The sequence below is a fragment of the Lacerta agilis genome, chromosome 3 (assembly GCF_009819535.1).
Source record: "Lacerta agilis isolate rLacAgi1 chromosome 3, rLacAgi1.pri, whole genome shotgun sequence".
NCBI classification, from domain to species: Eukaryota; Metazoa; Chordata; class Lepidosauria; order Squamata; family Lacertidae; genus Lacerta; species Lacerta agilis.
The window spans coordinates 114,799,941-114,871,624 of record NC_046314.1 but is presented as its reverse complement, the minus strand read 5'-3'; the positions used below and the strand labels follow the sequence as shown (position 1 = coordinate 114,871,624).

The 71,684-nt window shown below is 47.3% G+C and overlaps 1 protein-coding gene across 1 annotated transcript; it reads right to left on the bottom strand.

Annotated features, from left to right (window-relative positions):
- Positions 1–21,152: 21,152 nt before the first annotated feature.
- ZNF395 (zinc finger protein 395) lies at positions 21,153–70,666 on the bottom strand. The gene is made up of 10 exons (XM_033145195.1): positions 70,550–70,666; positions 47,621–47,852; positions 38,697–39,001; positions 36,084–36,199; positions 28,023–28,249; positions 25,563–25,663; positions 24,030–24,312; positions 23,104–23,196; positions 22,312–22,439; positions 21,153–21,477 (listed from the first exon to the last, which is right to left on the bottom strand). Exons 2-10 carry the CDS (start codon positions 47,840–47,842, stop codon positions 21,366–21,368), a joined length of 1,587 nt encoding a protein of 528 aa, XP_033001086.1. The 5' UTR covers positions 47,843–47,852; positions 70,550–70,666; the 3' UTR covers positions 21,153–21,365.
- Positions 70,667–71,684: the final 1,018 nt, after the last annotated feature.

Sequence of the window (71,684 nt, the reverse complement as noted above, 5' to 3'; positions counted from 1 at the left end):
GAATGATGTCCTACTCTGGGTGCAGCACCCAGTGTTCTTGGGACCCCAGGGCTCAGAATGACCCATCTACTCTGTATTGTGCCCACCTTCCCGGAAGCCAGCCCTGATCCTGCTCAGCTACTCTAGATAACCTCCCTGTACCAGGTGCTAGTCGACAAAACATGGGCCACGGTGTGCTAAGGGTGACTGTAAGAAATCCCTGCTATCAGTATGGGCTTGCCGTCAGACCTAACCCTAAGGAAGAGGGGGAATGTGGCCCTCTGGGCTTCTCTATATGGCCCTTGGAACAGTTTCCAGGCCACACCCCTCATTCCACATTTTTGCGTGGCTGGGATATACCCTTAAATTACAGAATCATAAAATTATAGAGTTGGAGGGGACCCAGAGGGTCATCCAATCCAACCCCCGGCAATGAATTCTTGCTAGTCTGGATGGAGGATGGAGAGGGGTATGTGTGGAAACTAACCACACATACAAAGGAAAAATTGAAAACCTTTGCTCCACCCACTTTAGCCTCTGGCTCCACCCACCACTCACATGTGGCCCTTCGGAAGTTGCCCGGAAGGGAATGCCGCCCTCAGAATGAAAAAGGCTCTCCATCACTGTCCTAAGGGGATGGTTCTGACTTTGGGAATAAAGAATGGTGGTGTGGTAGTCTTTCAGCTCAGCCATTGCTTCTTGGCACTTCAACGAAGTGTGGCATAATGGTTAGAGCGTTGGACTGGAACCTGGGAGACCAGGGTTCGAATCCCCACTCAGCCATGGAACTCACTGGTTGACCTTGGGCGAGTCACTATCCCTTAGCCTCACCTACCTCACAAGGTTGTTGTGAGGATAAAATAGGAAGGACAAACATGTACGCCACCTTGAGATCCTTGGAAGAGGAAGGTGGTATGTAAATGGAATGAATGAATGAATGAATGGAATGGAATGGAATGGAATGGAATGGAATGGAATGGAATGGAATGGATGAATGAATGAATGAATGGTCAAGGCCCCTGCTATTCCTATCTTACGTAGATATGTGTGTCTGGTTTGGTATTTTATTTTGCAGTTCCGAAAAAAGAAGGAACCAGCAGTCTTAATATTGTCACGCTCTATTCTATCGTCTCCAAAACAACTGAAAGGCAGGAAGGTGGGAAGAGTAAAAACTGAGCAGAGATGGGAGATAGTCTCGGCCTGAATGTTATGGAGGAAGCAGAAAGGGAAACCAGCGACTCAGGTACCCAGAGCAAGACCTTTGATGGCCCTTAGGTTTTATTGTTAACAGGAACAGACAAATAGCTTGCTGGATCAGGCCAATGGCCCATCTAGTCCAGCATCCTGTTCTCACAGTGGCCATCCTGATGTTTGCGGGGAACCCACAATCAGAGCCCGGGCACAAGAGCATCGCTCTCCCTTCCGTTGATTTCCAGGTATTCAGAAGCATCCAGTTTTCACTTTTTCCATCCTCGTAAGCTGCTTGGAAAAATTACAGTCCCAGGAACAGGGCGCATTCTGAAAACATCCCCCCAGGTGTTAAAGACCAGGGTAAAGGCGTGCTCCTTTAGCATTCAGCAAGAGCTGGTATCGCGGACCCTCCAAGTGTCCCTATTTTCTAGGGATGTCCCTATTTTCAATGGAGAAATGCTGGAGGGTATGGAGTTATCTGACCCCCAAGCTGTCTGAAGGCAATGCTGTATAGCAGGGGTGGCCAACTTCCAAGAGACTGTGATCTACTCACAGAGTTAAACACTGGCAGTGATCAGGTCAAAGTTGTTGAGCTTTTTTAAGGAAGGAAAGTCCTGTTTTTGGTGGTTCAGGTCATTTTAGGGGTGCAGGGGAAAGACGTTGAGCTTTTTTTTAGGGGAGCCAAAGTTTTTTTGTTTCTTTGGAGGGAGCCAATGATCTGCCGGTGATCTACCACAGACGTCCAGTGATCTACCGGTAGATCACGATCTACCTGTTGGACATGCCTGCTGTATAGGGAAGATTCTTTTAAGTATTTAATGCTTTATTATATTTTTTTTATATGTTGGAAGCTGCCCAGAGTGGCTGGGGCAACCCAGTAAGATGGGTGGGGTATAAATAGCAAGATTATGGAATGGGGTGTCCCTATTTTCATGGGAGAAATGTTGGAGGGTATGGGATCGGGAACTTGCAAGGGGAAGGAGTTCTAGCACTTGTGGGAATGATTAGGAACGTGGATGAGGATATATTGTCAGATATATCCTATCCCAGCTTGTGTTAGCAAGCTCCAAACTTAGCAGAGTTTCATTCCCTTTTAAGTTACAGGTGGGTAGCCGTGTTGGTCTGCCATAGTCGAAACAAAATAGAAAATTCTTTCCAGTAGTACCTTAGAGACCAACTAAGTTTGTTCTTGGTATGAGCTTTCGTGTGCATGCACACTTCTTCAGATACACTGAAACAGAAGTCACCAGATCCTTAAATATAGTGAGGGAGTGGGGAGGGGTATTACTCAGAAGGGTGGTGGGAATGGGTGATCAGCTGATAGGTGTGGAAAACCTGTTGACGACTCTTAACAGCTGCAATTAGTCTTGCAGGGAAAGGCAAGGGGTGAGATGGCTAAAGATAGCTTTGTCATGTATAATGAGATAAGAATCCAATGTCTTTGTTCAGACCAGGTTTCTCCATGGTTTTAAGTTTGGTGATTAGTTGCAATTCAGCCACTTCTCTTTCCAGTCTATTTCTGAAATTTCTTTGTATTAATACAGCTACTTTGAGATCTTTTATAGAATGTCCTGGGAGATTGAAGTGTTCTCCTACTGGTTTCTCTGTCTTGTGATTCCTGATATCAGATTTATGTCCATTTATCCTTTGGCGTAGGGTTTGCCCTGTTTGTCCAATATAGAGAGCTGAAGGGCACTGTTGGCATTTGATTGCGTACACAATGTTGGATTTAGCACCTTAGAGACCAACTGAGTTTGTTCTTGGTACCCCTCCCCACTCCCCCACTATATTTAAGGATCTGGTGACTTCTGTTTCAGTGTATCTGAAGAAGTGTGCATGCACACGAAAGCTCATACCAAGAACAAACTCAGTTGGTCTCTAAGGTGCTACTGGAAAGAATTTTCTATTTTATTCCTTTTTAAAACACACACACAGCAGACGCGCTTGCACAGGCTTGCTAAAGCCTCTATAATATATATGTTCCTGGTATATATTTCCCCTATATCCCTCTTAAAAGACTGCACACAATACAATGTATCTTAAATGAATAAAGAGTTTACTCACATACTTCCTGAGTTACACAGTGTTTCTCAGAAGGCAGGCTTGTTTAGTAAAAAGTATTTACATGTGGTTGCTACTTCCATAGGGAAAAGTAGCTCCCTTCGTTCTCTTGGCTGAGAGCCAGGAGAACATGCTTGTTGCTCTTTGGATAGACGAGGAGAAAAATGGTGACTGGTCTTGGGATCTTGTTCCCAGGTGAGACCACACCTACTTCTGGTTACAGAGGAAGTTAACTCAGTCCAGGTAGCAGGAAGTTATGCCTGGAGGACTGAGTTGCCTTCATGTCCACTCTAGCAATGTTGTGTTTTGACTGCTCTGTGTTTACATCCCACAGCACTCAGGGGATGCCAGCTAAAAGCAGGTGTGGGGGGGGAATTCAGTTCTGTTTTCGCTTAAAGGAAAAGGGGTCGGGAGATCACCTGCTTCACAAAAAAATCACTACTTTTGAATCAACCTGGCTATAGCCATGTGGCAGCTTGAGGCATGATACCTTTGCTTGAAAACGGAAAGCACTAAAAAATTCATTATATAATGAATTGAAGAAAATATTAGGATACAGTTTTGCTAAAAAAAATCAGAGGCTTTTTTAATTAGGCATTACATGTACGGAAATTTAAAAAGATGATGTAAAGCTTTTCCAATGCATGGTAATAGCAGCCGGAATTCTGATGGCACAGAAATGGAGACAAGATATATTGCCGACGAAAGAGGAGTGGATAATGAAAATATTGGAATATGCGGAGTTAGATAAAATGACAGGGAAAGTTAGAGAACAGCAAGATCAGAAATTTATTGGGGATTGGAAAAAAAATTGTAAATTATTTGAGGGAAAATACACAATTAAATACGTTAGTAGGATTGCAAGAGGCTTTGTAGTAAAGAATAAATATTGTTGTAAGATGAAATAAGCAATGATTATGTTAGATATGAATATTAAAGCAATGATATATGGAAGAAATATAAAAACAAAGAGGGAATAATTTTGGAAACCATATGGAAGGTTTGAGGGAAGTCCTGGCCTAAGGAGGCCAAAATATTAAATGATTAATATGTAATAAATTGTAAATATATTGTATGTTTGTAAAACCAATAAAAAGGATTATGAAAAAAAAGGAAAGCACTAAAAAAGTTAAATGCAATTGAGTAGACATTTGGTGCTTCTGCTGGAGGGGACTGCTGGATACGGATGGTTGCTTCTTGTACCATAAAGTTAAAACAGTAGAAAATTTGGGTGGAGATGACGGGAAAAAGCATTCCTACCAAGGGAAATATAGAATAATTTTCTGTTTTAACGTTTTTCTTTTTCACTTCTAAGTGCCTTGAGAGTCCTAAGCCAGAAAGGCAGGTTAGAAATCGTCATCGTCACCATGGATAGCAAGATATTGCAGTACTTCAAAACGCTCGCTAGCATTCAGACGGATACAGATTCTTAGGCAGAAAACAGTTCACGTTTGCAGCTTTCCACAACCTTGCGGTGTTTGTCCCTCTGAAATGCAAGGCGATGGATGCCTCTCTGTCTTGCCCAGGTGATTTCACCCTTCAAAGCCCAAGGCTGGAGTCTGCAGGAGCCTGGGTTCTGTGAGCTCAGAAAGAAGAGGACTTGGAAACTGGAAGCAAAGTTAGAAGGAAGAGGAGAATCTGCAAATAAGAACTCAGGGAAGAGGGAAGGTGGAGATAGGTTTATTTTATTCTATTAAAAGGTCTGTTTTAACTGCCATCTTAAGCTCCTTTGCTGTTTAAAGGCACGGCATTCTTGATTTGTGTTTGTATGAACCATGCCCATTCGTTTTCTGTTCGTATTGTTGCAATGCCTTCACCCACCTATGGCCAACGCATAATAAACACAGCTCAGTTTTTAGCCTGGGTTCTTTAAACTTATGGGACGTGGGTGGCGCAGTGGGTTAAACCACAGAGCCTAGGGCTTATTGATCAGAAGGTCGGCGGTTCGAATCCCTGCGGCGGGGTGAGCTCCTGTTGCTCGGTCCCAGCTCCTGCCCACCTAGCAGTTCGAAAGCACGTCAAAGTGCAAGTTGATAAATAGGTACCGCTCCGGTGGGAAGGTAAACGGTGTTTCCGTGCGCTGCTCTGGTTCGCCAGAAGCGGCTTTGTCATGCTGGCCACATGACCCAGAAGCTGTATGCTGGCTCCCTCGGCCAGTAATACAAGATGAGTGCCGCAACCCCAGAGTCGGACACGACTGGACCTAATGGTCAGGGGTCCCTTTACCTTTACCTTTACTTTAAACTTTCTTTCTTTCTTTCTTTCTTTCTTTCTTTCTTTCTTTCTTTCTTTCTTTCTTTCTTTCTTTCTTTCTTTCTTTCTTTCTTTCTTTCTTTCTTTCTTTCTTTCTTCCTTCCTTCCTTCCTTCCTTCCTTCCTTCCTTCCTTCCTCTCTCTCTCTCTCTCTCTCTCTCTCTCTCTCACACACACACACACACACACACACACCCCTCTTTAATTAACCCGGGATTCACCTCTTTTGTAACCTCATTAGCAATCAAAGCCAATAGGTGATTGAGCCGTACTTTAATTTCGAGAAAGAAGCCAGCTTGCGTTTTCCACAACATTGAGCAGAAACAGAAGACCTGACAGGTCTCCAATCTATTGTATTAGCAAGATTAGCTTGGGGGGGGGGGGGTTATAAGCGAATAGGGATGCAGAATTCCACCAATTAATATTCCTGCCAGGTCAGCAATAGCTGACGAGCGCAGGAAGGGGGCAACCGTGGCACAATGTTAGCTCCTGGACTCTGTTCCTTCCTCACTCATATCTCGCAATCCATATCAGGGAGATCCTTGAACCTAGAATCGGAGAAATGGAAGGGGACCCCCGGGGCCCGAGGGTAATCTCCTTCGACCACCGCAAAGCAGGCATCTCAACTGCAGGACTGGCAAGCACACACTTTTGGGTCATTCCATATCAAGTGACCCATCTTTTTTTTACCTTGTGTCATCCAATTTTCTTAATATTTTTGTACACTTGTCAAATGATCAAAACTAAGTTTCAGTATAAAAATTTAGCAGCCTATCCATCTGCTTTGGGACATGTTTTTTAAAAGAAATGCCTGACTAGCTTTTCAGATAACTTTTAATTATATAACTTTCTAAAGAAATGCCTGATCTTATAGTTGGAAGTCTTGTTTCTTCCGTTATATTTTACTCCAAGAAGACCCATTTATCCCAAAGAGAACCCAATAACAGGTAGGTAGCTGTGTTGGTCTGCCATGGTCAAAACAAAATAAAAAATAAAAAAAATTCCTTCCAGTAGCACCTTAGAGACCAACTAAGTTTGTTCTTGGTATGAGCTTTTGTGTGCATGCACACTTCTTCAGATACACTGATACACCTGAAGAAGATTTCTGAAGAAGTGTGCATGCACACAAAAGCTCATACCAAGAACAAACATAGTTGGTCTCTAAGGTGCTACTGGAAGGATTTTTTTTAGACCCCAATAAGGCAGACATGTACAAAATATCCCCCCCCCATGTGATCCCATTGTGATCCCAAAATGAAATTTTGCAGGTAGATCTTAGAAATATTACACAACCAATACATTTTTTTTTATTTTTAAAATTATATTCATTTTTGTAATCACTTTTTAAATTTTGTAACTCAAATTCAAAATTAAGTCCATATTGCGACATATCACGTTAAAGCCCACGGAGTTCTGAAGAAATTGGCATTTTCAGTTTTGACATATCTCAATGCTGGGCTGAGCTTTTAAGGCGTTTGTGTAGCCCGACAAAGCCAAAATTCTCTCTCTCTCTCTCTCTCTCTCTCTCTCTCTCTCTCTCTTGAAATTTCAAACCCTCAAAACTCAAAAACGGGATGAGATAAAAAGCTAACATTTTAGATTTAAACTAGATGACGTGAGGTTAAAAAGTTGGATCACTTGATCCAGTAATCTCTTGGCCCCCTCCCCAGGCAATAACACCACTTTGGAATCCACTGTATTAGATGCTGGCATTTCAGGACTATGACAGGAGTGCTTCCTGCCTGCCTCTCCATCCAACCCCCCCCCCCCCCAAATAAACCATTTGCAGAGGCAGGGAAGTATTTCCTGCTGCCTTTGTTGAGAGGGAGCCCAAACGGGCAGAGAAGAGGAGTTTGACAGCAGTTATGAGCCCCCAGATCGCCAGGTGGGCCCAGCAGCCTGGAACGGGTTGATTGCCCCGAATCAGGATCTTCATCAACCAAGCTCTGGTGGGAATCACTTGAGCATGCTGGATGGCATTTGAGTCCTCTGTATACGGAGCGTTTTGGAGCAAGAGGAGACCCATAAAACTCAATGCCACGGAAAGAGGAGAGGCGCGGAAATGACAACACTTCATTGTAGTTTGGGGAAAATTTATGGGTCGTTTGTGGCGCGAGATGAGGCTGCCGAGTTGGGGACTGAATTATTGGCTATACAGGCTTATTTCTGTTGGGGACTAAATTATTATTTGCTAACGTTATTATTGCTTTAACTGAGCAGAACCCGCTGCAAAGAAAGCAGCAGCAAGACTTCGTTTCAGGACTCAGGTGAGGCCAGGATTCACATGATACAGTTCTGGTAGTCTACCCTCCCCTAATCCCGATGCACATGGGGCTAGAGGGCGGGATGTGGAAGCTAGGTACACTGTGCATGTTCAGAGGCACTGAAAAACTTTCATGAATTATTCCCATTCATGACCTCACTGGTTTTCCTTAAAAAAAGTAATGGATATACCACCAACTCATATAGAATACCGAGGCATCATGCCAATGATGTTGTGCCCTCAAAGCGCTGCATCACACATAGATCAAAGCAACAATTAGCAAATGGACAGACCTACAAGAAATGCAAAAAGCAAGCCAGAGGCAACAGAGCTGCCTTTGCCAAGCTGGTGCCCTCCATATATTTGTTGGACCGCAATTCCCATCAGCCTCAACTTCAATGGACGTCCATGAATGTTACAAGAGCAGGAGAAAAACTTCCCTCTGTCCAGATCCTTCTCTGAACTTTTCCCAACTCTACAATATCCATTTTGCACTTATGCACACCCTAATCTCCCCACAGGGAGGGACTTCGATGCAACCTTTTCCCTGAATATATGCATTTTTATGCTTGGGCAACTGACTCACAAAATTCGGAAAGGTGGGGATTTCAAGGAGAGCTGCATTTCGTCTCGCATCTTGCTTTGGGAAACACGAATCAGGAAGGGTTGGATTAAAATGTGGCCTGAATGACTCCCATCCCTAATGCAACCCTGGACTGCTTGTCTTCCGGTGTAATTTTGCATGTGTCTACTCAGAAGTAAGTCTCACCTGAAATCAATGAGAAAGTATGCGGAAGAGTTCAACTTTAATCTGAAACTTTTCACCATGATATTCACACTGGCTTTACCTTTCAATGCCTGAGCAAGAAAAAAGAAGGTTAACATTTGGGTGGCTAAACACCCTCCATAACCATTACTCTATCTATAATACAGAGACAGAGAGACTAATACCAGTGTACTGGAAGAAGCAAAGATCACCAGTGTCGAAGCAAGGATTCTTCAACATCCACTTCGTTGGACTGGTCATGTTGTGCGGATGCCTGATGATCGTCTTCCAAAGCAACTACTCTCTTCCGAACTTAAAAATGGAAAGCGTAATGCTGGTGGTCAACAAAAGAGGTTTAAAGACAGTCTCAAGGCAAATTTTAAAAAATGTAGCATAATCACTGACAACTGGGAAATACTGGCCTGTGAGCGCTCCAGTTGGAGAACAGCTTTTACCAAAGGTGTCCTGGGCTTTGAAGACACTCGAACTCAAGACGCAAGGGAGAAACATGCTAAGAGGAAGGCACGCTTGGCAAATCCACACCGTGATCAACTCCCGCCTGGAAACCAATGTCCCCACTGTGGAAGGACGTGTGGATCCAGAATTGGCCTCCACGGTCACTGACGGACTCATTGTTAAAACCGTGTTTATGGAAGACAATCTTACTCGGCTACGAGTGATCGCTGAAGAAGAAGATCTATAATACAGAGACAGACAGTGAGATAGACAGACAGACAAGTCTGCTTTCAAGCCAAGCCTCATGTTACCTAGGGTTAAGAACTCAATTCGTTCTGGAGGTCCGTTCTTAACCTGAAACTGTTCTTAACCTCAGGTACCACTTTAGCTAATGGGCAGAGCTGTCAACTTTCCCTCTTTTTTGCAATGGGAAACGGCGCTGGGATAAGGGAATTTCTTGCAAAAAAGGGAAATTTGACAGCTATGCTAATGGGGCCTGCTGCTGCTGCTGCTGCCACCACCACACAATTTCTGTTCTCATCCTGAAGCAAAGTTCTTAACCCGAGGTACTATTTCTGGGTTAGCGGAGTCTGTAACCTGAAGCATCTGTAACCCAAGGTACCACTTAAATATAGTGAGGGAGTAGGGAGGGGTATTACTCAGTCTCTGAGGTGCTACTGGAAGGATTTTAATTTAATTTAATTTTATTTTGACTAGGGCAGACCAACACGGCTACCTACCTGTAACCCAGGTACCACTGTATTTGGGAACGAGAAAGAACAGACACTGCCACCTGGTGGGTGAAACATTGAAGTGCGTTGCAGGTAAAGCAGGAAGGAGGGAAAAAAATGGGTCAACAGTTCCCTCTAGTGGATTCATGGTAGCATGACATGCACACAAAGAGCCTGAAATTTGGGGTTGAGCTGGGAAGAGAGAAAGATCAGTAGGTGTTAAGGGATGGGGAGAAATTCTGTGGAGTTTGCATCTAATTGTGTTTAACTTGGACTTTGGCCCTGGGATTCTTCATAAGGGAGCTGGTCCTGGAGGAAGAACTGTGAGGGGAGAGACTCCATCAGGCAAGGCCTCCTTCCACCTGCCTTGCCCCACCCTCTAGTCTCTGCTTCTCAATTTGCATTGTGTTATTTTATGTACTGTGGTTTGCCATTGTTTTATTGATTATAGTTCAGAAATTATTTATTGTAATTGTTGAGTGGATTTCTGTTTAACTTTTATATGTTGATATCCTGGTATGTCCCGGGTAGGACCTTAAGGTCCTCAAATAATAATCTTTTGGAGGTCCCGAGCCACAAGGATGCTAGGTTGGCTTCAACTAGGGCCAGGGCCTTCTCAGTACTGGCCCCGACTTGGTGGAACAGTCTGTCACAAGAGACCAGGGCCCTGCGGGATTTGGCATCTTTCCGCAGGGCCTGCAAGACGGAGCTGTTCCACCTAGCCTTTGGGTTGGTTTCAGTTTAACCCTGATGTTTAATTCTTTTGGTGTGGTTGGTGGGCTACTTAAAAATGAGGCTGCAGTCTAGATTAAATTTTAAATTGTATTTTAATCTGTATTTTAATGAATTGTTTTATGTTTTTGTTGTGATTTTATTGGTGTTAGCCGCCCTGAGCCCGGTTTGGCGGGGAAGGGCGGGGTATAAATAAAAATTTATTATCATCATCATCATCATCATCATCATCATCATCATTATATACTATTCTAATAATTGTTGAATGTTACTTTTTGATGTAGGTTGCCTATTTTAAAGTTTTGTTGCATTAGATTGTTATCAGATGCACATTTTTTTGTTTCTTCAGTTTGTAAACCGCCTTGTGCATTGTAAGATAGAAAGACGGTATACAAATTATGATGAATGATGAAGGTGACTTTCTGAAACAACGTGTGAACCGCAGCCGCCGTCATTCATAATCCCTTGGATTTTCTGAAATGACAAACTCCCTACTGGAGCGGAGCTGAATGGTTACTCAAATTGACAGAATATGCAGGACTAGCCTCGCTTTCCGAAAGAATCAGAGACAAACCCAGACAGGAGTTCATTCTAGAATGGGATAGTTTCAAAAAATTATTAGAAAAAAAGTTATAATTTAAGCACAGTATTGCATTTGAAAAAAGAATTTTTACAAAATAATAACGACAAATTAAAGTAAGATGTTTAATACTGTATAAAGTAAAACATGGAGAGGGTGGGAAGTCATAGGTTTGTGCAGAAAGCACATACAGTAGAGCCGCTTCTGGCGAACCAGAGCAGCGCACGGAAACGCCGTTTACCTTCCTGCCTATTTATCTACTTGCACCTTGATGTGCTTTCGAACTGCTAGGTTGGCAGGAGCAGGGACCGAGCAACGGGAGCTCACCCTGTCATTGCGGGGATTCGAACCACCGACCTTCTGATAGGCAAGCCCTAGGCTCTGTGGTTTAACCCACAGCGCCACCTGCATCCCATATAGTATATAGCAGGGGTGGCCAACTCCCAAGAAGCTGAGATCTACTCACAGAGTTAAAGACTGGCAGTGATCTATCCCCTTTTGGGCGGTTCAGGTCAAAGTTATTGAGCTTTTTTTAGGAAGGAGATCCCTGTTTTGGGGGGTTCAGGTCAAAGTTGGGTTTCTTTAGGGAGGAGGAAAGCCCCATTTGGGGGGGCAGAAAAGGTTGAGCTTTTTTGTGGGGAGCCAGTGATCTACCAGTGATCTACCACAGACACCCAGTGATCTATCTACCAGTAGATCACAATCTACCTGTTGGACGTGCCTGGTATATAGTATATAGCAAAAAAACAGCGACCATTTGTTGTTGACAAAGGACAACTAGACATATCAAGGGCCCCATTACCTTCAGGAGCTTAGGGCCACATCAAACCTCAATCCGGCCCTGCGCTATCTGAGGAAAAAATACAGTCATACCTCATGTTGCGTCCACTTCAGGTTACGTCTTTTTCAAGTTGTGTCCCGCGGGAACCCGGAAGTACCAGGTTGTATAATCAGCAATTGGACATTTGCTGACTACACAAAGCTTCACAGCTTGTTCTCCGCATCATGATTCGTTTTAAGGACTTTCAGAGACTTCACAGTTTGTCAGTTTTGATGTTTTGAATCATTCCATCAAGTTTTTTCATATTGCATTTGTTTCCGGTCATTGTGTTGCTTTTGATATTGCTGAGCTACGCATAAGGCCAGGCATAGGCAAACTCGGCCCTCCAGATGTTTTGGGACTACAACTCCCATCATCCCTGACCACCGATCCTGTTAGCTAGGGATGATGGGAGTTGTAGTCCCAAAACATCTGGAGGGCCGTGTTTGCCTATGGCTGCGTAAGGCAGTGGGTTGGGGGGGGTGGAATAGGTGATCTGGCACTGCACAGACATGGCATTTGCAACACCCACCCAAAACTCATGGCCTTCCGCCCCCCCCCCCAAAGAATCCTGGGAACTGTTGTGCATACCCACAGAGAACGACAATCCCCAGCACCCTTAAGAAAAACGATAGATGTGAATGTGCTTCGATCTATCTGGGACCAGAATAAGAGAGGGTCTTATTCAAGTACAACACACACCAAAATCACGACGAGAAAACAGCCTGTCCCGGCCACGAGGCTTGTCGTTCAAGCAGCCCTACCTCGCAAGAAACGTTGCCCCGAGGTGTGAGCCACCCAGGAGCATTTTTTAATTACTTTCCCAGGTGTTCCATCTCGGGGCGATGGTGTTTGCATTCCTACGAAGTCATAATTCATAGCAATTGAAAGGAAAGGGGGGGGGAATTCCATTGGGGGAAGCAAGGAAGCGATGCCCCACCCAGGCCCCACCCCACCCAAGTGCATGTTTCCTTTCTCCCTCTCCGTCCTCCCTCCCTTCTTAATTCCCCAATTCAAAGCCTGCCAAGGAGCCTCGAGGCACTTTATAAAATAAGAGCTCTCCATCGCCCTTCGCACTGCCAAACCTCTGAGGCAGAGCGCGCGAGGATTTGAACCCAGCTCACCCAAGCCCCGCACAGCCTCTTTGAATGGCTGTGTAAAAATCATAGAACCGCAGAGCGGGAAGGGACCCCAGAGGGTCATCCAATCCAACCCCCTTGCAATGCAGGAACCGCAGCTGAAGGATCCGAACCGATCGTCTTCCCGATCCATGAAGGAGAGTCCGCCGCCTTCCGAGGGAGTCCTACCCTCCCTCGCAGGGTTGTTGTGAGGATCGGGTGGGGAGGAGAGCTTTGTGTGCCACCTTGAGGTGCCGAGAGGGAAGGTGGGATATAAATGTAATAAATTGGGGGGGGAGGGGAACTTTAATAACCCTTTTAGATCCCCCCCCCCAATATAATCAATGGGAACAAACCAGAGCTTTGGGTTTAACAGATCTGCTTCAAACCCAAATAAAGAATCGAATCGGAATAACACAGACAGAAGTACTGTTTTTGGGGCACAGGAGGCAGGCAGGTGTGGAGGACTCCTTGGTCCTGAATGGGGTAACTGCGCCCCTGAAGGACCAGGTGTGCAGCCTGGGAGTCAGTTTGGACTCACAGCTGTCCGTGGAGGCGCAGGTCAGTTCTGTGTCCAGGGCAGCTGTCTACCAGCTCCACCTGGTACGCAGGCTGAGACCCTACCTGCCCGCGGACTGTCTCTCCAAAGTGGTGCATGCTCTGGTTTTCTCCCGCTTGGACTACTGCAATGCGCTCTACGTGGGGCTACCTTTGAAGGGGACCCGGAAACTGCAATTAATCCAGAATGCGGCAGCTAGACTGGGGACTGGGAGCAGCCACCGAGACCACAAAACACTGGTCTTGAAAGACCTACATTGGCTCCCACTATGTTTCCGAGCACAATTCTAAGTGTTGGTGCTGACCTTGAAACCCCAAACGGCCTCGGTCCAGTATACCGGAAGGAGCGTCTCCACCCCCATCATTCTGCCCAGACACTGAGGTCTAGTGCTGAGGGCCTTCTGGTGGTTCCCTCACTGCGAGAAGCCGAGTTACAGGGAACCAGGCAGAGGGCCTTCTCGGTGGTGGCGCCCTCCCTGTGGAACGTCCTCCCACCAGACTTTTAGAAGACATCTGAAGGCAGCCCTGTTTAGGGAAGCTTTTAATGTTTGTTTGATTATTGTATTTTAATATTTTGTTGAGGTCGCCCAGAGTGGCTGGGGAAGCCCAGCCAGATGGGTGGGGTATAAATAAATTATTATTATTATTATTATTATTATTAAGCAAGTCTGAAACAAGGAGGTATGAAGGAGCGTCTCCACCCCCATCATTCAGCCCGGACACTGAGATCCAGCGCTGAGGGCCTTCTGGCGGTTCCTCACTGCGAGAAGTAAAGCTACAGGGAACCAGGCAGAGGGCCTTCTCGGTAGTGGCGCCCGCCCTGTGGAACGCCCTCCCTTCAGATGTCAAAGAGATAGACAACTACCAGACATTTAGAGGACATCTGAAGGCATCCCTGTTTAGGGAAGTTTTTAATCCGTGATATTTTAAGTGTATTTTAATATTTGATGGAAGCCGCCCAGAGTGGCTGGGGAGACCCAACCAGATGGGCGGGGTACAAATAAATTATTATTATTATTATTATTATTATTATTATTATTATTATTATTATCATCATCATCATCATCATCATCATCAGGCTATAGAGACAGGGTGAATATTGTGGTTGCTGCACGCATACCTGAAGCACACAGGTACATCCACCGGGGGTTTCCGCTGAAGTAATGGAATGAGAGGCAGCGGTGGTGTAGTGGTTAGCGTCGGGTGAGGACCTGGGCAACCAGGGTTCGAATCGCCACTCAGTCTGCATTCTCCCTGGGTGGCCTTGGGGGCCAGCCACTGCCTCTCAGCCTAAACTACCTCACAGGGTTGTGAGAACTATGTACGCCACTTTCAGTTTCTTTGAGAAAAAGTAGGGTATAAATGTCATCTTGATGATACAGTAACAGCAAGTGGAGCGGGAGGGAGAAGAAAAACCCAGAGAAACTTCAGGTTATCAGGCCATATCATTTTATTATAAAATATATTTCATATTGCCGTTGTAAAAATTACATTTCACATTTTTTTTTTGTTTCGCTTACAATAAAAAATAATACTTGGAAGACAATCAAAAAAGAAAAGCTCCAATTAAGAGACAGTAATTCACCGATACGATATATTCCCCCGTTAGGCTTGGTAGCGTATCACCTTCCAAACGGCAGCGATTAGCAGGTTACAAGATCTCATCCCTTTCCCTTTCCTGTCTAAACGCCTCGTAATAACTGGAGGGGGGGCCCTCAGGGGGAGCTGCCCCTCGCCTTCCCCCCCTCCACCCCCACGAGCAACCCAGCAAGCCCACAAAACGGCCATGTTGCATTCCTTAGCTTTCTAAGGAGATCTTGACAGACGGGACGTTTGGAGGGGGCGACTTAGCACCTTGAACTTCTGAACTGGCTGGTGTGACTTGTGCGAGGGACAAAGGGCAAAAAAAAGGGGGTGTTCCTGGTTCTTTCTCCTCTCTCCGCACCTTTGTTAACTCTTTCGAAATAAAAAATAAAAAAAATTCCTTCCAGTAGCACCTTAGAGACCAACTAAGTTTGTTCTTGGTATGAGCGTTCATGTGCATGCACACGAAAGCTCATACCAAGAACAAACTTAGTTGGTCTCTAAGGTGCTACCAGAATGAATTTTTTTTATTTTGTTTCGACTACAGCAGACCAACACGGCTACCTACCTGTAACTAGATCTTTCGAAAGAGATGAAGAAAATTGCTGGTGATCAGACTGGTCCCCTTTCTCTTGCACCCACAGAATTGCTTGCACCAGAGTATGTGTGTGTTTTTCTACCAAATGCAAAAAAAGGAAGGAGTTTGTATCCAGGTGACTAGAAATGCAGGTTTAACCCGGCCAGGCTGAGCTAACAAAAGTGATTATGCATGCCCAACAGGTCGCAACATCCACACATGCATGTATGTACCCATGCAGCCCTTTCCATGTGGGATATCGCTGGTAGTTTTATTTTGGTTGGGGTGGGTTCATGGGAGTTGTAGTCCAACCACATCCGAAAAGGGTCACAGGTTCCCACCCCCGATGGAAACCCAAGCGTTCTGTTTTTCATTCCTGGTAGGGAGGGGGGTCATAAATGAGTTCTGGATCGAACCAAACATTGTGCAATGGTCCAGTCTGTGCCGGTTTTCTGCACAAACTCTTCCTCTCTCTCTCATGTGGGCTTCCAGCCTCCCAAGAAAAACTCAACGGTTCACAGTGCAAAAGTGTAAAATTAGAAAACAGCTCCCACCTCTTCCTATTGGTGCCCGGTAGAAAAGATTCCTATATACATGTGTACAAAAAGTCCTCTTAAGTGAGGTGGGAGATCCAGCCCGCAGGAGATCTTTCCTGGGTCTTCAACTCAAGCGACTTCTGTCTCGCAAGGTCAGGATGCAGAAACGACAAACCTGGACCGTTAGCTCGGGGGGGAAGAGAGCCACCGGATGGACAAGAATATAGGTGGCATGCGACAGAATAATTGCACAAGTGTGGGATTTCATGCTAACACAACAGGGTCCCCCTCTGGTGTGTGAGTGTGTCCTGTTATGGAATGGGGACCCCTAGGGCAGATTTAGGAGGTACAGGGGGAGGGGGAGAAACTTTCTGTCGCACAAGAACAAGTTCTGACCACAGAATGGTGGACCGAATCCCTGCAAAACAGGAATCAATGGATTGAGGGTCTTGGCACCCGGTTGAATACAACCCTATATTTTATTTTTGAACCCTTTGGAAGTAATGACACAGCCATGTCCTTAAAGATGGAGCAAGGAAAAGCAGCCATAGAGGAGTTCTGTTGCAGGAGCTGCCATTTGTAGGAAGGCTGCAAACACACCTGTGGTCAGAGGAGCGACCCCCCCCACCCCACCCCGTTTTACAGAGAGGCGAGGAAAAGAGAGTCTTTTCACTATAAAAAAAGTTCTACGTAAGAAACTCAACCACGTTTCAAGGGAAGTTGAGAGAATGAGCCGGGGGGAAAGAGAAAGGGGGCAGAGAAGAGATTTAAAAAATGAGATCTAAACATTTAGGTTATTTTTTTTCCAAAACAGAGGAAAGGGGAGCTCAAAGCTGTAAAGAAAATCCGGAGGAAAAGCTGTTTTGGCCAGAGGAAATAGCAAAATATTTTGCTTTCGGTTCATTTCCTGCCAAGGGGAAAAACTGAAGTTACCTGCAAAGGTTGCAAGGCTATCGTTGATCGAAGGTGGATTATGTACTTTGGGGCCCTGAAATAATCTGCAGAACAGCTCCCTGGGCATCATGCAGAGACACAAGGTGAAGCTCACACCTTTTGAAGTAGTGATGGGATCCGTGTATTGCTGGTTTCTACTGAGTGCAAAGTTCCGAAGCTCCCACCATGCCACAATACAAAAAGCAAGCCGCTAGTCCACAGCGTGGCAACACACAACCTTCCTCCTGGCTCTATGTATGTTAGTTACCGGTGCCAGCGATCAGAGTTACAAAGCGCTTGGTGGGGAGGACCAGAGTCTAGGAAACAGAGCATCTTGAGTGGAACGAGGCAGGGAGGGGTAGCAGGCTGCACCTTAAACCTGGCTCCTCAATGAGGGCTAGTCTCCTGCATAGGCAGCCCTATGTACAGTCAGTCTGCAAGGAGGAGGCGGTGGCAGAAGGAGCCACCCCTCCCTGTTCCCATCACTCGCCCCTAGTTTCTGGCCATCACACGTAAAGTCCTCTATCCTAAGTGCAGAGAAAACAGGATTGCGCCCTTTTGGTGCAGGGGAAGTCGTGTGCCCAAGAAATAATGGCAAAGCGGAAGTTTGTTGCATGGGTAGATTGTCCCCTAGAATTTCCATTGCGTTCTGGGCCCGTCCACCGACTTTGAAATGCGATTTTCGTTTCTGGGGTTGTTGTTTTTTTAAAGAAAGAAAAAGGCTAGACATACATAAAACCACAGACATACGTTGTCCAGTCTAACTTGTACTGCACAGCTCAGAAAATAAAAGACAGGGTGGGGAACTCTTATCCCATGGAATAAAAAACAAACAAAAAAAAATACTGACAACAAATATATTCCTATGCAAGCTTAGCTTTTCCTTTTTCGCTTTCCAAAATTTAAGTGCTATAGAATTTTGGAATGAGGCTGGGGGGGGGGGAGAGCATACAGCAACCAGGGCGCTGCTTTTGGCGGTGAGTATAGCTCATCGCCTCCCCACTGACGGAGTGCACATTCCTTTAATAGCTCGGTAACAGCAGGAAATATTCCCCAACCCCAGGGTTTTTGCAGCTTAGCAAGAGAAACCCAGACACCACACGCTTACCCCAAAGTCCTTCCACCCCCTCCTTTTTCCTTGACAAATTATTTCTCTGTTTCCACCTCCTCCTTAATCACCTTTTAATAAACAAGCAAACAAACAAACAAAAACAGAAGAAAAAAGGAGAAGAAAACAAGACCCCCAAGGGTCCAGACTTCTGCCAGTGAAGAAACTGGTCTCCAAATCTCAAGACAAATTAGCTCTGATGGGGAAGAGAAGGCCAAGAGACTCCTTCAGGAGCAGAAAACAGATCATTTTGGAAATCCGGTAGATTTATGCCGGACCTCAGAAAGGTCAAGTGCAGAGAGATAGCTACGGATCGATATCTCTGAAGCAGGATGAATGAGATTTCCAAAGAAACGTCTCTGGCGTCCCAGATTATTTGTCCCCGGAATTTAAACACAGCTGTCAAAAAGACAAGGTTTCCTCATCATAACTCATGACAAGTTTCTTTTTCCAAAAAAACGCACACTGCTTCGAAGAAATCGAAAGTCCACAACTATCCCAAAATCCCGCATATGGAAATTTTAAAAATGCAGAAATATTAGGCTCAAGCTTTGGACGATCCAATAACCCGCTCATTCTCTGGCTGTTCAAAGCGCTCAAATAAGACCCACATTTTGGCGTCGGCCAGCTTTAGCACTGACCAGGAGTCTGGGCTCAGGGAAACAAAAAATCAGACATACTGTGTATTGCAGCCTCCCGCAACTTTCAAGTCTTCCAGATGTTTTGGATCAGATCTGCCAACCACCCCCAGCCAGCACAGTTCTGGTCCAAAAACATCGGGAGACTGGGGGAGGCCGGTGTGTATGATGCACAAAATGACAACAAAGAAAAACACAAAATTTTCAACAAGCACCAAAAATGTACATAACTCCTTTTAAAAAAAAAAACGAAAAAACTCTCCCACCCCAACCCTTAAAAAGTACCCTTAAAAGTAAAAGCAGGGCTAGCTTTTATTTTCTGTAAAGAAATCCTCGTTCTCATAGAGTGTTCATGGTTCACTCAATTGCTCTTTTCGCAAGGAGAGATCTGTGTCTTTAATTTATGGGTCATGATTATCAAAACGCAGGTGATTAGGATGGGGAAACCACATAAGCAATCTGAGCTCTTGTTGAACTGCCTCCCCGCTGCCCCCAGACACTCCCCCCCCCAAAACTGCCGCTGCTGCAACCGCAAGACGTTTTGACACCTGCAAAACGAAAAGCTGGCCGGGCAACTGGTTTTTGTGGAGGGAGGGAAGCGCTTCCCCAAGGAAGGGAAGCCACGATTCGTTAACAAGGGCCTCTCTGTCGCGACTGGCTGCCCCAAAGTTTAGCGACCTCGATGAGGGCTCTCTCCTTGTGCAGTGCTGCACCGACAACCGAGAGAGAAGCAGATGGAGTCAAGTGACAAATTGTGGGTGGCGGCTCCCACCTCTTCCCCCCCCCCGGGGGGAGGGGTGTTCTGGGGCCTAAATGGAAATGTGGTGTGTTAAAGCAAGTTGAAAATCCGATTTTTATTTTTATTTTTTAAAAAAGTACCACCTAAACTTTCATTTCCCCCCCCCCCCAAACCTGGTGGTGCAGGGAAACAGAGGGCTTCAACATTCCTGGAGTTTTTACATCTCGGGTTTCCACACCTGTCCCAAGACATCCCTGGGCTGCTTTGCACCTTTATCGTTCCCCAGTGGGAAGATCTAGCTCTCCGCGTTGATTGTCATTTGGCAACTACGCTGTCTTTTTTTTCTGACCTCTGGCAGCCGTAGCCAGATACCCTGGCACTAGTCTAGAAAGAGGGTTTCCCCAAAATGTTTTGCCCCTCCACACAACTCCCAACGCATGAGCAAAGTGCATTCTTCAGGCATGCTCTGCAAAACGGCGCAGGGTGCAGAGACATGCTGCATGTTGTGGGTTGGGCGCACTGGCGACGAACAGTCTGGATTGCATGCACAACGGGGCTGACCCTGAAGAGGAAGGAAGACCGTAACACAAATTCCTCGACCGGACACCCTGCCAGTGTTTCGGACTACAACTCCCATCAGCCCTAGCCAGCCCAAAACATTTGCAGGGGGGCCAAGTTGGGGAAGGCCATGATAATGTCTTTTATAATGTGGCACCCATGACTTTGCTTGCTCCAGTTCTGACCACAGCACCCAGGAAACCACCCAATGGCACAAGTCTTGATTGGCAAGCCCATCATTAAGCAAAAATATTATTTCCTCCCAGGGTAACACCGGGTCTGGCCTTTTGAGGCAGTGGGCAACCGAAGCCACACGAGAAATACTCAGGTGCCCCAGGGCTGGCTCCGCACATTAAATTTTAGGTGCACAGGTATAAAATGGGCCAACGAAAGCACAAAGCAAAGCAAATATAGCCAGGTTCCTTCCACTTCAGTTTTAGAAAACGAAACAAGCGTTTGCTGGATTGTAGCTTAATGCAATGATTGTTCTTTTGACAGCATGATGTTTAAAAAGAAGGGGAAAACCCAGTGCAAGCGAGTAATTCTTCCCGCGCACCAGAAGGGAGAGCCAGCATGCTGGCGGAGTCCACAGGAAGTCAGGCACGCCCCTTCCTCCTCCAGCGCCCTCCTGAGTCCACATCCGGCACCCTCTAGATTTGTGGGGTGGTGGGGTTAGATAAGGGGTGCTCCTACGCTCTCCATATTGCAGCCACCGACCCAAACACTCAGCCGACCACGTATCGAGGGAACAGTTCGGGGGGGGGGAAGGTTTCTTTGGTCCCTGGACACACCGAGAAACAAGTCTGTTAAGCTACACCAAGCCAAAAACTCTCTTTAACTCCCCGCTTCGCACCTCTTATTTACAAATAGAAAGGGAGGCGCTGTGTTTGTGTGTGTGTGTGTGTGTGTTTAAAAAAAAGGAGGAAAAGATGTGTTTAAGAAAACAAACATTCCCACGAAACACTGAAAATTAGAAAGAAAGAAAAAACACCTGTCGGACGTAGAATATACGGAGCCCAGGTTGGACAGGTGGGCTCTCGAGATCTCCGCTGAAGCACGGGGAGAGTGGCTCGCAAAGGGCACGGACGCTGCAAAGACACACAGAGGTCTGGCCCCTTGGCGCTTGGCTGGCAGCGAGAGAGAGAACCGCTCCCTCCACCTTTCCGCTGGGAAACTTGCACGCGCTCAGTCCAGGAATCGCTGGCAGGCCTTTTTCCACCGGCAAGAGGTACACCACTGGTCGCGGTGCTCAATGCCATAGACCTTCCGGCACTTCTTGGCTTCGCCGCGGACTTTCCTGCGGGAGAGTGAAAGGCAGGGGAAACGCGTTGAAGGAGACGCAGGGTTGAATCACCGGCGTGCAAAGCCCAGAGTTATCCCAGAGTTATCCTCCCCTTAACACGGCCGTGAAAACAGGGGGACGGAGGCTGACAGCAGCCTTTGCAGTCCTGGGGGGGGGGGTCTTCTAGGTGTGTTTGGAATTACACTCACTTTGGGAACCACTGGGCCAAACAAAAAGGAAGTCAAGAAGACCAGCAATTCCTGTCCCAAATAAATGTTGCTCAATGTTTCTGATGAAGGCAGCCCTATTTAGGGAAGTTTTTAATGTTTGAAGTTTTATTTTGTTGGGCAAAGGGGGAAAGCCCCGTTTTTGGGGGGATCAGCTCAAAGTTGTGGAGTTTCTTTGGGCAAAAGGGAAAAGCCCCGTTTTTTTGAGGATCAGCTCACAGTTGTGCAGCTTCTTTGGGCAAAGGGGAAAAGCCCCGTTTTTTTGAGGATCAGCTCAAAGTTGTTGAACTTACTTTGCAAAGGGAAACCCCCCCCCCCTGTTTTTATGGGGTTCAACTCACAGCTCTGCAGCTTCTTTAGGAAAGAAAGGGAGCCGTTTCTACAGTTTCCAGACAGATAATCTAATCAGCCAGTCACATGTCACTGGGGAAACAAACAGCCTCCGTCTGCAGAACATTCAACAATGGAGGCCTGGGCAAGGGAGCCAGCGATCGACCACACATTCGCTCCATAAGACGCGCAGGCATTTCCCCTTACTTTTTAGGAGGAAAAAAGTGCATCTTCTGGAGCGAAAAATACGGTAATTATTATAATTATGTTTATTATTTTTGGCCAGCCTTACCTCGAGCTGCTGGGAGCCCGCAGAGGAGACGTGACAATCAGGTGGGATTTCAAGACAGGTGGCGGCGGAGGAGGAGGAAGTGGCGGCAGAGGCTGCTGCTCGCTGAAACTCAGGGACCGGCTTCGCACCTGCAAACAAGAAACGTAACCCGCTTTACGATACACCCAAGAGCAAGTCTCTCCAGGACCCCACCTCCCCAAGGTGCTGGAAACAGCCCTCTGTGCCGCTCGAGATTCCTGCAGCCACAGAAGTCAGGACTAGAGATGGGAAGGCCTGGAAAAAACCCCGGAAAAATTGGGGGGGGACCAGGTTTTTTTTTCCTGTTTTTTTCCAAGCTGTTTTTTTAGAGAAAAATGATGAAGAGGAAGAGGAAGAAGAAATGGAAAATGGCAGCAGTAATTCAGAAAATGCATGTATAAGTTGTGTCTTCTGTTTCTTCTTTTAAAAAAGCACTACTCAAAGGGTCGAGCTTCTATGGAGCTTAAATATTGAGGTGGACCTTAACTTCATTTGCTGTTGGTGCTAAGGGGCAAATCTGATTTTTTTTACGTTGATGGTTTCTTGCTTTTTTGTTGCTTTTGAGGGGAAGGGGGGTGTTTACGTGTTTTATTGCAGACATAACACTTTTATATACACTGTGTTTCATGCATTTTGTAAAACTACTCCACGCTAAACTTTTTTTTTCTTTTCAGTTTTTCCAAAATTTTTATTTTTCCCCAGGGGAAAAAAAAACATTTTCTTCCTCATGGCTTCAAAATTTCCGGAAATTTTACATCTCTAGTCAGGACTCACCGGCGAGAGGGTGGGGATGGTAGATGTCGCGGCAGCCCAGCTGATACTTGTGAATATGTGCGGGGATACGGGAATCTGGATGGACGGCAGAGCCTGAGAGAGAGAAAACAAGGGAGGCGTGAAAGGATTTGCTGCATTCCCCTCTCCGCTGCCTATTTTGCAAAATGCATTTATGGGGTGGCGGGAGAGAGGGTCTGCAGTTTAACTACGCGCTGCCTGAAGGAGGACTTTATTTTCGAAGCATGCATCAACATAACCAGACTAACCTTGTAGGTGGCATAAGGTAAAGGTAAAGGGACCCCTGACGGTTAGGTCCAGTTGCGGATGACTCTGGGGTTGCAGCGCTCATCTCGCTTTACTGGCTGAGGGAGCCAGCATACAGCTTCCGGATCATGTGGCCAGCATGACTAAGCCGCTTCTGGCGAACCAGAGCAGCGCACAGAAATGCCGTTTACCTTCCCGCCAGAGCGGTACCTGTTTATCTACTTGCACTTTGATGTGCTTTCGAACTGCTGGGTGGGCAGGAGCTGGGACCAAGCAATGGGAGCTCACCCCGCCATTGCAGGGATTCGAACCGCCAACCTTCTGATCGGCAAGCCCTAGGCTCTGTGGTTTAACCCACAGCACCACCCACGTCCCTCTTTTATGACACCTGTCCCTCTTTTATGACACCTGGTGGGGTTTTTGTTTTCTACACCTTGGACTTAGATGCTCAACGTTCTGCATCCATCCGTGCAAAGCTTTGGAAAGAGGGATTCCTCGAGTTATATTGCTGCGTCCCTATTCCTCTTATTATTTATCGTCCGACTGCTTTGCAACGTGGCATGATGCAATACCCCACGGCCGCACTTTTGGGTTTTTGATAGTTGTAATAAATAGGGGTGTGTGGGGAGATATATATTTGGGGAGGGCTGGCAGGGCCCTACCTGATACGCATGGTCGGCTTGGATGTGCCAGAAGGAGCTAGGAGCCGACTGGCTGAGGGCGCTGCTGGGCAAGTGACGCTCCAGGGGGACTGCTTGGTCCAGGATGAGAGCCTCTGGCTGCGATGGAGTCTGCTGGATGGCGATGGGAGAAGAGGCACCCACAGAGGTGGAGGTGGGGCTGGAGACGGCCGCCGCGGGTTCTGGGGGCGCCTCGTCCTTCACTTGCATTTCCGTGTAGTAGAAATCCTCTTCCCTCTTCCGCTGGTCAGAATTGGCGCCGTCTCTGCAATTGTAGAGAGAGATGAAGCAATGCCCAGAGAACCAGGGCGACACAAGTGCAATATTTGCCAAATTTGGGGCTCTGGGGATTTAAATTAGGGGCACCCTTTCTCCACCACCTCCCCAGGCATCATCCTCTTGACAACAGAACAGCCCAGGTAGCATTAACCTCCCAGTTTTCCCTTTTGATCGTCGTTCAGAGCTCAGAGACGATGCTGTGCTTTTGAGGCCAAATCCCCCAGGGATGTCCGAGCCTCACGAGTTCTCTTTCAGGCTCGCAAACGTGAGTGTCTGAGAGAGTGTGGGAACGGAAGTCTGTCTTATCTCTTCCACCTAAGTGTTGTTATTGCGATTTAGTTTCACTTCTGCCGTATCGCAGTTCTGTACTCTTGTTTGGAGAACACAGACGTGATTATAGAGTCTCTGTATATATAGACCGTAAATAAAGTAGTTTAGAACTACAGATGAGTCTTTCTTCTTGCTGCGTGATGCTAGAAGACCTGCGTGCTCTTTTCATAAGAAAAGGGTCACAGATTACTGGCGCTCTGGACTGTAGGGACATGCCAGCCAGAGAGGGCCACTGGGGGGACGCTCCGGAGTCTTGGGGAGTTTGCCGTCTCCCCAGAGCGTTTTTCCAACAGGGCAATGTCGGCTCCTGCGACTGGCAGGCAGCATGGCACCTCCAGATTGGCCAGGCTTGGTATAAATACCAGGTGGTTGGAAGTTCCAGCTCCAATTCTGGCTTCTACGCCAGTCGCGGCGTCCACCATGTCTGGCTGTGACGACCCAATGGGGACAACTGTGGCACTTGGGGTCGCTTCCACCTCTACAATTCTGTGATTCTACTACAACAACAACAACTCCTCAAGCTGCCAGGTACAGCAACTGATCTCGAGGAGCTCAACTTGGAAGGCCACCCGCACAACAAATGTTCCAACTCTGGAACCAGGCACATCCAGAGCCTCTGATTCCGTGGATAGCACCCACGTTCCATCACAGAATGACAAAGTGGGAAGCTAACCCAAGTTCATCTAGCCAAGGCACGTCCAACTCCCTAGAGGCTGTGATCTACTCCCAGCATAAAATGACTGGCAGTTTTCTCCAGCCAGCAATCAAAAGGAGACCTGTCGATTGTGATCAACCTGTTGGACATTGCTGATCTATCCCAACCAGCTCCAATGAAAGGAATCTCAACACCGTGTTGCTTCCCTCTGGGTGAACGCCGTTCAGCCGGGGTCTTGGGGCCTTACTTACCCCAAGTGCTGGGTCTTCACGTGCCTCTTGATCCCCACGATGGAGCGAAGGACTTTTCCGCAGCTGGGCCACAGGCAGGTGTACATCACCTTCACAGAGTTCTAGGAGAGAGACAGACACACCTGGGTCAGGTTTGCAGGCAAAACCAAGCAGGGAAAACACCCCTCACTTGGGGACCCTGCATGGCTTTCCTCCTCCTCCTCCTCCCCTTCCGCTTGGACAGGGCGAGGCAGGGAGGAGCTCAGGCACAAATCCCAAACGTGTCCCCTTCTCAGCCTCTCCACCTGGCCTAGGAAATCTCCACAGATTTCCCTGCCCCACATCATTCTGGAATGCTTTCGACTGGCTGGAATGGGCCCTGGAAATCCAATGGTGCCTCTTGCTTGCACGGAGGGAGGGCAGAGAAGAGAGTCAAACTGAGGCCACTGCACAATGGCAATATTGACATGTGTTGCTCCACCCAGCCTTCCGTCTGTCATGTGGACCTTGAAAAGCTACCCAGGACTGAATGCGGCCCTCAAGCTGAAAAGGGCCACGACCCCAAGCTCTTGGAGATGAGCTCCCTCGGTGAGACCAGGAGCTTCCATTTCCTGGTGCAATTGCTCCTTAGGAGCCAGTGTGGTGTAGTGGTTAAGAGCGGTGGACTCGTAATCAGGTGAACCGGGTTCGCTTCCCTGCTCCTCCACATGCAGCTGCTGGGTGACCTTGGGCTAGTCCCACTTCTCTGAAGTCTCTCAGCCCCACTCACCTCACAGCGTGTTTGTTGTGGGGGAGGAAGGGGAAGGAGAATGTGAGCCGCTTTGAGACTCCTTCGGGTAGTGATAAAGCAGGATATCAAATCCAAACTCTTCTTAAAATCTATGAACTATCTTTGTTCGGTTTCCATATTTCTGTCTCTGCATCTTCTCCATAACGGTTTGGTTTTTGTGAATTTAGAAGCAGCCCGGGGCCCTCCCTCCCTTCTTCTTCCTCCTTCCCTAGCACAGTCAAAGACACCCAAACCATTTCATACGAGGTTCCCTCTTTTAGAGGCTACCTGATGTGGTGGCAATGTAAAATTATCAAAAAGGCCCGGGAAAGGACATATAAAGATTTGAAGAAAATGTGGGTGTCAGGTTGTTCAGTGGTTGCTCATGAGAAATCAGCCGAACGCAGAACTCCTAAAAACTAAGTTCTTTATTGTGCAGATATTTACAGTGGAGCAAAAGTTCAAACGTCCATCTCATCCCTCCGCAGAGTCCGGGAATGAACCCTTCTGGTTCTTGGTCCAGCAAAAAAGGCGCGGGATTCTAAACCCCCGCCTCCCCCTTCCACGTCTTTCCTGTCTGCGAACTCGGGGCGCGGGAAGCTGTCCCTGTTCCCCCCTTCCCCCTTGGTGCTCAGGCTCTGCGATCCCTTCACAGCCCCTGCGCCGACTTCCTGCCTCCAACTCCCCCTCCCCACTGGAGGAATGGTCGCTTCCTCCTGAGGAGGGGGATGACGAACTGGTGAACAAAGGGGGTGGTTCCCTGTACTGCAAACGGTCCTGGGATGCTACCAGCCGTGGGGAGGGGGGTTTCTTGACAGTGGGAAATGATTGTTGTTAAAAAACAAAAGCCTGAAGTTATGATATTGATATGTACAGGACTTGGTGGTTTGTCTGAGCCAAAGACTTGGTTCTGATATGCGAGACTGGATGGCAGGCCAAGACCAGCCAACCCCTATGGACAGAAGAAGCCTCGGGTAAAGAAGATAAAGAAGAAGACTGGCAAAATAAATTACTGAACTATCCAGGACAAATTATTACAAAAAAGGCCAACCGTTCAGTGCATATTTTTTAAGCTTTGTGTATATAGATTCTTACATTAGTCTAACTTTTAAAAGTCACTTGTGGTAAGATGAAGAAGGTTTTAAAATTGGGTTGTTAAGTATATAAGGTTTTATGGACATGCATGAACAAGTATATTATAATAGAGCCAAGAGGAGGAGTGGAGGGAAGTCGACCAAAAAAAATTATGGTTTAATCTGGTTATGATTTTTCTTCTGGTGTGTTTTTTATCTGTTTTGTCATTTTTGGAAAATCAAAAAAATGTTGTAAAAAAGAAGACGGAGGAGGAAGAGGAGGAGGAAGAGGCACCCCAGGACTAAGTCTATAGTCAGGCTTTCTTATATGAGCCTTGCTCATTAATAGGTATTTTTTGCTTATCTGAAAAAATTCAGTAAAAAAAAAAAAATTCTTACAAAAGGGACATCCTGTTTTTCTCATCATTACCGGTAATTACCAGCCAACTGCTGAGTAAGAAAAGTTTGTTGAACAGGCCAATGACCCATCTAGACCACCCAAGTCCGTGGCAATTACTGCCTCCTGCTGGAGGGAGTTCCACAGTTTAACGGTGAGTTAATGAAAGTTGCAAAAAAAACCAGCCAGGGAAGAATCTGCGTTCTCCAGCCGCTGCCCCTCCCCACTTATGCGCCCCCTACCTTTCTCTTCCGGGGAGCAGGCTCATCAAAGATGAAGGGGTCCAAGTCCGTCTCGAAGCCATCGTCCGGCCGGGGGGAACTGAAGGCTTCGCTCGAGTACTTGGGGCTGGCCTCGGAATGGGGCGGAGACGGGGTGGACATACAGCTCCAGTGCCCACTGGTGCTGCTGCTGCCACCGTCTGACATGTCTCCGCTTTCCTTCCACACATCGCCCGCCGCTTGGGATGCTGGGGGACAGAGGAGAGAGGATGAGAGGGGGGGTTGGACTAGATGACCCTCGGGGGGCCCTTCCAACTCCACGGCCCTTTGAGAAACGATGCGAATTGCTTTTGCACTTGTCTCACAGTTACTTTTTTATTATTAAAAAATTATGAAATTTTTTCAATTTAAAGCACAAATCATTACATGGTTAAATTTTTCATACTCCCCCCTCTTGTCGGGGTTTGGGTGCTGGAGCTCCTCGTGCACAAACTTGGACTGCTCATGCACGAGGTACCAGTAGCGGGGAAAGCGGCCAGCGTTCCGCGTGCTTTTGAGCACGGGCGCCGGCCAAGTCTCACAATCCGAAGGAAGCTGAGTAAGCCGGGTGATGACTCCGAAGGTGCATGAGTTCTTAATTGCCTTCTAACTAAAATATTGCCTCGAGAAATAGAGGACACCCTGAATCTGAGTAGATAGATCAACTCAAGGAAATTAAAAAATTTACCTTTAACCTTTTACTCCCCTTTTTACCCCAAAGAAAGACAGACACCGGTTATATCTTTAGTGGCTTTGGCAGAACCCGCGTAGGCTCGTCCCCTAAGCTAAGTTCTCCTAAGCTCAAAGTCCCTGCGCGCCCAATCTTCCGCGAAGCTAACTAAATAAACTAAAACCGAAATATCTTCCGCAAGCCTAGCCCTAGACTAAACCTAAAAGGAACCTAACTAAAGCTAAACCGAATGATCTTCCGCGATCTAACTCTAACTAAAGGAAAAACCCATCCAACCCATCCAGCCCGCTCCCAATACCCTTAAACTAAACTTGACTTCAACTAAAACCCAACTAAAACAAAAAAACGTGCCCAAGCGGGGAGCCTCAGCCTTTTATTAGGGAACAGATGTGACATCACGATCGATGCCTCAACCAATAAAACCACTGTTGCTGCCCTCCAAAAAGGCGGGAAGCAGGTTTAACGCTCATTAATAACTTTGAACATGACCGGGACTACAAAATAAAGGCGGATTAATCTCATTGGTGAACCAAACTATTCATTCTTACTTTCACTTTTGCTTTTGTGCGTAGTAATACCAAAAGTAGTTCCCGAAAACCTCATTAAACAATTAAATAAATGTGGATCCTATGGCGGATCCGTGCAAGATATTCCGACACCCTCTCCCACCGAGGAGAGCACAATATCCAAACCCCCCTCTCACAGGAGCACATATAATATCATTTCACATTTAACCCATCATTTTTCATAAATCATTGCTTAATCCTGACCCTTTTCCTGGGCCAGGTATTTCAACTCCTTCCAATTTCATCTTTAAATTGACTTCCTGAACCCCCCCCCCCGTTGACCTCAAAATAAAAACGTATTTCCCAGTTTTCCAATCATCTTCTAATCTAATTTACCCACTTTTCTTTCCTCCTTATCATTTTTAAAAATATTAATGCATCAAACTTAATTGCTTATATTTTCTTCTCTACCTTGGCCTCAATATACTTCTGAACTTTTCTAATTTCTTAACCAATTTTAATTAATCTAGCAATATATATTTTTTTAAAAACTACCTCCTTCTTTCTACCCCCTTCCCTCCCTCCGGCCTCAAAAGTTTTGGCCAATAATTTTTTAACATTTTCCTTGGCTCACAGTTACGTCCAGTTCCAGCCCGTCAACGCCAACGTCGTTTCCGAATTGCTCTTTTCCCCCCAGATACTACCCTGTTTCTCCTAAAATAAGACATAGCCATAAAATAAGCCATAGCAGGATTTCTATGCATTTGCAAAATATAAGCCGTTCCCCAAAAATAAGCCATACCCCGAAAATAAGCCATAGTGACGTGGTACCTCCCATTAAAACAGCCTGAGGAGGCGTGGCTATGCAGCGTACCGATGCGACACGGTTAAAATAAGACATCCCCTGAAAATAAGCCATACTGTGTTTTGTTGAGCAAAAAAAAAATATAAGACGGTGTCTTATTTTAGGAGAAACACGGTAGGCCAGGCTTCCTCAACCTCTGCCCTCCAGATGTTTTTGGCCTACAACTCCCACTATCCCTAGCTAGCAGGAACAGTGGTCAGGGGTGCTGGGAATTGTAGTCTCAAAACATCTGGAGGGCTGAGGTTGAGGAAGCCTGTATTAGGCTGTGGCTCAGCAGCAGGGAATCTGCCCTCCATACAAAGGGTCCCAGGTTCAAGTCTCACCCTCTCCAGATAGCCTTTCAAACCATCCATGCATCTATCAACCTCTGTTTTGTTTTGTTTTGTTTTGGATTTATACTTTTCAAATTTATACATTTCATTAGTTTTACAATCAATTTAACATTTCAAAATTTGACTTCCTTCCCCCCTCTTTCTGCGGTTCCTTGAATTTATTTTTTTTAATTTCTGCACATCCAAATTCATTTAACTTGCTCGTTTAATTATCTACTGCAAATATATACGCTTATAAAACTGTGGGTTATTACAATGATCCTGCTAATGTTTTTATCTGTTTACAATTGATCTGTAAATTTGTTTTGCTTTTTAATTATCCGTTACCGAAAAGCATATGCATACCTAGCGAAAAAGGGGGAAAGCAGTTTTACAATTTTGTGATTCCACTGGAATACTGCGGGTTGTTTCTGGGGTAAGGATACACCAGAGCTCTTGCTGAGACGGCCTTCTGCAGGCTGGTGTCTTCCAGATGTTTCAGACAGCAATTTAACAAACGTTAAGATGAGTTACCCCTTCATGGATCACAACACAAGAGACGACTCTACACATGGACATCACCAGATGGGCAACATCGAAATCAGATTGATTATATTCTCTGCAGCCAAAGATGGAGAAGCTCTATACACTCAGCAAAAACAAGACCTGGAGCTGACTGTGGCTCTGATCATCAGCTTCTTATAGCAAAATTCCAGCTTAAACTGAAGAAAGTAGGAAAAACCACTGGGCCAGTAAGATACAATCTAAATCAAATTCCTTATGAATACACAGTTGAAGTGAAAAACAGGTTTAAGGACTTAGATTTGGTGGATAGAGTGCCTGAAGAACTGTGGATGGAGGCTCGTAACATTATACAGGAGGCAGCAACGAAAACCATCCCAATGAAAAAGAAATGCAAGAAAGCAAAGTGGCTGTCCAATGAGGCCTTAAAAATAGCGGGGGAGAGAAGGCAAGCAAAATGCGAGGGAGATAGTGAAAGATACAGGAAATTGAATGCAGATTTCCAAAGAATAGCAAGGAGAGACAAGAGGGCCTTTCTAAACGAACAATGCAAAGAAATAGAGGAAAATAACAGAATGGGAAAAACCAGAGATCTGTTCAAGAAAATTGGAGATATGAAAGGAACATTTCGTACAAAGATTACCACAATTAAGGACAAAAGTGGAAAGGACCTAACAGAAGCAGAAGACATCAAGAAGAGGTGGCAAGAATACACAGAGGAACTATACCAGAAAGATATAGAGGTCTCATACACCCCAGGTAGTGTGGTTGCTGACCTTGAGCCAGACATCCTGGAGAGTGAAGTCAAATGGGCCTTAGAAAGCCTTGCTAACAACAAGGCCAGTGGAAGTGATGATATTCCAGCTGAACTATTTAAAATCCTAAAAGATGATGCTGTTAAGGTGCTACACTCAATATGCCAACAAGTTTGGAAAACTCAGCAGTGGCCAGAGGATTGGAGAAGATCAGTTTACATCCCAATCCCAAAGAAGGGCAGTGCCAAAGAATGCTCTAACTACCGCACAATTGCAATCATTTCACACGCTAGCAAGGTTATGCTTAAAATTCTACAAGGCAGGCTTAAGCAGTACGTGGACCGAGAACTCCCAGAAGTGCAAGCTGGATTTCGAAGGGGCAGAGGAACCAGAGACCAAATTGCAAACATGCGCTGGATTATGGAGAAAGCTAGAGAGTTCCAGAAAAACATCTACTTCTGCTTCATTGACTACGCAAAAGCATTTGACTGTGTCGACCACAGCAAACTATGGCAAGTTCTTAAAGAAATGGGAGTGCCTGATCACCTCATCCATCTCCTGAGAAATCTGTATGTGGGACAAGAAGCTACAGTTAGAACTGGATGTGGAATAACTGATTGGTTCAAAATTGGGAAAGGAGTACGACAAGGCTGTATATTGTCCCCCTGCTTATTTAACTTATATGCAGAATTCATCATGCGAAAGGCTGGGCTGGATGAATCCCAAACCGGAATTAAGATTGCCGGAAAAAATATCAACAACCTCAGATATGCTGATGATACAACCTTGATGGCAGAAAGTGAGGAGGAATTGAAGAACCTTTTAATGAGGGTGAAAGAGGAAAGCGCAAAATATGGTCTGAAGCTCAACATCAAAAAAACTAAGATCATGGCCACTGGTCCCATCACCTCCTGGCAAATAGAAGGGGAAGAAATGGAGGCAGTGAGAGATTTCACTTTCTTGGGTTCCATGATCACTGCAGATGGTGACAGCAGTCACGAAATTAGAAGACGCCTGCTTCTTGGGAGAAAAGCAATGACAAACCTAGACAGCATCTTAAAAAGCAAAGACATCACCTTGCCGACAAAGGTCCGTATAGTTAAAGCTATGGTTTTTCCAGTAGTAATGTACGGAAGTGAGAGCTGGACCATCAAGAAGGCTGATCGCCGAAGAATTGATGCTTTTGAATTATGGTGCTGGAGGAGACTCTTGAGAGTCCCATGGACTGCAAGAAGATCAAACCTATCCATTCTCAAGGAAATCGGCCCTGAGTGCTCACTAGAAGGACAGATCCTGAAGTTGAGGCTCCAGTACTTTGGCCACCTCATGAGAAGAGAAGACTCCTTAGAAAAGACCCTGATGTTGGGAAAGATTGAGGGCACAAGGAGAAGGGGACGACAGAGGATGAGATGGTTGGACAGTATTCTCGAAGCTACTAACATGAGTTTGGCCAAACTGCGGGAGGCAGTGAAGGATAGGCGTGCCTGGCGTGCTCTGGTCCATGGGGTCACGAAGAGTCGGACACGACTGAACGACTGAACAACAACAACAAGATGAGTCTGCTGGATCAGGCCAATGGCAAATCTGGTCCAGCATCCCCCTCTCACAGTGACCAACCAGATGCCCATTATGGGAAACCCGGAAGCAGGATTCGAACACAGGAGCGCTGTCCCTTCTTGCAGTTCCCAGCAACTGGTACAAATTAATTTGTTTCCATGGGCCTGCGCTGGGTACGACATTGCTGGATAAAGCCCAACAAACTCAAAATGGATAACCTTTGAGCAGGCGTATGCAGGTTTGCGGAATTAAAGAAACTTTTAATGAGGGTGAAAGAGGAGAGCGCAAAATATGGTCTGAAGCTCAACATCAAAAAAACTAAGATCATGGCCACTGGTCCCATCACCTCCTGGCAAATAGAAGGGGAAGAAATGGAGGCAGTGAGGGATTTCACTTTCTTGGGTTCCATGATCACTGCAGATGGTGACAGCAGTCACGAAATTAGAAGACGCCTGCTTCTTGGGAGAAAAGCAATGACAAACCTAGACAGCATCTTAAAAAGCAAACACATCACCTTGCCAACAAAGGTCTGTATAGTTAAAGCTATGGTTTTCCCAGTAGTAATGTACGGAAGTGAGAGCTGGACCATCAAGAAGGCTGATCGCCGAAGAATTGATGCTTTTGAATTATGGTGCTGGAGGAGACTCTTGAGAGTCCCATGGACTGCAAGAAGATCAAACCTATCCATTCTCAAAGAAATCGGCCCTGAGTGCTCACTAGAAGGACAGATCCTGAAGTTGAGGCTCCAGTACTTTGGCCACCTCATGAGAAGAGAAGACTCCCTGGAAAAGACCCTGATGATGGGAAAGATGGAGGGCACAAGGAGAAGGGGACGACAGAGGGTGAGATGGTTGGACAGTGTTCTTGAAGCGACTTGCATGAGTTTGGCCAAACTGCGGGAGGCAGAGAAGGATAGGCGTGCCTGGCGTGCTCTGGTCCATGGGGTCACGAAGAGTCGGACACAACTGAACGACTGAACAACAACAACAACACAGGATTGCACCTGCAAAATTTGCATCTGGAGAGGAGGACAAGAAAATAAATCCCGCACACTCTTGAGTTTCCACAACGGTGCTGCCAACTCAAGTCGATCGATGGCCTTTCCCACACTGGCAGAGTCCTATTTTTAACTTGATTCCTGGGCAACACCTCTAAATAGAGACACCGGCTCCTCTGGGTGCCCCAGGACCCACCGCTCCCATAATAGGCCCAAGCATCCGACTGGAAATGGCGGCCGGGAGTCGGGTTACGTGCTCCATGCCTCCCCTCCCCTCTCTCTAGGAATGCAGACACCGTCCCAAATGCGGCCAGCTGCCCTTCCAAGCAGCTGTCCGGCGGCAGGGCAGGGCAGGGCGGAGGGCACAGAGAGGGAAGCAGACGGTCACAAACAGCAACCCTCCAGGGACTTGGCTGGCGGGCTCCTCGGAGATCGCTTGGCCAGCAAAGTTCAGCCACCATCTCCTTGCTGGTTTGGGAAGGCGGCTGAACCAGACGGTCGCAAGGTGGGGGGGCGCAGAGGTCCTGTCAGACCTCGGAGGGAGACGGGGCAGCTGCTGGAGGGGAGGAATTGAGTGCTCTCTCACTCAGGGGCCTGCTTGCAGACCAGATGGGCCACTGTCCTGATCCAGGACGGTGTGGCGCAGTGGTTAGAGTGTCAGGCTGGGACCTGGGTTCAAATCCGATCGCTCGGCCACTGAGCACGCCGGGTGACCTTCGGCCAATCGCTGCCTTTCAGCCCAACCTCCCTCGCAGGGTTGTTGGGGGGGGGTTCGATGAGGAGGGGGAGAAAGCCACGAAGGACACCTTGAATTCTTTGGATTTTATTTTTTATTTTTGCAGGGTTAGGATCATGTAACCTGCTGTGAGTTGAGGGGGGGTGGTCTCTTCCCATCCTCTAGACCCCCTGGGAAACCCAACAAACCTGCCACACCTGGAACTGGGTGTGGAGAGGGAAGCTGAATGGGACGCAGCTGTGGGCAGCCTGATTAAGGACCACCCACCTTGAGCCGCCCATTAAAAGCAAGTCTAGAGTGAGAGACTAAGGCGAGGAAACACTGTTTTCAGGAACTCTTCTCGCGGTGAGAATTTTGGGGGTGAGCTGAGAGTTTGTTTGGACCCTGGTGAGAACCTGGAGGCGGAGAGGGAGGGCGTGTTAAAAAGAAAATATTATATATATATATATATATTAGCAACTATGCATTAATGCAACGTTTTTTATGCGCAACAGTGTATTTTTGCAGTATTTCCTTTAAGTCAGGCATCCCCAAGCTCGGCCCTCCAGAAGTTTTGGGACTACAATTCCCATCATCCCTTACCATTGGTCCTGTTAGCTATGGATGATGGGAGTTGTAGTCCCAAAACATCTGGAGGGCCGAGTTTGGGGGTGCCTGATTTAAGTCGCCTATTGTCGCTTAAGTTTTCTTAATATGTTTTAATCTATTAAGCTGCACAGAAATTGAATGATCAGTAGTCCATCAATCAATCAATCACCTGATCTACGTTTAGGTCACATGCTGTTTTCTGGAACAAAACCTTCGCCAGAATCATCGCGCAGAGTGTCTGAGTGCTCCGTGACCGCGGAGGAAACAGGACATCTGAACTGGCTGGCAGAGACCTCCCAGGATTTCACCCTGTGTTTGAAGGGCTGTCACGCATACGGAACAAATCTGCTTTCTATTGCTCTGTTGCAGGGGAGCAGGGAGGCCAGAATGACAATGAAAGTGGAAAGCCTTTGCCAGCCATACCTGGAGACACCTGGGATCGAACCTGGGACCTTGTGCCCCTTGCCACTGAGCCACGGGGTCCTTCCTATTCGATCTCGGCGCATCAAGCTCACCTGGGATGCCAGCATCACCATTCGGGGGGCTCTGGACCACAGGGCTGCAGGATAAGCTGGTCAAGACCATGGCTGCCATCATCTCGTCCATCTCCACAGCAGCAGCATCCGATTTCCTGCAAAGAGAGGAGGAGGAGGAGTTTGGATTTGATATCCCGCTTTATCACTACCAGAAGGAGTCTCAAAGCGGCTAACATTCTCCTTTCCCTTCGTCCCCCACAACAAACACTCTGTGGGGTGAGTGGGGCTGAGAGACTTCAGAGAAGTGTGACTAGCCCAAGGTCACCCAGCAGCTGCATGTAGAGGAGGGGAGACGCGAACCCGGTTCCCCAGATTACGAGTCTACCGCTCTTAACCACCACACTGGCTCTCAACAGGCCGAAAAACAGGGTGGAGGGGTGTTGAATATGAAGCCAACTTCCATGCATACAAAAAGAGGTGGCACACCAGCATGCCCTACGAGAGATGGGGGCCAGGTTTGAACCTGGGATGGGGCTGGATTCGAGTCCTGCTATCACGCTTTGAACAGATTGCATTTGTTTCAATGAGCTGCGATTCCTGCATTGCGGGGGTGCCTTCGTGGGTGGGAGAGATCACTGTGTCTCACTGGTCAGCTGCTGCCTGCCTTGAGCCGGGCAGTCCCTGGTCAATAAAGTACTGACCCGCCACTGTCCCCAGCTTGCTTCAATGGGTACTTATATAGCTCAACAAGCGGGTTGAACTTCTGCACCGGAGGGGAGGGGATATCTTCCAACAGTTTGACAACCTCCACACCCAAAAAAAAAGCACACTCCTCCATTGTCTCCCGAGACAGATAGATGCTAAGCATTGAACCAATCAACAAGGGGGTTGGACTAGATGACCCTTGGGTCCCTTCTAACTAGAATCGTCGAACTGGAAGTTATCCCCCCCCCCAATGAAATGCAAGAACCAGTGGAAGAATCCCTCTACGCCTTGATCCTATGAGGTATTTCTGGATGGTGTCATGGAACGACGGCAAGCCTCTACTCCAACAAGGCAGCAATGGAGGGTTTCAATCAGGACACTTAATTGGTTGGGTTTCAGCAGGAGTTTAAAAAAAGGCAGCTTTGAAACCGGCACCGGGGGGGGGGGGGGGTCAAGGAAAGTCCAGGTCTCTTTTCTCCAAATCTGCACGGAAAGCTGCTGAACTCGGCTCAGCGCTGAACTCGGCCCGCCCGCTTCTCCAGGAAGAGAGATCTGTAAGAGGCGCTTTTAACAGAATGAATTATTAAACAGCGAGTCCAAACAGCCCCCGAGAGCAGATCTGGAGAACATCACGTACCTGGAGTCAAGAAGAAAGCATTTCGCTTCCCCCCCCCCTTTTTTCAAAAAATAAAATAAAAAATTAAGCATTAGTTGTATCCAGGAGTTAAGAAACGTTTCCTTAGGATTTCCAGCTTGGACTGCCATGTAATGAATGTCTTGGTCTGTTTTAACGCAGAGGGGCTGCAGCTCAGAAGTAGGCAAGGGGGCGGGCGGGGGGGGGTTACTAAGAAAGGTGCCACATTCACCAGCATCTGCGATGAAAAGGAGTGTCTGGAAGCAGGATGGGCCCCTCCCCGAGACCCTGAAGACTGCTGCCCGATTTAGCAACATGGGAAGCTGCCTTGCACAGAGTCAAACCATTGGGCTTCATTGGTTCAACGGAGCCCCCACCCTGCCTCTGGGCTCACACAAGCTGGAGGGGGGGGTGTTCTTTAAGCTGCTCTGCTGAGGAGCACGTGGCAGTTTCACCCCCCAATATACCGCTGGGTGAAGCCGCCATCGCGCTCTGCCCATTATACCGGTCCTGGACGATGTATTGTTTGCTAGGTAAAGGTAAAGGGACCCCTGACCATTAGGTCCAGTCGTGTCCGACTCTGGGGTTGCGGCGCTCATCTCGCTTTACTGGCCGAGGGAGCCGGCGTACAGCTTCCGGGTCATGTGGCCAGCATGACTAAGCCGCTTCTGGTGAACCAGAGCAGCGCACGGAAATGCTGTTTGCCTTCCCACCGGAGTGGTACCTATTTATCTACTTGCACTTTGACGTGCTTTTGAACTGCTAGGTGGGCAGGAGCTGGGACCGAGCAATGGGAGCTCACCCCGTCGCGGGGATTCGAACCGCCGACCTTCTGATCGACAAGCCCTAGGCTCTGTGGTTTAATCCACATCCCTATGTATTGTTTGCTATTGCTATGCAAATTCTGGGGGAGACCAGAACAGGTTGCAATTACAAGAAAAGGGAGACTGAACATTACAAAGAATTTTTTTTTGACAGAATGAGCAGGCTTGATGATGGATGCTGTAACAGATGGCGTGGACTTAGGACACTATTTAGGAACCTCCCAACTTGCACCCCAGTTTAACAAGGCACAGCGGTGCCTCCCCAACTCCTTCAAAAGGCAAGAACTTCAGCGAGGAATTGAGCAACCACGTACAGCTGTTTCAACAACGGCGGTCCATGTTTTCACTCACTGCAAGCTGCTCTGGAAGCTGGGAAAAAAACATCTGGGGGGGCACCATTTTGGTGACAGCTGTGCTAAAAGAATACTCGATCCACGTCGTAAGGAAATAAGTATTTACGCAGCCACGAGCAAAACAACCAGGACTCACCTTTTTGGCACGTCGATGCTCCTGGAGACCGACCTGGGTCCAGGCGCTGCTGCGGCAGCCACCTCCGTGGCCGGCCCGTGGTCCATGGCCACCGGGACGGCGTCGTAGCCCGTCGTGGCGGGAGCCCCGAGGTCCATCTCCAGGGCTGGGAGAGGCAAGGCCTGGATGTTAGCCAGCCTGACTTCCTCAGCTTTCCGGCAGACGTAGAAGCCCTGTTCCAGGAGCAGCACCTTCACTTCGTTGCTGAGGAGGTCGTGGTGCTCCACCAAGCCGGGGGCTTCTTGCCCTTTGTAGAAGACGTAGACCTATGAAGGGGGGAGGAGGAAAGGCGCTCTCTCGTCACGGCTGCCGTTTCAGTCTGCGGCTCAAACTCCCAAGCCCAGTGTGCCATGCCCTGGGTTTTCATGTTACGAACTACCTTGAGAACTAAGGAGGAAGGGCAGCGGTCAAATCTGAGAAATCAAATACACTAAACCCCTGAAAATAGGCCCCATTGTGTCATTGAATCATAGCTTTGCAAGGGACCACGAGGAGCACATCGCCAACGCTCTGCAATGCGGGAATCTTTAGCCCAACATGGAGCTCAAACCCAGAGATCAAGAGATCAACTGTGCTACCCTCTCAGTGTCCTTCTGAAGAAAACTGCACCTTCAGTCTAGCAGGAGTGAAGAGGGTTTTGACTAGGAAAGGCTGTGTTCGTTTTATTACTACCGCGATTTGCTGACTAATTGACTCCCAAAGCACCGTCTCAATGCAATTCGCACCTAAGATAATTGAAACCACAAATGCATTTGAAAGAAGACCAAAATCCTAACAAGCAGACTCTTGTGGTAAAGTCCCTTTTGTCGAAGTTCCTGCATCTCAGGGTGTTGGACTAGATGTCCCTTGGGGGGTCCCTTCCAACTCTACAATTCTACGATTCTATGACCCATTTATCCAGCTGGGACAAGCTCATCTGGGAGACCTGATACCCGCGGCCTAGACGGGTTTCCCCTCTGCACAGTGACCTAATTGGACACAGAGCCACTGCCTTAATTCCCAAAGTCTATTTTTACGTATGTAATTGCATCTGTGCGGAGATGGGCACACTTGTGTTAGATATTCCTGGGAGCTATTTATAGAGAACTCCGGTTACCCTATGGAAAGACTGAGGGTGCTGTAATGTACAAGCCGGTATGGAATGGGCAGCAGAAAATGAGAGATAAAACAGCACGCTGTTGGGAGGATAGACCAGACTCAATGGCTCAGAGTAGCATCTGCATGTAAAATCCTAAGAGCCTGCTGGATCAGGCCAAGAGCCCGTCTAGTCCAGCATGCTGTTCTCAAAGGGTTCAACCACAAGGAAAAACGTAAACAGGGTAAAGGACCCCAGACAGTTATGTCTTATCAAAGGCAACTCTGGGGTTGCGGTGCTCATCTCGCTTTCAGGCCGAGGGAGCCAGCGTTTGTCCACAGACAGCTTTGTCCACAGACAGCAGGACTTAACTGCTTTTGGCACAACAGAACACCGTGATGGATGCCAGAGCGCACAGAAACATCCTTTACCTTCCCGCCGCAGCGGTACCTATTTATCTACTTGCACTGGCGTGCTTTTGAACCGCTAGGTTGGCAGGAGCTGGGACAGAGCAACGGGAGCTCACTCCCGTCGCGGGGATTCGAACCACCGACCTTCTAATCGGCAAGCCCAAGAGGCTCAGTGGTTTAGACCACAGCACCACCCACTCCCAAGGGTCAACCACAATGGCGTCTCCACTCCCATCATCCAGCCTGGAAACTGAGGTCCAGCTCCGAATGCCTTGTCGGTTCCCTCACTGCAAGAAGTGAAGTTACAGGGAACCAGGCAAACGGCCTTCTTGGTAGCGGCGCCCCCCGCCTGTGGAATCCCCTCCCATCAGATGTCAAAGAGAAAAACAATTACAGGATTTTCTGTAGACATCTGAAGGCAGCCCTGTATCGGAAAGCTTTTAATGTCTGATGTTTCAATGTGTTTTTTATATTCCGTTGGAAGCTGCCCTGAGTGGATGGGGCAACGCAGTCAGATGGACAGGGAACAAATAATATATTATTATTAGTAGTAGTAGTCGTCATAGCATCATCATCATCATCATCATTTAGCAGCGCCTGAACACAAGACCAGCACTCTCCTCTCTTGTGTTGTCCAGCAACTGTTGTTGTTGTTGTTGTTGTTATCATCATGGCGGTTCACAGAAAAGATCACAACATATATAATCAGCATAAAACAACAACACAATAACACACACACACACCCAGAAAAGAGCCACATTTTAAAAGGGTACAGGATTCAGAAACATTGCCCAAAACGCTTTCAGACCATAATCCGGTACAGCTAAATTTAAAAATGATTTCCAAGGATTCTTTTAGATGGAGAATGGATGACGCATTGATGAGAGACACCAAGCTAGTAGAAAGAGCGGCGAAAAAGATGAAAGAATATTTTCAAATCAATTGGAGCTCAGAAGTGGAGAAAAGGATTGCCTGGGATGCAAGTAAAGCGGTAATGAGAGGATTCCTCATAAGTGAAAAAGCAAAAAAGAAGAAACAACAAAATGCAGAAATGGAGAGACTGTTGAAATTAATCAAAGATAAGGAAAAAGAATTAAGAGGACATCCCAGATGTGTCAAAATTCAAAAATAAATTAAATACTTGCAATCCCAATATGCGAATATTATGAATCAGGATATCGAATGGAAAGTGAAAATGATGAAACAAAGAACATTTGAATCTGCTAATAAATGTGGAAAACTACTAGCTTGGCAACTAAAGAAAAGACAAAAGGTAAATGTCATCAGCAATTTGGTAGTAAATGGAAAAAATGTAGAGAAACCAGAGGAAATCAGATGGTGTTTTCAGAGATTTTACAAGCAACTGTACAAGGAGGAGAAGATAGATGAAGCAGAGATAGACCGATTTCTGGAAAAGAATGGATTGCAAAAAGTCCCAGAAGAAAAACTAACAACCCTCAACCACCCAATATCGACACAAGAGATAGAAGATGCAATAAACAATATGCAATTGGGGAAGGCCCCAGGACCGGATGGACTAACAGCAAATATTATAAGACATTGAAAGATTGGCTATCGCAGCCGTTAAGAGAAATTTGCAACAAAATACTAGAAGGAGATAGGGCACCAGAGACGTGGAAAGAAGCCTTTATCACACTGATTCCAAAACCAGATACAGATAAGACTCTAATGAAAAATTATCATCCAATATCCCTTTTGAATGTGGATTACAAAATCTTCGCAAATGTTTTGGCTACAAGGTTGAAAAGAGTGTTGAAAGACTATGTACATAGAGACCAAGCAGGTTTCTTGCCAGGAAGACAAATAAGTAATAATACGAGAATTATTGTGGACATTTTAGAAAAACTGGAGAGAGACATAAACACAGATGCGGCACTACTGTTTGTTGATGCAGAGAAAGCATTTGATAAAGTATCTTGGACATTTATGAAAAAGAATTTGGAAAAGATGGGAGTTGGAGAAAAATTCTTAAATGGCATCAAGGCCATTTATACAGAACAAAGAGCAAAAGTAATTGTAAACAGTGTGATATCTGAGGAGATCGAAGTTGAGAAAGGAACAAGACAAGGGTGCCCTATCTCCCATTTACTTTTTATTACGGTCCTGGAAGTCCTCCTAAATATGATTCGAAAAGACAAACAGACAAAAGGAATTAGAGTGGGAGAGAAAGAATACAAATTACGCGCCTTCGCAGACGATTTGATGTTATCCCTGCAGGAACCGGAAAGCAGTGTCCCCAGAGCCTTGGAATTAATTGAACAATTTGGACTTGTAGCTGGCTTCAAATTAAATAAGCAGAAAACCAAAGTTTTAGGTAAAAATTTGAGTGCAGAACAGATTCAAAGAATACAAGAAGCCACAGGCCTCAATTTTGTTAAAACTGTAAAATATCTAGGTATCAATCTCACAACTAAGAATTTGAACCTGTACAAGGACAACTATGAAAAACTGTGGATGGAGATAAAAAAAGATATGGAAATTTGGACAAGACTTAAACTGTCGTTAATGGGAAGAATAGCAGTGGTTAAAATGAATGTCCTACCAAGGATGCTGTTTTTATTCCAAGCCATACCAATTTTGGATAAACTAGACTGCTTTAAGAAATGGCAAAAGGACCTATCGAAATTTATATGGCAGGGCAAAAAGCCTAGAATCAAGTTTAAGATCTTAACAGACTCTAAAGAGAGAGGAGGCTTTGCCCTGCCGGATTTAAGACTTTACTTTGAAGCAGCGGCCTTTTGCTGGTTAAAGGATTGGTTTAAATTAGAGAATGTTGATGTGTTGGACTTGGAAGGACACGATAATATGTTCGGTTGGCATGCATACCTTTGGTATGACAAGGTTAAAATTCACAGAACTTTTAAGACTCATATAGTTAGAAAATCCCTGTATCAGGTTTGGACCAGATATAAAGATCTGTTGGAGAGAAAGACTCCTAGATGGATTTCTCCAGTGGAGGCCAAGGCCTATAAGAGACCGAACATGTCTGCAAATTGGTTAAGATATATGGACATATTGCAGCAGGAAGGGGACTCATTTAAGTTAAAAAGCTACGACCAAGTGAAAAGTCAGGTCCCCGATTGGCTGCAATATCATCAGGTGTATGAAACATTTAAAATGGACAAAAAAGTTGGTTTTCAAGTAGAAAAATCAAAACTGGAAACAGAACTGATAGAATCGAACTTTAAGAACCTTTCCAAAATGTATAATCTTTTGCTAGAGTGGCATACGAAAGATGAACTGGATAAATCGTCAATGATAGATTGGGCGAAAGATGTAGGGCATAATATTATGATGGATGACTGGGAGAGATTGTGGCAGAAAGGTATCAAATTTACTGCTTGTCATAGTTTAAGAGAAAACATAATGAAAATGGTGTATAGATGGTATTTGACACCAGTTAAGATAGCTAAGATGAATACCAAAATGTCAGATGTATGTTGGAAATGTAAACATGCGAAAGGTACCTTTTTTCATATGTGGAGGTTGTGCCCAGCGGTAAATGCTTTCTGGGATAAGATTTATAATGAGCTTAAGAAGGTAATGAAAGTTACCTTTTGTAAGAAGCCAGAGGCATTTCTTCTGAGCATAACCAATGAAGAGATACCCAGTCAGGATAGAGTGTTTTTTATGTATGCCACAACAGCGGCTAGAATCTTACTGGCAAGAACATGGAAAGGTGGAAGAATGGCAGATGAAGATGATGGAATACATGGAACTCGCAGAACTGACCGCCAGAATCCGGGACCAGAGGGAGGAGAAGGTGTCACAAGAGTGGAAAAAATTTAAAGACTATTTAGTTAAATCAGTCAAATTGAATATTTGAGCAGAATTAAACAGAATATCGGCTTTAGTAGACTTATGTTAGATAAAACCGTTAAGAGGAAATTTTTTATGCGAATGATGTATTTGTTAAAATATGTTAAGATATGATGCTAAGATAAGATTTATAGTTGATTAGGTATTTGATTAAGTAAAGTTAAGCATATCAAAATTTGGGCAAATGTCAATTGAACAAGATATAAAGCTACCTAGAAGATATATATGATTTTGAAGACAGTGGAGGGAATGGGGGAAGCCCCCAAATAGAGAAGATAGAAACAAGGAAAGTATGAAGATTAGTGTTAGCTTAAGGTTTGTATAAGTTTCTTTTTCTTTTTATTGTTATTGTTTGATTGTGTTTATGTAGTGTGTTTTTATGGTGTTAATGTTGGTGTTTATGTTATGTTTTTCTTCTGTTTTAATTGAAAATAATAAAAATCTTATTAAAAAAAAAACAGAAACATTGCTTCCCGTGGAGGCAGAGAACAACCAGATATCAGTAGCCCTCTCCTCCTCCATGAATTTGTCTTAAACCCTCTCTTAAAGCCATCTACAGGTGAAACTCGAAAAATCAGAATATCGTGGAAAAGTCCATTTATGTAAGCAATTATTTTCATTAGCTACTGGAGTTTAATATACGAGACAGACTCATGACATGCAAAGCGAGATATGTCAAGCCTTTATTTGTTATAATTGTGATGATTTTGGCTCACAGCTGATGAAAACCCCAAAGTTGAAATTGTTAAGTTGGGGTTCTCACCAGCTGTACGCCATAATCATCACATTTATAACAAATAAAGGCTTGACATATCTCGCTTTGCATGTCATGAGTCTATCTCATATATTAGTTTCGCCTTTTAAGTTGAATTACTGAAAGAAATGAACCGTTCCACAATATTCTAATTTTTCGAGTTTCACCTGTAGGCCAGTGTTCCTCAACCTTGGGTCCCCAGATGTTTTTTGGCCTACAACTCCCATCATCCATGACCACTGCTCCTGCTAGCTATGGATGATGGGAGTTGTAGGCCAAAAACATCTGGGGACCCAGGGTTGAGGAACACCGATCTAGGCAACCACCCCTTCCTCCTGCTGGAGGGAGTTCCCCAGTTTAACTACGTGCTGCATGAAGAAGGATTTTCTTTTCTCTGTCCTGAGCCTCCCCACATTCAGCTCCGTTGGCTCCGCAGGGCTTCTAGGGCCGTGAGAGAGGGAGGAGAACCTTTCTGCGTCCAGGTTGCAGAAGACACTCTGAGCTCCCCAGAGAATGGCACAAACATAATAAAAATCGATGTGAGGCAGGCCACAGGCTGGAAACACGAGACACCCACTTCCGTCCGGAAGCTCCACAGATGAGTGCGGGTTTCTGCCAGAGCCGCAAGTCTGTCCAAACTCAACAGGAACCCTGCCCAGTATGTTTTCCGGCTAGCTGGCTTGGCTTGCAAGCTGGGACTTTGGGGTATATCCAAGAAGCCTTTGGACCTCGCAATCTCACCCACCCATCCTCAAATGTCGAAACCTGTGCCAGCACCCACCTAAGGCCAACATAAAAGGGACATGACAGAGAGGTCGTTTTCACAGGCCATCCTGGCAGGAGACACTTAGATTATTGTATTTTAATATTCTGTTGGAAGCCGCCCAGAGTGCCTGGCGAAATCCAGCCAGATGGGTGGGGTATAAATAATAATAATAATAATAATAATAATATATTATTATTATTATTATTATTATTATTAATATTATTATTAGTACTTCTTATTTTGCAACAGTGTTAGAAGCTCATATACTGTACAGTCAAACCTTGGTTCCCAAACAGCTCCGTTTCAGCTCCCAAATACCAAAAAGTAACTGCTCTGGTTTCCAAATGCTTTTCGGAAGCAGAACGTGCTATGCGGCTTCCATTTTGAGTTTCCCTATATTGTATTGAGACTTCCACTTTCGGTTTTCGGTTGTCGGATGTTTTGGAAGTCGAACGGTCTTCCGGAATGCATTTGACTTTATAAACTAGTCACTAAACAGCATTTCCCCCCCCCCCACCAATGAAATCTATCGCTGTTGTTAATTGAACTTATTTATTTATTTCATAGAATCCTAGAATCCCAGAGTTGGAAGAGACCACAAGGGCCAAGCAAGAAACACCACCAAAGCATTCCTGACAGATGGCTGTCAAGCCTCCGCTTCAAGACCTCCAAAGAAGGAGACTCCACCACACTCCTTGGCAGCAAATTCCACTGCCGAACAGCTCTCACTGTCAGGAAGTTCTTCCTAATGTTTAGGTGGAATCTTCTTTCTTGTAGTTTGAAAACTACAAGATTTAAACCATTTTTAATTGGTTTTTAAACAAATACAAACACAGTAACCGCTAAAACACTAATCCAGCAGTACAGCTAACGGTCTCCATTGTCTCCATTAACGTAACCTCTCCACCGAGAATATTGTGCAGTTGGTATAGGGATCTTGATTCTTTCTGGTCAGAAACAAAGTTCAAGAAAGGTTTCTTGGAAGGTGTCTCTATTCGTTATGCCTTTAATTGCCCCGTGTCTGGTGAGATGCTCAGATATTGCTGTACCCCCACTGCTTCCCCCTTTACGTTGGAAGAGCTGCAGAAAACTTGGTTCGTTTATGCCTAATTAGTGGAAATGGCCTTATGTTTTAAAAATTCATTTATACAGTGCTTTTTTTTGAGGGGACGCAGGGGAACGCATACCCCTATACATTTTGTGAATCTAAGTTTGGCCTCGTTGAGGGGCAGTATTTCAACCTAGACAGCATCTTAAAATGCAGAGACATCACCTTGCCGACAAAGGTCCGTATAGTTAAAGCTATGGTTTTCCCAGTAGTGATGTATGGAAGTGAGAGATGGACCATAAAGAAGGCTGATCGCCGAAGAATTGATGCTTTTGAATTATGGTGCTGGAGGAGACTCTTGAGTGTCCCATGGACTGCAAGAAGACCAAACCTATCCATTCTGATAGGTTTGGACTGGATGGCTCTTGTGGTCTCTTCCAACTCTATGATTCTATGAAATCAGCCCTGAGTGCTCACTGGAAGGACAGATCCTGAAGTTGAGGCTCCAGTACTTTGGCCACCTCATGAGAAGAGAAGACTCCCAGGAAAAGACCCTGATGTTGGGAAAGATGGAGGGCACAAGGAGAAGGGGACAACAGAGGATGAGATGGTTGGACAGTGTTCTCGAAGCTACCAACATGAGTCCGACCAAACTGCGGGAGGCAGTGGAAAACAGGAGTGCCTGGCATGCTCTGGTCCATGGGGTCACAAAGAGTCGGACACGACTAAACAACAACAACAACAAATGAAAATGAGAGTAACCCCCAACCTTTTTTTAAGGAAAAAAGCACTGCATTTATACACCGCTTTACATTTTAAAGGAAAAAAATATCAAAGCAGTATACAACACCTTAAAACATCAAATCGCTCACTCTGGAATATAGCTGTAATAGAGGGGAAACCATGCATAATTTGAGATATTGCCAAGGACTAGAACCTCCAGACCCCTTTTACATGCTACCACACCCAGCAGAGCAAATCGGTTTGGTTACCTTTTGGCCTGGGTGCAAGAGTGGCCAGTTCTGGCTCTGACCGCCAGAGTCTCCGACAGTCTCCTTGAAGCGGCTGTCCTCACACGAAGCCAGCCGAGGAGACTCTTTGACGTGCTCCAGCGGGGCCATCATCAGCACCCCGTCCGCCAGCAAGGGGGGAGCGGAAATTCGGGCGCCCAGCAGGGACCGCTTCCCCAACCTCCTGGAGAGAACACTCGCCATCTCGGACCCACTGCAGAGAGAAAAAGGGGGCAACGAAGGTTAGGTCTCGGGAGATAGGAGATTGCATTTTCATATTTGTTTTCTCCATAAAATTTATCCAAACAAACAAACCTCAAAGAGGCTTACAAAGAGAATAATGCTGTAAAACAACACTCCAAAACATTAAAAAAAAAAATATTATCAGCAGCGGACTGAAAACAGATTAAAACGCACATCCACATTCTTCACGCAAGCTTCTCTGAACAACAATGCTCTCGGTGGGCAGCGATAAGACTCTAGTGAAGGCACTTGCCTGGTGTCAAGTGGCAGGGAGTTCCAGAGTACCGATTCTGCCACCCGAAAATGGATTCAAGTTACAAAAAGGGAGATTTCGTCTAGACAGGGGAACAGTTTCCCTTGGAAGGTGGTTGACTCTCCTTGCTTGGAGGTTTTTAAGCAGAGATTTGATGGCCATCTGTCCTGGATGCTTTAGCTAAGATTCCTGCATTGCAGGGGGTTGGACTGGATGACCCCCAGGGGTCCCTTCCGGCTCCACAGTTCTAAGATTGCACGAAACGTGGAACCTGTAACTGTGCCAATAACAGAATTGTAGTGTTGGAAGGGACCCCTGAGAGGGTCATCTAGTCCAACCCCCTGCAATGCACAAAGCAGCTGAATGGGTTTTGATGGAGTAAGGCAATAATAATAATAATAATAATAATAATAAATAAATAAATAAATAAATAAATAAATATTTTTTATTTATACCCCTCCCTCCCCAGCCAAGACTGGGCCCAGGGCGGCTATCACCAGGTATAAAAACAATTGATTAAAATACAACTTAAAAACAATATTAAAATACAACATTGAAGTGCAGACGCATTTCAGTAGAAACTCAAATCAGTTTGGGGAAGAAAGCGTCAAATCTTCGCCAAGGCCAACTATCCAGACCGGTCCTGCGTGGGCCAGAAAAAAGCCAGGGAAGTCCCCACAAATAGGAGTTCCATCACAGGAGGAAAAAGGAAAGAGGGGGAGGGGATCAAGTTGATTCCAAGCCAAAGGCCAGGCGTAACAACTCTGTTTTATAGGCCCTGCGGAAAGAAATCAGATCCCGCGGGGCCCTGGTCTCATGACACAAAGCGTCCCACCAGGCGGGAGCCAGTGTTGAAAAGGCCCTGGCTCTGGTTAATCTGACTTCCTTAGGGCCAGGGACCTCTAGGGTGTTGCTATTTATGGACCTTAAGGTCCTCCGCGGGACATACCAGGAGAGGCGGTCCCGTAGGTACAAGCGTCCTAGGCCGCAAAGGGCTTTAAAGGTCAAAACCAGCACCTTAAACCTGACCCTGTACTCCACCGGTAGCCAGTGCAGCTGGAAAAGCACTGGGTGAATATGCTCCCAAGGCAGGGACCCCGTGAGGAGCCTCGCTGCAGCATTCTGCACCCGCTGGAGTTTCTGGGACAGCTTCAAGGGCAGCCCCGCGTACAGCGAATGACAGTAGTCAAGCCAGGAGGTGACCGTTGCATGGATCGCTGTGGCCAGGTCGGGGCGGGAAAGTTAAGGGACCAACAACTGTTCCTGTTTTTATTACGTACGTTGCGTTTTCCATCTTGCATTTTTACGTTGTGAAGCACCCTGAGATCTAGGGATGAAGGGTGGGCATGAAAATTCAATAAGTATTAGTAATAACAACTTCCCAACAGACAGATCTACAGGTCCGATCGGGCCACCTCGCATGCTGCCATCTTTTGTAAGGACTCCAAAAATACCACATACGGTGGCTGTGGCGCAATAGGTCCGTGCATCTGGCTACTAACCAGAAGGTTGGTGGTTCGAGCCCACCCAGGCATGGCTGTGGGCAGGATCCTCGCTCTGAAGGGGTGGGACTACATGACCCTCAGGGTTCCTCCCAGCTCTACAATTCTGTTTCTATGAAACGTTTCGTTGCCTCTGGAGTTCAATTCATAGAATCCTAGAATCCTAGAGTTGGAAGAGACCACAAGGGCCATCCAGTCCAACCCCCTGCCAAGCAGGAAACACCATCAAAGCATTCCTGACAGATGGCTGTCAAGCCTCCGCTTCAAGACCTCCAAAGAAGGAGACTCCACCACACTCCTTGGCAGCAAATCCCACTGTCCAACAGCTCTCACTGTCAGGAAGTTCTTCCTAATGTTTAGGTGGAATCTTCTTTCTTGTAGTTTGAATCCATTGCTCCGTGTCTGCTTCTCTGGAGCAGCAGAAAACAACCTTTCACCCTCCTCTATATGACATCCTTTTATATATTTGAACATGGCTATCATATCACCCCTTAACCTTCTCTTCTCCAGGCTAAACATACCCAGCTCCCTAAGCCGTTCCTCATAATGCATCGTTTCCAGGCCTTGGACCATTTTGGTTGCCCTCCTCTGTTCCAGCTTGTCAGTATCCTCCTTGAACTGTGGTGCCCAGAACTGGACACAGTATTCCAGGTGAGGTCTGACCAGAGCGGAATACAGTGGTACTATTACTTCCCTTGATCTAGATGCTATACTCCTCTTGATGCAGCCCAGAATTGCATTGGCTTTTTTAGCTGCTGCATCACACTGTTGACTCATGTCAAGTTTATGGTCTACCAAGACTCCTAGATCCTTTTCGCATGTACTGCTCTCAAGCCAGGTGTCACCCACCCTGTATTTGTGCCTTTCATTTTTATTTTTTTTGCCCAAGTGTCGTCGAAGCACTGCAGGGGGTTGGACTAGATGCCCTCCTGGGGTCCCTTCCAACTCGACAATTCCACAGTTCTGTTCTATGAAAAGCTCTGCACCAAGCAGTCAGCTGCGTGCTGGCTGCCGTGCACGATTCCTAAAAATACAGAGCGTGGAGGCTGAGCCAGCCCAAAGAGAGGCACCAGGGAGGCCTGCCCCCCCCCCAGCCCCAAATGCAGGGGCCTTTCAAACAACAATCGCCTTCCCAGTAGAAGCTGCTTTCGATGCGGTTTGACAGAGGCTGGGGTGTCTCGGGAGCGGTGGCAGAGAGGCAGGAGAGAAAGAGAGCTTCCTTGTTCGGCAACTGTTTGCGCAGCCAAGTATAGCAGAGATATTCATTTATTTTGCATCTGACCAGGGATGTTTTTAAAAACAAAACAAACCAGGAAGATGGCAGACAAGCAAGGCCGGTGCCCACGCGTCCGTCTCCCCCCACCCCCAAGGGACAGCGCTGGCAGGAAGCGGCAGCCGAGAAGCAGAGGGGTGGCTTTTTCAACAACCGGATGAGCCTCGGCTATGTAAACAGAAGTTTGCGCTTCCAAAATTCGGCAACAATTCCGCCTGTTTTTAAAAGAAGTCCGCAGCTCCACCGCCGAGCAAGCAGGGTTCCTAGAGGAAGTCCGGAGCTCACCTCTGGAATCTGCAAAGGAGAAGGTGCCTCCTGGGCATGGGCAGAGAGCTTGGCTCGGGGTTGGCTCCAGGGATGGGCACCATACAGGGGACCACCAAACCTCCATTCCCTGAAGATGCGCCTACCTTTCGGTAGCGACCTGCTCAGCGCCCAGCACCCATTTCCGCCCTCTTGAATTGGACTCTCCTTTTGGCTAACTGTGAGGATTGGGCCCAAGGGATGAGGGCAAACTAACTGGCAGGGGTGGAGGCAAAAAGGAGACCAGCCCACACACCTGCCAGGTGTGCCCCCAAAATGCTACCACTGGGTCTGGCAGCGCAACCTAAGGAGAGCCTCCCAGATCAGGCCAATGGCCCATCTAGTCCAGCGTCCAGTGAGAAACTGGAAAGCAGGATACGACCACAAGAGCAAACACTCCCTTCCTGTGGCTTCCAGCAACTGCGATTCAGAAATATTGCTGTGTGCAGGGGCGTAGCATGGGGGTGGGGGGGGGCGCCCTGGGTTCCATAATGGAGGGGGTGAAAATTATCAAGGAACAATTTTTTGGGGGGGGGTGATTTTTTTTAAAAAAATGCCTGCTCCGAAGGTCTTACCTTACTATACTAGGGATTATATAGCTATATATGAAATTTCATGCATATCGGTTAATATCTTGACCCTCCTCCACCAAAATAGCTGTTCACTTGGCTGTTTTCTTATGTCATGAAGGCTGAAATTTCAGTTACAGGTGGGTAGCCGTGTTGGACTGCCATAGTCGAAACAAAATAGAAAATTCTTTCCAGTAGCACCTTAGAGACCAACTGAGTTTGTTCTTGGTATGAGCTTTCGTGTGCATGCACACTTCTTCAGATACTGAAATTTCAGTTCAGGGAGCACTTACTGTTCCCAACCCTAACCCTGTGGAAAGCCATCTAATGAGACTTTAATTTGATTTTGAGATGTTTTTAGGAGGTAATTTAATTATTGTTTGATTTTATACCAATGTTATGTATCTGATGTTAGCCACCCTGAGCCTGACTTCGGCCGGGGAGGGCGGGATATAAATAAAAGTTTTTATTATTATTATTACTTGTTATTATTCCTTTGTAAGAAAATATGAAATAACGTAAAACCATTTTTGCAGGGGGGGGAATCAATGGGGGTGTGTGACAAGAATTTCTCCGCACCGGGTACCACCTGACCTTCCCATGCCGGGGGGGGGGGTGACAAAAAACATTTTGCCCCCAGGTACCATTTTACCTTGCTATGCCCCTGGTGCATAGGCATCCTGGCTAGTAGCCTTTGATAGCCTTCTGTCTTCATGAATCTGTCCAATACTTTTTTACAGCCACCCAATCTGGCCGCCATCACAGCCTCCTGCAGGAGGGGGTTCCCCAGTTTAACTGTGCACTGCACGAAGGAGGACTGTATTTTATCTGTCCTGAATCTCGCAACGTTCCAGTGTTATGAGGGAGGGAGGAAAAAAACTTTTCTCCGCCCACTTTCACCAGGCCAGGCGTAATGTTACAAACTTTTATCATGTCACCTGTCCCTCTCACCTTTTCTCAGAACTCAAGTCACCACAATGAGTCCATGTATACCAGTAAGGACGGGGCGTTTTAATTCTTGGGTGCGATTTCCAAACTGGTCTGAGCTACGGCACTTTTTTAAAAAAACGTAAGCACCAGGTCCGTAAGCACAAAGGTCCGTATAGTTAAAGCTATGGTTTTCCCAGTAGTAATGTACGGAAGTGAGAGCTGGACCATAAAGAAGGCTGATCGCCGTAGAATTGATGCTTTTGAATTATGGTGCTGGAGGAGACTCTTGAGAGTCCCATGGACTGCAAGAAGATCAAACCTATCCATTCTCAAAGAAATCAGCCCTGAGTACTCACTAGAAGGACAGATCCTGAAGTTGAGGCTCCAGTACTTTGGCCACCTCATGAGAAGAGAAGAATCCCTAGAAAAGACCCTGATGTTGGGAAAGATGGAGGGCACAAGGAGAAGGGGACGACAGAGGATGAGATGGTTGGACAGCGTTCTCGAAGCGACTAGCATGAGTTTGGCCAAACTGCGGGAGGCAGTGAAGGATAGGCGTGCCTGGCGTGCTCTGGTCCATGGGGTCACGAAGAGTCGGACACGACTGAATGATTGAACAACAACAACAAAGCACCAGGTAGGGGTTGCCGAGCCAGAGGAAGAGCAGTAGAGAAATGGGAATGTAAGCGAAGCACTTTCGGAGGAAAGCAGAGGCACACGGCATACACCTGGCGCCTTCCAGATGTTTTGCGCTACAACTCCCATCAGCCAAAGTATCGTGTAGCTGTGCTGACTGGGGGCAGAGGCTTGGATCTCTACACTGCTTCCTTAAACCAGTTTGAGCCGTTCCCTCTTCTTCACCTGGAAACCGGAGTTTGGAGAATGGGACTTCTAACAGCAAACTGCTACCCCAAGAATTATTACTATGAACCGCACACTCCATCGTTAAATTCCATCATCACCTTCCAAGTAGCCCCACGTAGAGCACATTGCAGTAGTCCAAGCAGGAGAATGACAGATCATGTGCCACTCTGGCAAGACAGTGCACAGATGGGAGTTAGGTAGACAGCTGCCCTGGACACAGAATTAACCTGCATCTCCATGGACAACTGCGAGTACAAAATGACTCCCAGGCTGCGCAATTGGTCCTTCAAGGGCACAGTTACCCCATTCCGGACCAGGGAGTCCCCTGTCCCCCAGAAACAGTACATAATCAGCATAAAGTACATTGGGTTTAAAGGTAAAGGGACCCCTGACCGTTAGGTCCAGTCGCGGACGACTCTGGGATTGCGGCACTTTACTGGCCGAGGGAGCCGGCGTACAGCCGGCGTACACCCCATCACGGGGATTTGAGCTCCCATTGCTTGGTCCCTGCTCCTGCCAACCTAGCAGTTCAAAAGCACGAAGTGCAAGTAGATAAATAGGTACCGCTCCGGCGGGAAGGTAAACGGCGTTTCCGTGCGCTGCTCTGGTTCGCCAGAAGTGGCTTAGTCATGCTGGCCACATGACCCAGAAGCTGTACGCCGGCTCCCTCGGCCAGTAAAGCGAGATGAGCGCCGCAACCCCAGAATCGTCCGCGACTGGACCTAACGGTCAGGGGTCCCTTTACCTATTGCACCAGGACAACAGAGCACTTTAATCCACTTTTAACTGTGCAAACCTAAGATTCCAGCATGTGCCTGGATCTCTCCCAGAATATACTGCCCATCTGAAGGTGACCATAGCCAGATAGCAATGCAAACACAACTTATCTCCGTAGCCTTTTCCCTTATTTATTTATTTTCCAAATCACTTCATATCCAGGATTCTGATGGGGATCGAGAGCAAGTTTAGCCAACAGGGCGCCCCTCTAGACTAGATCCAGCAGCCTATTCTTCTGTTCATTTCCCATCACCCCTATGCACTAACCATGGTAGCAGGTGTACAAAAACGTACACCAAGGGAGTGGACCAAATCCTGTAGGAGGGAAGGTTGGGACGCTTAGGACACCTTAGCTTGGAGAAAAGGCAAGGAAAACGCAACACGACAAAGGTTTATGCAACTATGTTTGGCGCGCAGAAAGCGGCTAGAGAGACATTCTTCTCCCTCTCTCATAACACAAGAACTTGTGGACGTTCGGTGCTGCTGACTGGTGTCAAACCCTGCTGTGCTGCCTGGCCTTTTAAAGCCCTAAACGGCCTCGGTCCAGTATACCTGAAGGAGCATCTCCACCCCCACCGTTCAGCCCGGACATTGAGGTCCAGCTCCGAGGGTCTTCCGGCGGTTCCCTCACTGCAAGAAGTGAGGTTACAGGGAATCGGACAGAGGGCCTTTTTGGTATTGGCGCCCGCCTTGTGGAACGCCCTCCCATCAGATGTCAAGGAAATAAACAACGATCAGACTTTTAGAAGACATCTGAAGGTAGCCCTGTTTAGGGAAGTTTTTAATGACTGATGTTTTCATGTATTTTCAGTCTTTTGTTGGAAGCCGCCCAGAGTGGCTTGGGAAACCCAGCCAGACAGGCGGGGTATAAATAAATATATTGTTATTGTTATATTATTATTATTATTAAAGCCCATCTGGGAGATGTCAACTGATGTGGCTCGGGGGAAATGGCAAGCTAGAACCCCCACCCTTTCAAAATCTACTATTACTCCTGCACGAGCCCTAGGTCTAAGGGGTTGGGCAGAGCCTGCTCGGTGTGGGTGCCAAAGAGAAAACCAAGTTAAGATGCAGGAGTGTGACTTGGCAAGACCAGGGTTCAGATCTTGGTTCAACAATACCGCTAGAAAGGCAGGATATAAATAACTCCAGCAAACCAGTTAAAAATACCCCGTGGCTCTGAGCATCCTCTGAGCTCCATGGTGGACATGCCCTCATCTGCGAAATGGGATCAGTCTGGGCCTGTCTTGCAGCATTGCTGCTTTGCTGAGTAAGGAGCTGTTCTTAGCCGTCTGGGCTTCCAGACAGAGCAGGCTAAAAAATCTTCCAAGATAATTTTAGGCCAGTGAATTCTGACGGTGCAGAAAGCCCTTTTAATAACCATGCATGCAAATTCAGGCTACTTACTCTTCAACTCTTCAGTCTGAAATCGACTCGGTGAAACAAGACAAAATGCCCATTTTATGGGTGCTATGGGTGAAATCCTGCCACAGCCGCCACCTCACCACACCTGGGTTTATTTTATCGATCTATTCCATTTATATTCCGCCTTTTCTTCAAAGCTCAAATCGGTAACAACGATTATTTTAATTCCCAGAACAACTCTGTGAGGCAGGTGAGGCGATGAAGGAGAGTCACCACTAACCGTCCTAAAGTTCTTCATAAGCAGGCATAGGCAAACTCGGCCCTCCAGCTGTTCTGGGACTACAACTCCCATCATCCCTAGCTAACAGGACCAGTGGTCGGGGATGATGGGAGTTGTAGTCCCAGAACATCTGGAGGGCCGAGTTTCCCTATACCTGTTCACAAGGGTTAGCTGGAATCTCCTTTCTTGTAATTTGAACCCATTGGTTTGGGTCCTCTTCTCGAGAGAAACGTCCACATTCCCTCACAAGGCTTGGTTTTCCAGCCCTTGATCCTCTTGGTCGCCCTCCTCGGCACACCTTCCAGCTTGTCAACGACCTTCTTAAATTATGGCACCCAAAACTGGAACACAGGACTTCAGGTGAGGGATTGACTAAGGCAGAAGAGAGCGGGACTCTGACTACCCTTGATCTGGACCCTCGACTTCTGTGGGTGCAGGCTAGAACAGCATTACCCACCCCATAGAATCATAGAGTTGGAAGAGACCCCAAGGGCCATCCAGTCCAACCCCCTGCCAAGCAGGAAACACCATCAAAGCATTCCTGACACATGGCTGTCAAGCCTCCGCTTCAAGACCTCCAAAGAAGGAGACTCCACCACACTCCTTGGCAGCAAATTCCACTGTCCAACAGCTCTCACTGTCAGGAAGTTCTTCCTCATGTTTAGGTGGAATCTTCTTTCTTGTAGTTTGAATCCATTGCCTCGTGTCCGCTTCTCTGGAGCAGCAGAAAACAACCTTTCACCCTCCTCTATATGACATCCTTTGATATATTTGAGCATGGCTATCATATCCCCCTTTAACCTTCTCTTCTGCAGGCTAAACATACCCAGCTCCCTAAGCCGTTCCTCGTAAGGCATCGTTTCCAGGCCATGGACCATTTTGGTTGCCCTCCTCTGGACACGTTCCAGCTTGTCAGTATCCTTCTTGAACTGTGGTGCCCAGAACTGTGGTGCTCAATATTACTCTGTCACCAATGCAGACGTGTGGACTGCTGGCGATGACCCAGGATGTTGGTCTTTGGTCAGGCTGATGGTGAGGCTTGGTAAAGCAGTTGATGAGTCTCTGTAGAGCTTCTTTGGGGTGCGCTGTCAAGGCTAGTCATCTGCAAACAACATCTCTTGGATAAGAACCTCCTTTTGTCTTGGTGTGGAGACGTGTCAGGTTGAACAGGCTCCCATTGCTCCTTGAACAGAAGTACAGGCATACCTTGGATCCCGAATGCCTTGGTACGAGCTGTCCAACAGTGGAATTTGCTGCCAAGGAGTGTGGTGGAGTCTCCTTCTTTGGAGGTCTTTAAGCAGAGGCTTAACAACCATCTGTCAGGAATGCTTTCATGGTGTTTCCTGCTTGGCAGGGGGTTGGACTGGATGGCCCTTGGGGTCTCTTCCAACTCCATGGATTCTATGATCGGTACTCGGACGTTTTGGCTCCTGAACACCGCAAACCCGGAAGCGAGTGTCCCAGTTTGGGAACGTTCTTTGGAACCCGAACATCCGACGGGGATTACGGGGCTTCCAATCGGAAGCCGCGCTTTGGTTTCCGAACATTTTGGAAGTCGAACGGACTTCTGGAATGGATTCCGTTCGACTTCCAAAGTACGACTGTACAAGCTGTCTTCAGACGAGCTGAAAGCGTAGGAGAACAAGAGGGAGAAGAATATGCCAAAGAAGTTTGGGGTGAGAACACAGCCCCGTTTCATACCACTCTCTACAGAGAAGGTGTCCTATCCTATTGGACAGTGCTGCGTATTCTCGCAAAAGGATACAATAATCTTTCAAAGCTCAGGTGGACATCCTATCTCGTTGAGCAGAGGGAAGAGTCCTTTTTGGCTGACGAGGTCAAAGGTCTACGAAGGGCGATGATGCCCAGGGGTGTCTCCGCCCTTGGCATTTCCCCTGCCGCTGGCGCAGCGAGGAAATCATGTCGACTGGCGACCTCTGAGCTCTAAAGCCGCATTGTGACTGCCTGCGAGTGACTGTAATCTGTTGAGGACCACACGGGCGAAGGCTTCCCCCACAGTACCCTTGCAGGGAGATTCCCCGGGGGTTGTTTACAAAAAAAAGAAGATACGGCGATAAAGATATGAATAATAAAAACTGAACCAGGACAGCCTACGCCTCTCTGTTCTTTGTTTCCTGGTCTAGAGACTCTCCACCTCTCTCTCTCACACACACAAACACAAAACTTGCTCTTTGCAAGAGCACTGGATACCTGCAATACCTGCAGGGGGCGGACAGGTGGGTGGGTCACCCAATGAGTAGATCAGAAGATTAGGTCTGGTCCTATGCTCTCCGCATGCAACAAAAGCCTCAATGTGCCCCTCCCTCCACAGGGAGGCAGCCGGACAACACCCAATGCTGCTGTTTATTATATTTTTACTTTGGTTTTATATTTTACTATTATTATTATTGTTATTGTTATTGTTATTAATACCCTGCCCATCTGGCTGGGTTCCCCCAGCCACTCTGGGCGGCTCCCAGCAGAAATGTAAAAAACACGATAAAACCAGCCAACATTGAAAACTTCCCTAAACAGGGCTGCCTTCAGATTATCATCATATTTATTTACATCTTGCCTTCCCCCCCCCCTCCCAAGACTGGCTTACACAAATTGAAACAACACAGATGAAACATAAAACACACACACACAAAAATAGGAAAGATCATTAAAATCAAAAATATGTAATATAAAATTTAAACGATGCGTTGTTTTCATATTCCAGCGGTCCACAAGCTTTTCAGCTGCTCTGCTAAAATACAATTAAAAATCGTACAGCTCCTTGCACGGTGCATTATAGAGAAATGAAATTTAAGTCGTCCACCAAGACCCTCAACTATTTTCAAGTGGTCCGTAGGGGGCAGGAAAACTACAAAACCGGTGCCCTATACAACTAGTACTGAATGGTGAAATGTCTAGGAAACCGAGTAAAGCAAGCCTTAAAAAAATGCTTCCAAAAAAAAAAAAAACCACCAAACTATTTACTGAAGCACTCCAGAAAGCCTGTTACGCTCGAAGCATTTTTGAGCAAAATTTTAACTCTTTGATTGAAAGCAACTATAAAAAACTGTATTAAGAATATTCAGAGCAGGCAAAGTATCATGGGATTCAAAATTCTGTGTCTATGTGTAAAAAACAACATGTTCATCTTCAAAAGTGCAATGCACAGGTGATAGTCTTGGGCTCCCAGGTCAATGGAGAGGAAGTGACAACTCACACCTCAAAACTCATCCCAGGGGCCATCAGAATGCAACCTGTGAATTTCAAAATCCAGGTTCCTGGTGCCAAAGTTTTATTCCAGGCAGCAAATGTTGAGTTTGGTCACACACCCACACAGCTGCCAGCGACCCGAAATTCCACAGGGAATGTCACAACTTTTGTGCCACAAGGTGTGTTCTGAGTCGCAAGGCAGAGGTCTTTGCTGTCTTCAAGGGGACCTACTCGCAAGTAAGGCCCGCCTAGGCTGCAAACTCTAGACTCCTTGCCTGGGAGTAAGTCCCATTGAAGACAGCGGAACTTACTTCCAAGTAAACACGTACAGGACTGCACCGTTAGCTTCTATATGTTGTTGTTTTTTTTAATTGAAGTACGAAACACAACCTCTGCAAAATTTGCTTAGCCATTTAAATCCAGGCGAAATGCGAAATGCTACTACCATTGAGATGTTACCCTTCTGTCCTTATCTAGAGAGCCAGTGTGGTATAGTGGTAAAGATTGTCAGTCAGACTAGCACCTGGGAGAGAACTGGGTTCAAATCCCGCCACTCGGCGTTCACTGGTTGCCCCTGGGGGCCACTCCCTCCTCTCAGCCTAGCCTACCTCACAGTTCTTGTGGGGATTAAATGAGGAGGGGGAGATCCACAAAGAACCCCTTGAGTTAAAAGGGATGTGGTCTAGCAGGATAGCAATGGTAGAAACAAATAAATATTATAATTATTAATATACAACATTAAACTAGGCTATGCAATGTTACAACCACTATAACAACCTCCAACCGTGAGCACTGATTAAGTACTGAAAGCACATCACAAAGACATGTGTTAACATACAACAACTCTGAGAGACGCGTTCTTGCCCCCATACTGCAGACAGAGGAACTGAGGCAGGTGGCAACCGCCCATGAAATCCTCAGCTGAGATTTGAGCCAAGTGTTTGAGGTTCACAGGCTGCCCTCTCGGAACCAAAATGGTCCAAGGCCTGGAAACGATGCCTTATGAGGAACGGCTTAGGGAGCTGGGTATGTTTAGCCTGGAGAAGAGAAGGTTAAGGGGTGATATGATAGCCATGTTCAAATACATAAAAGGATGTCATCTAGAGGAGGGAGGTTGTTTTCTGCTGCTCCAGAGAAGCGGACACGGGGCAATGGATTCAAACTACAAGGAAGAAGATTCCACCTAAACATTAGGAAGAACTTCCTGACAGTGAGAGCTGTTTGGCAGTGGAATTTGCTACCAAAGGAGTGTGGTGGAGTCTCCTTCTTTGGAGGTCTTTAAGCGGAGGCTTGACAGCCACCTGTCAGGAATGCTTTGATGGTGTTTCCTGCTTGGCAGGGGGTTGGACTGGATGGCCCTTGTGGTCTCTTCCAACTCTAGGATTCTATGAAGCCGAGCGCAACATTTCCCCCTCAAATGGTTTGTAACATCGCAATCCTGTGTACACATTTCCTCAGAAGTAAAAACCACTGAGTTCCTTAGAGCTTACGTCCAGGTGAGGCTGCCCTCCTTAGAGGCTATGTACATATTTGCAAAGATAACGTATGCAACGCAGCACACAGTGAGGTTAAGACCGCAAGAGAGGATGGCAAGTGTGGCGGGAAGATTCAAGGACAATCACATAAACCTGTATAAACATTTCAGTGCATCGCAGTGGCACCTTGGTTCTCAAACTTAATCCGTTTCGGAAGTCCGTTCCAAAACCAAAGCGTTCCAGAACCAAGGCGCGCTTTCCCATAGAAAGTAATGCAAAACGGATTAATCCGTTCCGGACTTTTAAAGACAACCCCTAAAACAGCCATTTAACATGAATTTCACTATTTAACCAGACCACCGATCCATAAAATGAAAGCAATAAACAACATACAGTGGTATCTCCGGTTGAGGATGGGATCCGTTCCGGAGCTCCGGTCGGATCACAAGGTTTCCGCAATCAGAGGGACCGCTTCTGCACATGCCCGTGCAGCAAAACACTTCCGGGTTTGCTGCTTTCGCAGCCTGAGGTGCTACTGTACTGCAGTCACACAATCAATCAGTAGCTGAACTGGGTTCCACACAGTCACAAAAACAGAACAAAAAGAGCTGCAAAAACAGACAGACCTTGTCATAACACTCAAATCGGAAGCATAACACTCAAAACGGAGCATGTTCGGCTTCCAAAAAAAGTTCGCAAACCAGAACACTTACTTCTGGCTTTGCAGTGTTTGGGTTCCAAGCTGTTTGAGTACCAAGGCGTTTGAGAACCAAGGTACCACTGTATACTGGTACTACATTATCAAAATATTTTTTTTCATTTATTTGCAGAATGTGGGTAGATTTCTTTTCAAAACGGGAGCAAGAGCATGAAGCGAAACTGAGGACAATCCTAGTTGAGATCCAGAATCGCCGTTCGAGCAGAGCGCTGCAGAAGACTCGACGAGCAAACCTCCAAAAAAGAAAGTTAGCCGACAATATGTGGATAGCTATCCAAGTCTCAGTTTCACACGGCAGTATGCCACTGGACTCCTTCTGGGTGTTCAACCAAAAGCAGTACCCAAGCCTCTCTTCAAGGGCATTGGCTATTCTTCTGCAGTTCTCCACGACGTATTCTTGTGAGCCGCGATTTTCAACTCTGACAAATATGACAGCTCAGAAAAGAGAAAGGCTTATTTCTGCCAAATAGGAGGAGAGTTTGCTTGCTCAAATTAAACCTAATATAAATGAAATCAGCCAGCAAAAGCAAGCTCACACCTCTCATTGAGTTCGTAGAGTAGACATACTTCAGGTACATATGTAACAGGCTCATTTCTAATTATATTTTGGGAACGATTCGTGTTCTTAGGTAGTTGCGTTGTTTTATACTTTCTGGGCGTCCCGTGATAATATTATTAAGTAGTTGTGTTGTGTATTATAAATCAAGCACTGTTGTTTCTTTTTGTTTTCCAGCCTTGTTGTTGTTCAGTCGTTTAGTCGTGTCCGACTCTTCGTGACCCTATGGACCAGAGCACACCATGCACTCCTGTCTTCCATTGCCTCCCGCAGTTTGGTCAGACTCACGTTGGTAGCTTTGAGAACACTGTCCAACCATCTCATCCTCTGTCATTCCCTTCTCCTTGTGCCCTCCATCTTTCCCAACACCAGGGTCTTTTCCAGGGAGTCTTCTCTTCTCGTGAGGTGGCCAAAGTATTAGAGCCTCAGCTTCAGGATCTGTCCTTCCAGTGAGCACTCAGGGCTGATTTCCTTCAGAATGGATAGGTTTGATCTTCTTGCAGTCCATGGGACTCTTTCCAGCCTATTTCTTATCAATTAAAAAAACCGGCGTGGCAAACTTTCATTCTGAAGAAGTGTGCATGCACACGAAAGCTCATACCAAGAACAAACATAGTTGGTCTCTAAGGTGCTACTGGAAGGAATTTTTTTATTTTTTATTTTGTTTTGACCAGAGAAAAAGGTTTGAGATCCACTGATGCAATCTACATTGACTTGGTGTTTCAGGCACCAAGTATTTCTCAGTCCTTATTGGAGAGGTTGGGACTTTCTCGCTGCAAGGAAAGAGCTCTGCCACTGAGCCACGGCCCTTCGCAGGACAGAGAAAGCTGCAATATGCCAGTCAGGTCTCTGCTCCATTTACCTCAATGCCGTCGGCACTGACCGGCAGAAGCACACTTCAGGGTTTCAGGCAAGGGAACCTTTCCGAGTCCTCCCTAGTGAGGGTCAGAACGTGGGTCTTTCTGTATGCCAAGCAGATGTTCTGCTGCTCAGCTACGGCCCTCCCTTCCTAAAGGCAGCTGCGCGAAAGGGTTAACAGTCAAAGTCTCCAGGAAGGAAAGGCAAGGATTAGCAGCTCTCTCTCTGAAGGAAAGCCTGCAGCTTGTAAACTTAGATCTGACAGCCTCAGCATATTCCGGCAGAGAGGCAGGGAGGAGGGTGGTTACACAGAGGGGGGTGTGGCGGTCTTGCCCAGAGGCAGAAAGGAGCCGGCAATGGGGTGTTAGGAAAGGGCACCCAGGGTGCAATAGGGAAAGGAGGGTGGGGAGCTTGAAGGCCGGGCAGAACATATGCAAAGAATATATAGCAGGCTTCCTCAAACTCGGCCCTCCAGATGTTTTGAGACTTTCGTTGTCGTTCAGTCGTGTCCGACTCTTCGTGACCCCATGGACCAGAGCACGCCAGGCACCCCTATCCTCCACTGCCTCCCGCAGTTTTGAGACTACAGTTCCCATAATCCCTGACCACTGGGTCCGCTAGCTAGGAATCATGGGAGTTGTGAGCCAAAAACATCTGGAGGGCCGAGGTTGAGGAAGCCTGATATATAGCCTAGTGGAAAGCTGCTGGAAGCATTTTTATCCCATTGCCCAGATCGGCTTGGAACTATAATTCATGCCTTCAAAACTGGAAGAAAGACATGACACAAAAGGAAAATGGGTTGAGAGGGAGGAGGAAAATAGGTGGGGGCGGCAGTGGTGATAGTATCCCTTCCTCCCATGGTCCTTTCTGGTGGGAAGCAAGGGCTAGGATATGACTTACTGACCACCTTTAAAATTCCTTGCCATTCCTTTCTTTCTTTCTTTTTACAGCCCAGCAGCAGGGGGCTCAGGGAAGTCCAAGATTACGCCCCTTTTGGAGGTGACAAAACTATGGGCAAGGAGGAGCAATTTGCCAAAGGTGCGCATAGACAAGGCTGAGTGCCTCAAAATTGGCTTTAGAACACTTTGGTTCTGGAAAAAAGATATATTTGTGATGTTACAGTGGCAAGCCGATCGGCACAGTGCACAAAAGGCCAAATTAATTGTTTTTATTATCATTAGATTTCTACACCACTCCTCATCTGAAGATCCCAGGGGGCTTTAGGATTGCTTTAGGATGCTGCTGTGTGTGCTTGTTATTATGGGATGCATTCTTCTGTCTTTATATTGTAAAGACAGAAGAACACATACCAAAATAAACAAATACATCCTAAAGCAATTTACAACATTGTATTTAAAATAGTTTACATACATAAAACCAGTTAAAACAATTGCATAGATAAAAACATTTTTAAAGAGAGTTGTCAATAAGAATCGGTCGACAGGTGCAGCAGAAGCACACTCCCCCCCCCCCGACTGCCACAGAAAACAACCTCCTGACACATAGCAAACTAGCAGGCTCTAGCCTGGCCTCCTCCTTGACCTGCTAGCTTTCCATGTGCAGGGAGGTGAACGGCATTCTATCATTTCGCTGTTGCTGCCTGCTGCACGGAGCTCTATCCTCCGAAGAAAGCAGCTTCATGTGAGCCTACCGTCATTCTGAAGCCCACACAAGTTTCTAACGCAGGAGGATTTTTAAAACACACCATGCGGCATTTCTGTGGCAGGATGACGGCAGGTCTCGTGACACCGTGCGGCCTTGCGACAACCGATTTTATCGTGGCAGAAGGTCTCGTGCAAAATGGGCCAGACTCCGAGGTGCCACCGGAGCCGTTTGCTGTGTGCTGCAACAGCTAATGTAGCTTGTTCCTCTTGAAATTAGGTACGCCTGTGATACTCATCTGTGGTTTAAGAGGGGGGGAAATCACACAGAACCAGCCGCCTGTCGAATAGAAGCTCCAAAGAGATGATTCCTCCCCGGCTGCAGATTATCTAGGTTTTCCATCAGTGGCACAGGCACCCACACAGGTGAGCATACTGTTGTAAGAGAGCAGCCAGGTATACTATCAGGCATATAAACAACTGCCAGCCAAATAAAGGTGTGGCAGTCTGCATGGTGTGGCAGTTGGGGTGCCAGGCTAGGGCACCGGAGCAATGTTAAAAACTCGGATACGTAAGCTAGGAGCCAAATGGCTCCTTAAACCAGGGTTACAGGTGCCAAAACAGAATGTCTAGTTGCCATTTGGGGGCCAGGTGTCTCGAAAGTCGTATTTTTCAATGCAACTTCTCGGTTCCTGAAATTCGTTGATTGTGCAGATAAAAAAACGTAACAGAATTCTGCAGGAGGCATTGCTAGTGTGTGAAAACAGGCAAGATCCAAGGATTCCCGGGTATGCACCTTGGCACCTGGGCATCTACACTTGGTCTCAAGTGGCTGATAAAAAGGTTAAGGTAAAGGACCTCTGATGCTTTTGAATTCTGGTGCTGGAGGAGACTCTTGAGAGTCCCATGGACTGCAAGAAGATCAAACCTATCCATTCTTAAAGAAATCAGCCCTGAGTGCTCACTGGAAGGGCAGATCCTGAAGTTGAGGCTGCAGTACTTTGGCCACCTCACGAGAAGAGAAGACTCCCTGGAAAAGACCCTGATGTTGGGAAAGATGGAGGGCACAAGGAGAAGGGGACGACAGAGGACGAGATGGTTGGACAGTGTTCTCGAAGCGACTGGCATGAGTTTGGCCAAACTGCGAGAGGCAGTGGAGGATAGGGGTGCCTGGCGTGCTCTGGTCCATGGGGTCACGAAGAGTCGGACACGACTGAACAACTGAACAACAACAAAAGGACCTTTGACAGTTAAGTCCATTCGCGAACAACTCTGGGGTTGAGGGACTCATCTCGCTTTACTGGCCGAGGGAGCCGGCGTTTGTCCGCTTCCACAGACAGTTTTTCCGGGTCTTGTGGCAAACATGACTAAGCCGCTTCTGGCAAAACCAGAGCAGCACACGGAAACGCCTTTTTCCTTCCCGCCGGAGAGGTACCTATTTATCTACTTGCACTTTGATGTGCAAAACACGTCTGGCGGATTTCGAGCGCTGCCTGGGAGACCAGGGTTCAAATCCCGCCTCGGACACGAAGCTCACTTGCTGACCGTGGGCCTCTCAGGCTAGCCTACCTTACAAGGTTGTTGCCAGGATTAAATGAGGCCTGGGAGAGACGTGTACACCACCTTCAGCTCCTTGGAGGAAAAGGTGGGCTATAAAGGGAACAGATTCCATCGCGGCATTAGGTCTCCCAAGACAAGATGGCAGCGTCACTCAGAGTGACCACAGATCTTCCCAGGGAAAAGACCTGAGATATAATCCAGAAGAGAACAGGAGAATTCATGAGAGAAGGGGGTAAAACCCAGTTCAAAGGGACCTGACACAACTGGGAGGGGGGCAGCAAAACACTCCGCTCCAATCCTTTCCACAGCTGGGCCTGAAATATTCATAGAGTCGTAGAGCTGGAATGGGTCCTAAGGGTCATCTAGTCCAACCCCCTGCAATGCAGGCGTTGGAGCTGAAGAATCCTTGGCAGATGGCCACCTGATCTCTGTTTAAAGCTCTCCAAGGAAGGAGAGTCCACCACTTTCGGAGGGGTTCTGTTCCACTGTCGAACGGCTCTCACCGTCAGAAAGTTCTTCCGGATATTTAGGAATCTCCTTTCTTGTAACTTGAACCCATTGGTTCAGGTACATTGCTCCAGAGCAGGAGGGAACAAGCTTGCTCCATCTGCTATGTGAAAAGCCCTTGAGATATCTGAAGAGGGGCCGAGAAAAGTGGAAGCCAGGAGTGGCCACAAGGCCATTTTCTGCATTCGAGGCAGGCAGCCTGCTCTCATTCATAGCCTGAAAGGGCCACAGTCAAGGTTGCTCTACAGAAGTAGTCGGCAGCTGAAGGCCATGCAGACAAAAGTACCCTCCTTTACCCCACCAGCCAGAAAATTGAGAGGTCTCCATGGCCTACGGCCTCCCATCAGCTTCACGGGTGGCCCTTAAGACACTTCAGCACTTCTGAAATAGGAGGTGCAGGGACTGGGGCCAGGACCCTCAACCCCCGCTTGCGAAGAGCCAGCCACAGAATCACAGAATTGTAGAGCAGGGAGGCACCCCAAGGGTCATCTAGTCCAACCCCCTGCAATGTGGGAATTGCAACTAAAGAATCCCTGGCAGGTGGCCACTTGAGAGCCTCAGGGAGACAGCCCTGGTTGCCATCCCAAGCACACTCGCCTGAGCGTTCAACAGGCTCAAGTTCAACAGGCTTACTTCTGAGTAGATACACTCAGGCCTAAACCAGACCAGGAGAAAAAAGTTGCACAGCAAAGGGCCATCCAGATGTTGCAGCGTTGTGTATGTAAACAAAATCATAACGGGAGAGAAAGGACTGGAAATCTCAAAGCGCAGTGGATGCCCCCAAAGGGGCCTGCCACCCAACGAGTATGATCATAGAATTGCAGGGTGGGGACCACGAGAGTCATCTAGTCCAACCCCCTGCAAAGCATAGGCCTCGAACCCACAACCAACTGAGTATGACATGTTTTATTCGTTATTGTTCTTATTTATTGGAATTTATATACCGCCCTACACCCGGAGATCTCAGGGCGGTTTTATTATATTTATTTATACCGTGCCTTTTCCCCAGGCTAGGACTCAAGATGGCTAACGCAAATCAAAAGAACAGCTCATATAAAATATAGAAAGGTAAAAAAAATCATGAAAGACCAACACTAAAAGGCGATCATACTCTTAACAGCACTGTTAAAAGCCCTTTGCTTAAAACACAATTCTGTTCCCAAAGGACAACAAGGAGCGAGCCAGTCTAGCCTCAGAAGGGAGTTCCAAAGTCTGGGAGCAGCCACCAAGAAGGCCCTGCCTGCCTCCCCACCAGAACTAGAACTCCCATTATCTCCGACCATTGGCCAGGCTGACTGCTAAGGCTTATGGGAGTTGGGAGTCCAGCAATGTCTTGAAGGGGAGCCCCGGAGTCTCCATCCCTCAATGTGCAAGGAGCTGTCCTACCCCAGATCAAACTATTAGCCTACCTAGGCCACGGCTGGCCCATCACCATGGCCAGCTACATTATTATTTCATTGTTATTTGTTAAATTTATACACCGCCCTTCCTCCAAAGATCTGAGGGCGGTTCGCAGAATTAAATACAAGGTAAAAACACAAGTAAATAATTAAAACAGAACAGCGAAACAGCAACATCCCCTTTCCCACAGGTACATTTAAAAGGCTGTAGGATATTAATCAGCCCAAGTCCTGGTTGAAGAGGAACGTCTTTGCTTGGCACCTAATATATATATATATATATAACGAAGATGCCAGGCAAACCTCCCTGGGGAGAGCATTCCACAAAGGGGGAGCCACTACAAAAAAGGCCCTGCTCTCGTGTTGCCACCCTCCGGACCTCACGGGGTGGAGGCACACCAATGATGAATACAGATGATGAATACAGAATCCGGGACGGTTTATATGGGGAGAGGCGGTGTCGCAGGACTGGAAAAAATTTAAGGACTATCTAGTTAAATCTGAGAAACTGAATATTTGAGCAGAACTAGGTAAAAGATCGGCTTTAGTATGTTAATGATAGATAAGATTGCATAGAAGAAATTTTTTATGAAAGACTTAATTGTCAAAGAATATTTTAAGACATTGTGCTTGAGATATGATTTATATTGGATTAACTATATTTAAGAGTATTAAGAAATTTGGTGAATGTTAAGGGGAAAAGATATAAAGCTACCTAAAACGTATATATGATTTTGAAGGCAGTGGAGGGAACAGGGGAAGTCCCCTAGTAGAGAAGTTAGAAAATAGAAAAATACAAAGATAGGTGTTTACTAAGGTTGGTATGTTTTATTTTTATTTTCCTGTTGATGTTGTTATTGTTCGCAATGTGTTTATGTGTTTATATATTGTGTGCTTATTGTGTTTATGTTTATGCTATGTTTTTTCTTTGTTCTATGGAAAATAATAAAAAATCTTTTTTAAAATATATATATATATGGGGAGAGGCGGTCCTTGAAGTCTTGCGGTCCTGAGCCGTAAAAGTCATTACAGAATAGGTCAAAACAAGCACTTTGAATTAGGTCTGGAGTATAATCGGCAGCTCACTAGAAGGACAGATCCTGAAGTTGAGGCTCCAGTACTTTGGCCACCTCATGAGAAGAGAAGACTCCCTGGACGACAGAGGATGAGATGGTTGGACAGTGTTCTCGAAGCTACTAGCATTAGTTTGGCCAAACTGCGAGAGGCAGTGGAGGATAGGCGTGCCTGGCGTGCTCTGGTCCATGGGGTCACGAAGAGTCGGACACGACTGAACGACTGAACAACGACAAAATAATCGGCAGCCACTTCGCAAGGTATGCAGAAGGTCCCTCCCTGGTTTAGTCCCTAGCATCTCCACTTGAGCCAGTGTGGCCCAGTGGTTAGTGTGTCAGTCGAGGGCCTGGGGAGGCCCAGGGCTCAATCCCCCACTTGGTCATGGAAGTCAACCTCGCAGGGTTGTTGTGGGGATTAAAGGAGCAGGAGAACCACGCATGCCACCTTCAGCTCCTTGGAGGTAAACGTGGGCTAGAAATGCAGCAAACAAACGGATCTTGGAGAGAGAGGGTGACCCCTGCTTCGCCACGGAGGAGGGCAGCGGCTCACAGGTAAAGCTTCTCCTCTGCAGGCAGAATACCCCCAAACGATCACCAACCTAAATGCCTAAAGCCCCGGTCAGTGCGGACGCTCCTCCCAAGCTCATTCGACCGAGGCGCCTTCCTAATGGCCTGCCGGACGCACGGCGCCACTTGCGAGGCAGGATCAGGTCCCCGCGGAGGGGGGGGGGGGAATGCGCGGCCTGTGCACTACCGCGACATGGCCGCGAGGGGAGGGGGCGTGGCGCATGCCGACCCGAGTCCACCGCCATCCACGGTTTCGCGCGGTGCCACAGCCCGGCTGTCCCGGGGGTGGGCGTGTGCCAGGTGGCCCAAGGGGGCCGGGGAGCGAGGCCGAAGCGGAGGGTGCGGAGAAGGCTCGGCCGCGGAGGCGAGAAGGGGGGCGTGCCGGGCGAAAGCGCCCGCGGGTGCCGCCTCGCCCGTGGAAAACACCGACACGGCCCGGAGGTGGAGGAGGCGTGGCGAACACGCGGGGAGCAAAACACAAGCGCGCACTCCGCGATCACCGGCGATGGCGGGTGTGTGTGCGCGCAAAAAGCAGCGGAGGCGGCGGAGAAGGGCTTACTGCAGTGGGGAAAGCAGAAGGGCGGGCGAGAACCCGTCGAGGGGAAAGCGGAGGCACCCGGGGTTGCAGCCGGGAATGAGGGGCAGCGACCCGGGGGGGGGGGAGCGCAAGAGGAGGCTGCACGGTTGGAGAGGGAGGGGGTAATCCACGCACGATCGCCCTCCCTGGAAGAAGGGGGGGGGTTGTTGCATGCCATGGCAGGAGGGGAGGAATCGAGGAAGACACGCGTGGAGAGAGAAAGAGTGCGCGCCTTCGGGCAGTGCGGAGTGGCCCGAGCAGCTCGGCTAGGGCGCACGGGCGCAGCGCGAGGGGATTGCGTCGCCGGCGCGCCCCCTCGCACACACCCCTCTCACCGCCGTGCAGCTGCAAGAGCAGCGTCGCCCACCCGCACCACAACCACCACAACCCCCCCCCCATCAATCCCCACGCCCGCACCGCCAGCCCCCGACGTGCGCCCCCTCTCCGGCTTACCAGCTCCGCGCGCGCTCCGCCTCGCCTGCCAGCTCGGCTCCTTCCTTCCCTCGCGCAGCTTGTTTTGAAATTCCCCTTCCAGCTCCGCCACGGCTCGCTCGCCCGCTCCCTCCGCCCTCGCCGCTGCCGCCGCCACCGCCTCCTCCTCCACCTCCTCCAGTCCCCTCCCCTCGGCTGTCCCCGGCACAGGCTGCCTCACGTACGCGGCTGCAGGCAGCCCCCGGAATGGAGTCCCCGCGCGCGGAAGGGAGTGGCGGGAGCGCAAAAGGAGAGAAACCCGCCAACGCGCGGAAGGGGCCGATCATGGATGGACCGGCGGGCGGCGGAGGCACCTGGCTGGAGGGAGGCGGCGCGCAGCGGTTCCGCCCTGGCCGTGGAGCTTCCAGGAGCGGCGGCAGGTTACCTGCGCGTCGCCAAGGGCACACCTGGATGCCTGCCAGCTGGAGGCTGAGAGCCGCGCTATCTAGACTTTCGATCCGAGGCTTTTTGGTCTGCGGAAAATGCACCCCCACACCCAACAGGGAGTGAGAAAGTCCTAAATAGCTTTTATTACAGTATTACTATATGTAATAGTAAGGCTCTCACTGTGGTGTACACACACCTGCACCCTCCCATTTATCCTCACAACAGTCCTGTGAGGTAAGTTAGAGTGGCCTAAGGTCGGGCAGCGGGCTTCATGGCTCATCAGGGATATGAACCCAGGTCTCCCAGGTCCTAGACCAGGACTCTAACCATGGTGCCCTGCTAGTTCTCTATACCTTACAGCACAAAGCTGGGCGAGAGAGGAGGGAGAAATTGGGAACCAGAGCAGATGGGGAAAGGGCCCAAGTGGGCAAAGGCAGAAAACAGAGAGCGCAGACCCACGGCTGGCCCTGTTGCGCAAAGTCTGAATTGCACAAATGTTGCTTTAAAAGGGGGCATATGGGAAGCCACAGGATATGAGCCGAACAGATCACGAAGTTCTAGGCATTTGGTGTTTCCCCGCCACCAAAAAACATAGTATAGAATCACTATGGACAAACAGTTTCTTTAAAGGAGGAAATAAATACAAAAGGGGGATGTTACAGGTAGGTAGCCGTGTTGGTCTGCCGTAGTTGAAACAAAATTAAAAATTAAAAAATTCCTTCCAATAGCA

Excerpts from the sequence above, each read along its gene's own strand:
- ZNF395 (XM_033145195.1), bottom strand. The coding sequence starts at position 47,842 with ATGGCGAGTGTTCTCTCCAGGAGGTTGGGGAAGCGGTCCCTGCTGGGC. Across the intron at positions 36,200-38,696 it reads AGCATCGACGTGCCAAAAAG|GAAATCGGATGCTGCTGCTG; the intron begins GTGAGTCCTGGT and ends CTCTCTTTGCAG. Across the intron at positions 28,250-36,083 it reads TGGTGATGCTGGCATCCCAG|CATCCCAAGCGGCGGGCGAT; the intron begins GTGAGCTTGATG and ends TCTGTCCCCCAG.